General features: G+C 38.3%; 2 protein-coding genes across 3 annotated transcripts in view; one reads left to right on the plus strand and one right to left on the minus strand.

Moving 5' to 3' along the window:
* LOC110200838 (uncharacterized) overlaps positions 1–8662 on the minus strand; it is a 15077-nt gene extending 6415 nt beyond the window's left edge. The window contains exons 1-3 of the mRNA XM_020976220.2: positions 8346–8662; positions 1484–1988; positions 451–536 (exon numbers count right to left, since the gene is read on the minus strand). Coding sequence (XP_020831879.1) covers positions 451–536; positions 1484–1883 — 486 coding nt within the window. The 5' untranslated portion in view covers positions 1884–1988; positions 8346–8662. The remainder of the gene's footprint in view (positions 1–450; positions 537–1483; positions 1989–8345) is intronic.
* Positions 8663–16421: 7759 nt separating this feature from the next.
* On the plus strand, positions 16422–41955 carry LOC110200841 (zinc finger protein 215-like). Of its 2 annotated transcripts, none has more exons than XM_020976222.2 (6): positions 16422–16541; positions 22302–23076; positions 23971–24059; positions 33789–33915; positions 34354–34437; positions 34809–41955. In XM_020976222.2, exons 2-6 carry the CDS (start codon positions 22551–22553, stop codon positions 36053–36055), a joined length of 2073 nt encoding a protein of 690 aa, XP_020831881.1. In that variant the 5' UTR covers positions 16422–16541; positions 22302–22550; the 3' UTR covers positions 36056–41955. The 2 variants fall into 2 exon arrangements, with proteins under 2 accessions (XP_020831881.1, XP_078008974.1); XM_078152848.1 differs by lacking the exon at positions 16422–16541 and adding an exon at positions 16596–16929.
* Positions 41956–72089: the final 30134 nt, after the last annotated feature.

Below are 72089 nucleotides of genomic sequence, written 5' to 3' on the forward strand. Positions count from 1 at the left end.
AACATGGCCAGTGTGAGAATTTGTTTTGTGGGATTATGCATACTTACTTGAGGGCTTTTAAAAAATTATTCTATTTGGAGCCTCACTAATATTTAGAAAATATACTGTTATACCTTAATAAACAATGAATATGAAGAATCAAAGAAACTGTCTATACTTGAGGGCAGCTAGGTGGTACAACTGATAAAGCATTGAGTCTGGAGTCAGCAAGACCTGAGTTAAATCTGGCCTCACACAATTTATTTCGGCATGTCACTTAACCTCTATTTGTCTCAGTAAAAATGGGGAAAATAAGAGTACCTATTTTCCAGCACTGCTGTGATTATCAAATGAGATAACATTTGCAAGTGCTTAGTACAGTGCCTGGCACATAGTATATGCTATATAAATGCTAGCTATTATTACACTGAGAATCAAAAATTAGGAAAGAGAAAGGATACACCAACTTACCTGAAATCTCACTACTGGGAACACAGCAGACTTTTCCTTCTCTATGCTTCCCTCTTGGAGAAGAGTAGGATCTTGAGAACTCAGAGCTAGGAAGAAAAAAGGACAGGACTCAGAACAGATGTAGCCTTTGAAAAATTCAGAGGGAATGGCAATATCACTTGGAGCCCTGACTTTGTATCTGTGGTCACAGCAGGTTTCCAAGGACAGAATTTTGTTTAGGAGCTGATTTCACAATTCTGTCTTCAATATGATTTCTTTGCCATAGAATTCTCTATATTTAATGAGAACTCTCAATTGTATAGAATGTGGGATGAACAAATGTGCCAATTTCCTTACATAAAATGGCTTCATAATAAAATTAGTATTTTTTATTGATCAGCCAGAAAATGTAGTCTGTAGGACAGGATGGGAGTTAGGAAATTAGGACCAAAACCATGCTTACTTAATCTAGCTGTATGACACTGAACAAGTCAACTGATCACACTATCCATTAATTTTCTCACATGTAAAACTAGGAATAATTACATCTACCTCATTTACCTATTTACCTCATAAGGTCTTATATATGAAAACATATTGTACCGGAAAAATGTTATTGAGCCCATTGCCCAGTTATTGATTTATGAATGGGTTGCCACAGTTTCCTAGAAAGAACCCTTGTGAGAGTTTTATAGGAAGAAGGAATATTTTTGACTGCCTCTAATATCTATTCCCTCAGAAAAACAGCCCATGAAGAATGCTCTCCCATTCAATGACCACATACTTTGCATAAAGTAAAACTACAAGGAATGCAGTGGGCTGGATGATATAAGACACAGAAACAATATCGGTACTTAAAAGGTTCTCATTCAATGTCTCCAGAGAGTATATAGAATCTCTTTTCTCATCTTGACCAATTCATAGACTTTCTTTCACCTCTGATGTTTCCCTCTTTCATTATTATTTTTCCCAGGGATCCTTTCTCTGGATTTTCTATTCTTCTCATGCCCTGAAGAAACTTTGCTCTCTCCCTCTATCCTTCTGTAGGTCTCACCTTCCTCATCAAGCATTTGGGTCAAATCCTCCACCAGCGTGACGACCTCCTCAATGTTCTCCGGATGCTGTGACTTCACCCAAATCCGGATCTCACTGGGCAAGATGGTCAGGAATTGCTCCAGCACCAGCAGCTCCAGGATCTGCTCCTTTGTGTGAATCTCTGGCCTCAGCCACTGAAGGCAGAGTTCCCAGAGCTGGTTCACAGCCTCACGGGGTCCAGCTTTCTCTGGGTATGGAAAATATCTGAAGTTTTGGCGAGAAGCCTCAGGATTGAATTTCTCTCTTCTTAGAATGGTGATCTGTCCCTTGGGAGCACCTTTTAGTAACCTGTCTTGTTCATTTACATCCAGAATATGGGGAACTAGGGGGATGGACGTCATCTTATTCTGGGCTAACATTTCTCCATCTGGTACTGTAACAGTGGGCTTCAGAGTTGCATTCCCACAGGGAAGTCAATTCCTTTCAGATTCAGGATGGACATCTGCATACATTCATGAGGAGCACTGTGGAAAGAAATATATCACGGTTAGTAAGGGGAACCAATAATCAACAAGCACTTATTAAGTTCCTTCTATGTGCCACATACTGCAGACACAATATAATGAATAAAGCAATTTCTATTTGCATGGAGCTTATATTCTAATGGAGGAGACAAGTACATTATCTAATTATATGGAGAAAAAAATATAAAGAGAATACAAAAGTATGTTAATTACAAAGTAGTATGAGGAGGGCACTAGCAGTTGGAAGGATCAGGAAAGGCTTTGTGTAGAAGGTAGTTCCTGAACTGCATCCTGAAGGAAGATAAGGATTCTTAAGGTTGAGGGGAGAGAGGAATGAATTCCAAGCACTGGGGACAGTTAATGCAAAAGCACAGGGATGGAAATGAATGAATTAAAAAACATTTATCAAGTGCTTACAATGTGTAAAGCACAGTGCTAAGTGCTGGAAATATAAACAGAAGAGTAAAAGAGTTTTCCTCTCAAGGAGCTTACCTTCTAATTGGGGAGGCAACACATATGTTTCAACTGTAAGTTAAATGGAAGAATGCCATGGTCCTTAAGGTACAGTGGCAAAGCAGATGGAAATGTCTCTTTTCAAATTTCATTTGTACTGATAAAAAAAACCTATCAGTTTGTGATGATGAGCTATTTGATGATGTCAAGGATTTTGGTAGGAAGAACGTCCTTTTCTGGGTCTTCAGTAGCTGTGGTTTTAGCACCTGCAGGAACAGTTACCAGGCTGTATCACCAGAATGATGGCTAAGGGCAAAATGATCTGTCATCCCACAGAGAGCTTTGAGGGTGGTCTGGAAGCACATCCAGTGACCCAAGGAAGCCAAAGCTTCTCCCAAAGCTCTTGTATTCAGAGTTCTAGGTTATCTCCATCAGCACAAGGGAAGATGGTGGTGCTTTCTCTAACAGTATGAGAAAAGATGGTGGGTAAGGCATTGGTGGTTTGACCTGACTGGCACATGCTGTCTCCTATCTCTCCCTCAGAGCACATTGTTGCTTCAGCCAGACTGGCCTGTCTGCCTTGTGTTAAGCTAATGACTACCAGTTGGTGGAGATGGCTGGTCTCTTCTCCACAGGAGTTGCTTCTCCAGGTGATGGTCAAAAGGGCAGGACTGCTGGTCTGGAAGGTACTTCCTCCTCTAGGGCTCCTGTGCCCATCTACCCACTGGTGGCATCTGGTCTTCAGCTGTTCCTTTTGGTGATGAGAAAAGTGGGCCCTTCTCTACAATTATTTCTTCCCTCAACGACGGTTGTGGGGGATGGTTTGGAAGCAGGTCTGGTGGCTTGGAGGGCACTGCTATTCCCAAGGTTCTTGTATTTAGGAACCTAGAATGTCTCCATAGGTGTCTGTCTGAGGGGAGATGGTGGTCAAAGTAGTGGTGTTTTGAGTTGGCTGGCACATGGTGCCTCCTGTTTCTATTTCTACCTGCCCCTATAGTAATTGTTGCTTCCAGTGGGAGATGGATTGTCATATGTGAGCAACAGACAGAAAGGCAATTTGGTGGGTTAGAGAGGGAGGGAAAGTGATATACAGTGTTAGTGGAAATACTGGTTTGGGGCAAGTTATGAAGTTCTTCAAAAGCCAAACAGAGTTTACATTTTATTTTAGATTCGAATGTCACTGCAGTCTATCAAGTAGGAGAGTAATACAGTGAGATTTATGCTTAAGGTAAATCACTTTGGCAACAGTATTTAAAATGACATGGACTAGGGAGAGATTTGAAGAAGGGTCAATTAGGACAGGGATTCTTAAGTGGTTTTTTTTGTGTGTTATAGATCGTTTTGGCAGTTTGGTGAAGTCTATGGAGCTCAATTCAGAATAATGTTTTTAACGCATAACACACAAAGGATTACAAAGGAAGCCAATTACACTGAAATTGTTATCATTTTTTTTAAGTTCATGTACCCCAAGTTAAAACTCCCTGTATTAGGGTGATATCTACAGTATCTAATCTAAGGTGCTGTCAGTGTGAGAGGAAAGTAGTCAGTTATGAGACATGTGGGAGTAGAAATGGCAAGATTCAGCAACTGAGTGGATATGTAAGATGAGTTAAATTGACAGGAAGAGACAGACTAACCTCCTGAGGTTATGAATCTGAGACGCTATAATAGTGGTGCTTTCAAAAGAAATAAGGAAGTTTGGGGGGCATATAGGTGGTGCAGTGGATTAGCACACTGGATCTGGAGTCAGGAGGACCTGAGTTCAAATGTGGCCTCAGACACTTGATACTTACTAGCTGTGTGACCCTGGACAAGTTACTGAACCCCACTGCCTATCTAAAAATAAAACAAAACAAAACAAAAAAAACAACAAGGAAGTTTGGAAGGGGTAAGGTTTTTTAAATACAAACTCCTTAGCTTGGCATTTAAAGCCCCTCACAATTTGGCCCCAATCTACCTTTCCACACTCATATATTACTCTTCACCCACTTCACACTCTAAGACCAGCCAGAATACTTGGATGCTTCTCACAGGTGACATTCCACCTTCTATCTTCTTGCCTTTGCACAGGCTGTCCCCCACGCCTGGAATGCATTCCCTTACCTCCTCATCATCCCTCCCATCCGTCAAAACTCAGCTCAGATGCTACCTCCTACATAAGACCCTTTCTGATTCACTTCTCTGCTCCAGATGCTTAGCGCCTCCCCCTGGAAATTGCCTTCCATTTACGTTGTATATATTTTGTACTTATTGATGCTTATGGTTTCCCCTAAGACAAGGTAAGTTCCCTGAGATCAGAGATTTCTTCATGTTTGAGTTTGTTTTAGGTACTCAATAAATGTTGGTTAACTGATTGATAATATATTTTATATTCTCTATTACATTTTACATATCACCAGAACAACTCTTGTGAGGTAAGCAATAGAAATTTATTATATGCATTACACAATTGAAGAAATAAAATTTATAAAGATTATCTGACTAAGAGTTATATAATAACATGTAAGCAGAACCAGGACTGTGACATAGATCTCATGATTCCTAGTCCAATGTTCTTTACACCAAAGGTATCAAACTCACCCAAGTGCTGGAACTAGATTAAAATGTAATTGGGCAATGTTTAACAAAATCTATAAAAATATGATACAAAATAGGTAATGTTAATTTGTGGCTTTCTTGTTTCTATCTGAGTTTGACACTACTGCTTTACACTATACCATGTTGCCTCTATATAAAAATAAACACATATAGACTAACACTAGTCCTGCATCCCAACACACTATCCTAGCTAATAGCTCAAAAAATACATGTCTTAAAGTGGCCTAGCCATTGCAGATCTTAAATTGTATCATAAAGCAGCAATCATCAAAACTACTTAGTACTGACTAAGAAATAGAGTCGTGGATCAGTGGAAGAGGTTAGGTATGTAAGACACAGTAGTCAATGACTGAAGTAATCTACTGTTTGATAAACCCAAAGACGCCTGCTTCTGGGATAAGAACTCACTATTTAACAAAAACTGCTGGGAAAACTGGAAAATAGTATGGCAGAAACTAGGCTGAGACCAAAATCTTACACCATATACCAAAATAAAGTCAAAATGGGTTCATGATTTAGATATAAAGGCTGATACTATAAACAAACTAAAAAAGAGTAAGGAATAGTTCACCTGTCAGATTTATGGAGAACAGAAGAATTTATGACCAAACAGGAGCTAGAGAACATTATGAAATGCAAAACGGATAATTTTGATTATATCAAATTGAAAAGTTTTTGCACCAACAAAGTCAATGCAACCAAGATTATGAGGGAAGCAGAAAACTGGGAAAGAATTTTTACAACCAGTGTCTGATAACAGCCTCATTTCTAAAATATATAGAGAACTAAGTCAAATTTATAAGAATATAAGTCATTCACCAACTGATAAATGGTCAAAGGATATTAACAGGCAGTTTTCAGAGGAAGAAATTAAAGCTATCTATAGTCATGTGAAAAAATGCTCTAAATCATTATTGATTAGAGAAATGCAAATCAAAACAACTCTGAGGTACCACATCACACCTATCAGATTGGCTAATGTGACAAAACAGGAAAATGATAAATGCTGGAGAAGATGTGGAAAAATTGGAACACTAATGCAATGTTGGTGGAGTTGTGAAACGATCCAACCATTTTGGGGAGCAATTTGGAACTATTCCCAAAGGTCTATAAAAATGTGTATACCCTTTGACCCAGCAATAGCACTTCTAGGACTGTATCCCAAAAATATTATAAAAATGGAAAAAAGACCCACATGTACAAAAATACATGTGCACATCTCTTTCTATAGTGGCAAAGAATTGGAAACTGAGGGGGATGCCCATCAATTAGGGAATGGCTGCACAAGTTGTGATATATGAATGTAATGAAATACTATTGTGCTATAAGAAATGATGAGGAAACAGAATTCAGAAAAACCTGGAAAGACTTGTATGAACTAATGCTTGAGTGATGTGGACAGAGCCGGGAGAATGTTGTACACAGTAACAGCCACGTTGTACAATGACTAATATTGATAAACTTAACCCTTCTCCAACAATACAAGGATTTAAGACTTCTCCAAAGGCCTTGTGATGAAAAATGCTATCCACATCCAGAGAAAGAACTATGAAGTTTGAATGCGGGTTGAAGCATACTATTTGCTCTTTTTTTTCTTCTGTTTTGTTTTGTTTCCTCTTTCTTGTGGTCCCTCCTATTGGTTCTAATCCTTCCTCACAACATGGCTAATGTGAAAATATGTTTAATAGGAATGTATATGTAGAGTCTATATCAGATTGCACAATGTCTAGGGGAAGGAGGGGGGAGGTAGGGGGAGAAAAATTTAAAACTTAAAAGCTTATAGAAGTGATTGTTGAAAACTAAAAATAAATTAATTGTTTAAAAAAAGAAAGAAATACATGTTTTGCGTGTGCTGTAAATTCCACAAAGACAGAAACTATATGTTTTTCTTCTTTGGATCTGCCACAGCAGATGTCATAATGCCTTGTACACAATAGGAACTCCAAAAATGTCTGTTGAATAGATGGGGTTGGCAACAGACAAGCCACTCAATACAAGAGACACACACACACACACACACACACACAGACACACACACACACACAAAAAGCAAAGGGATGTTTGAATCAATCTGCAAACACCTACTACACAATCAAATGAACCAATACAAAACATTCTGCTCAATAACTGCACACATGATATAGCGCACATGTTTGAAATTGTTCTTAACAATAATTTAAAAACCCAGTATTAGTGGGGAAGCTGGTGTTTTTTACCAGAAACAAATAAGTTTTTGTGGTTCATAAGTAAAAAGTTCCTTTGAAAAAAATGAAACCACTCTTTTGATTATCATTTTAAGGCCAGTAAATGGTATGGCAATTTTCAATTAGCGTACTAAAATCCATTTCAATTCAATAAGGACTTATTAAGAGCTTATTTTGTGTCAGACAGAAACATCTGGCATGATTAATAGAGCTGGCCTTGGAATAAAAAAAAAATCCCAGGTTCAAGTCTAGACTCTGACACAAACAGGATGGGTAACCAAGGGCAAATCTCCCTTAATCTTCCCTGAGAGGGCCCTAGGTAACTCTCTAAGACCTTAAGTTGAAGAACAATCTGTACTGGTGGATGGGATTTATTCATTGGAAGTTCCCATGACAGAGTGCTGGATTGGAAGTCAGGAAAACCTGAGTTCAAATCCTTCTTCAGACACTAGCTTTCTGAACTTGGGCACTTCACCAAATCTCTCTGGGCCTCAGTTTCCTCATCTGTAATATGACCCTATAACCTCCAAGCCCCTTTCAGCTCTAAATCACAGGCCCAGACCTCTCCTGCTCCCCCCATCCCATGCCAAGCACTATAGATACACACAAAATCCAAGGCATGTTTGAAATTGAGGAGATATTTAAAATCAATTTAAGGCATTCTATATATCCCCCAAAGAAACCATTATTTCAGGTTAATTTCTAGGTCATAAGTCTCCAAGGAAGCACACAAGGCATGGCACACTCCACCTTTGCGCCAAGCAAATCCACTTCCATCAAATTCAACAGTGATAATAAAATCTACCTCCAAATATGGATAGAGTAGAGTCCCCCATCTTTTCTCTCCCTCTTCTCTTTTGACCAGGTGATCAAGAACTACACCTGGGAATCAGGAAGACCTGAGCTCAAATCCTGGTTCAGCCATTTACTAGCTGTGTGATCCTGCGCAAGTCATTTAACTTTTTGCTTCAGTTTCCTCACCTATGAAATGACGATAACCGCACCTACCACAGAGGGGCTGTTCTGGGGGTCAAATGGGATATGTAAAGCGCTTTGCAACCCTGAAAGCACCACAAAAATGCTTATCATTATTACTTTATACCTTCTCTTTTCATCTACCCCCAAGTAGACGGTAGGTGTCTCCCAACACGCTCGAGGAACTTCAGTTCCTCCCACGGCTGCAGCTGCTGGGTCCAAGAATTGCGAAGGTCCTGCGAGGAGCGAGACGCCTGGGTCCCCAAAACCTCTTGCTTGGAGTCCCTCTTACTACACCGGAAGCAAACCCTGAGCCACTTCTGAGGGAACTGTAACAGTCATCACGACTCTGATGCGCGCGCAACCCGCGCAGACACACACACACACACACACACACACACACACACACACACACACACACACACACACACACACACACACTCTCTCTCCCTCTCTCCCTCCCTCTCCCCCTCCCCCCTCTCAAAACTTCGTTTCCCATAGTTCCCCAGGGCACGCACCCTCTCAAGACTACGATTCCCACAGTGCCTTCACGCACTTTTCCTTCCACCTCTCTTCTGAACTACGGCTGACCAGAAAAATTGGGATTTCCGAAATTCAATTTTTAGTTCACCTTCAGCTCCTACATCCCACCCATAATTAGCAATTCTATTTTACCCCCCTAAACCTCAGTTTCTTCACGACGAGCTTGAACTACATGATCTCTAAAGTCTCTTCCTACTGTTAATATGGTAATGAAAGCATTATTATTCCTGTTTTAGAAAGGGAAAAAACTAAGGCTCAGAGAAATGGAGACTTACCAGTGCGTGGCACAATTATTAAGTGTGAAAAGTGGGATGTAAATCCATTTCTTTTTTCCCCCCATTCATTCATCTATCTACATCTTTATTTTTTACATTCATTTTAAAATATATTTTTTATTTCGTTAAATATTTCCCAATTACATGTAAGTTTTTGGACAATCATTTTTTAAAATTCTTAGTTCCGAATTCTCTCTCCCCTCCTTGAGAAGGCAAACAATTTGATATCGATTATATCTTCGAAGTCATGCAAAACATTTCCACATTAGCCATTTTACATTTTTTTAAATTGAGTTCCCAGTTCTCTTCCTCTCTCCCGCTCCTCCCCCACCCATTGGGAAGGCAAGCAATATATCAATTATACATGTGAAGTCATCTATTTCTTATGACCATTTACCACTACAATGTGATGTCTTGGCGATGTTTTCAAAGGGGGACAAAAAAAAATGCTCTAAAGAGATCTGGATATAGAGTATTGATTATTTCCAATAGGGAAATTTTTTTTAAAAGCAAAAAAAATCCTAAGAATTCATTTGCTTTCGGAATACTGAATAAATTGCAGTTGACTCATGATGGAATGTGACTTCACGATTAAAAACGATAGGATAAATATTTTAAGCTATGCACAAATATATGGAAAAACCCAAATCAAACAAAGCTGAATCAGGAGAAACATAAATTGCTATCACTATATTAAAATACTATCTATGTCAAACTTATCATCTTCCCCTACCAAATTCTTCCTTCTTCTTAATTTTCCTATGACTGTGGAGGGCACCACTATCCTCTAAGTCAGGCTCACAGTACAGATGTCATCCTAGATATCTCACCCTCTCCCCAAACTTTCCCAGTACTGCCAATTCTCCCTTTACCACATCTCTTGTATTCACCCCCTTCTCTCCTCCGACACACTTATCATGCTGGTACAGATCTTCATCACTTCACACCTAAACTATGTCAATAGGCTTCTAGTTGGTTTCCCTGTTTCTATCTTTTTTTTGTTATTTATTTCAGTCTGTATCATTGCTGACATTTTCGTAACTTCCCAAATTATGTTTCATTTGTCTCAGAGTTAAGTTTGGAAATTCAGCTTTCCTGTAAACCACTCATTGTTTCTGAGTTAAGTTTAGAAATTCAGTTTTCCTGCTAATCACTGTTCTATTCTTGCCTCAAGGAAATCTATTACTCTTAAAGGATACAGGTGGACATTAGGGAATCTGGTCTGTTATCCAAGGAAGTCTGATCCACTATTGATAAGCTATCCTTCCAGGTAGACTCAAACAATGAACATTCTTAGTGGCAGAATGGAAGGAGGCGTTGTTGCTAGCCCTTTATTCCCAATTTCCAGTCAATTATATTGTTCCTCACACCTAAAAATTGTAACCTATCACAATGCTTTTCCCCATCTATGATGTTGCCTTCTATTCTGGATGCTTCTTGTGGATGCTGTCACTCTTGTTCAGCTTTTTCTGTTCTTGTTTTTCTGTTTCTTGTTAGCTTTTCTGAGGACTCTGAGACTGTGTTTATTGGAAGATGTGTGCCTCATGTTTACCTTAATTTTGGTTGTAACAATATGTAGAGATTTAAGAGAGTAAGTTTCAGCCTTTTGGCCTGAAAAGTTTTGAGCAGAGCTTCTAAGACTAACATTTTATTTATTTATTTTTTCAATCATCAAGTATTTATTAAGCCACAACTATGTGCCAGGCACCAGGATCCAAGTACAAAGAATGAAACAATCATCACTCAAAAGAACCCTGAATTTTTTAAATTAATTTATTTTGAATTATCAACAATCACTTCTCCCCCTCCCTCCCCATCTCCCTTCCCAAGACAGTGAGAAATAGATATAAGCTATATATATATATATATATATATATATATATATATACACATTCCTATTAAACATATTTTCACATTAATGATGTTGTAAGTAAGAATTAGAACCAATGGAGGAACCACCAGAAAGAGGAAACAAAACACAACAGAAGAAAAAAACCCAGCAAATAGTATGTTTTGATCTGCATTCAAACTCCATACTTCTTTCTTCTTTGTGGGTAGCATTTTCCATCACAAGGCCTTTGGAGATGTCTTAGATCCTTGTATTGTTGAGAAGGGTTAAGTTTATCAATATTAGTCATTGCACAACGTGGCTGTTATTGTGTACAACGTTCTCCTGCGTGATTCACTCAGCATCACTTCATACACGTCTTTCCAGGTTTTTCTGAAGTCAGCCTGTTCATCATTGCTTATAGCACAATAGTATTCCATTACATTCATATACCACAACTTGTTCAGCCATTCCCCAATTGATGGGCATCCTCTCAATTTCCAATTCTTTGCCACCACAAAAAGAGCTGCTATAAATATTTTTGTACATGTGGGTCCTTTTCCCATTTGTATGGTCTGTCTGGGGTATAGCCCATTTTACAGCCCTTTGGGCATAGTTCCAAATTGCTCTCCAAAATGGTTGGATAATTTCAGAACTCCACCAACAATGCGTTAGTGTTCCAATTTTCCCATATCTTCTCCAACATTTATCATTTTCCTGTTTTGTAAGACTAACATTTTAGATGGAGTTTCTCCCTCACTGATCTGCTTCTCTGTTCCCTGTAATAACAAATTACCATCTTCTAGTATTTATTCACATGGATAGGATCTTCTTGGAGCATTGACCTCCAAAATACATGGCACTTTCCCATGCTCTGACTCAAAAAAATATCATCTGGTTTAGAAATTGAAAGTCCTGGTTTTGGAAAGGAAAAGCAACATGTATATTTGTGCTGGAGAAAAATTACTCCACAATGCAATCCAATTAGGCTTAGATGGCCACTGAAGTCTCTTCTAGCTCTACACCTATGATCCTATAAGTTTGTGATACCTTTCATATTTATGGAAGAGGGATAGAGACTGGATCTGTGATTTTATTGGTGCAGGGAATTCTCAGATGATGAAACTTCCTATACCTATGCATGTCAGCACCTTCACTGCATATTATCATTATCTTAGAGAGTTGCCTAGGAACCTAAGTTGTGACTTGCTCTCGGAACAGCTCTATGGGACAGAAACAAGGTCTTCCTGAACCAGGTCTTCCTAGCTCTGAGGCTGACTCTCTAGCCACTGTGTTAGGTAAGAGAGAATATGCTAAAAGGTCAAGCAGTCCAAAAGGGTAGTTCAAAGGATTTCTGAAGTGTTCAGTACTGTTTCCCCACCTAATATTAGGAGAATAGGATATAGATTTCATTTAGGCTGAGGAAAATAGGTCACTAGTGGACTACTTTTATTGAAGATATTTCTACTGGAATCTCAGCAGAAAAATCTGGACACAGAAGACAAGGATAAAGAAAGAGTAGTACCAGGAGTAGCAATGGGGGAGTGAAGTTGTTCTATCTTAAGTTCTACTGGGACAAGGAGCTTTCACTTGGGAATACAAGGAAGAAATACCCAGTTAATTGACCCAAATGCATTTAGGACTCTCTTTGGTTTATATACACTAAAACAAAACTTGGCTAAATACTTCATAAGTCTTACAGCCTCAGAAAAATAAAAAACCCACATTTTAAAAAATCTAAAGTAAAGATTTCAAGTCATAAGAAAATTTATGAAGAAAAGCTAAGTTCCTATAGTTCTCCAGAAGCACATCCATGCTGAACAGGTCCTGCTGAACAGGGTCTAATTGTTCATTCTTTCCAGGTGAAAGTCTGAAGTTACATCCCTGAATGTCATGGATTCCTGAAATATCAAACACATATCTACTTGTCTAAGACTAGACAGTTTAAGGCTATGCTACTGTTAACAGTGATGTTGCTAGCACATGAGCAAAGGAATATAGAAAGTGATTCTAATACTGTTCAGGCAAATCATCCAACCATCTCTTTACTGAGAATCTAGCAATTTGTCAGGCATGATGAAATATATAACAGGGGAAGGTGAGATGGTTGCCACTTTTAAGGAATTTGCAGTTTTGTTGCGAATCACTGAACTATGCCATTTGGTACATATGTTTAGTACTGATATTACTTTATTGTCTGTGGAACCTTTTAACAAAATGTTACTGTTTAAATAAATCTATTTTTGCTTTTTGCTTTGTCTGAGATCATGATTGCCACTCTTGCCTTTTTTACTTTGCTGAAGCATAATAGATCCAACTCCAGCCCCTTATTTTAACTCTATGTTTCTTCCTGTTTCAAGCGTATTTCTTGTAAACACAATTTTTGTGTATGGTTGAATTCTAGTTTCTAATCCATTCTGCTGTTGTGTATTTTATTAGTGAGTTCATCCTATTCCTAGTTATTATTGCTAAATATATATCTTTCCATCCTATTCTATTTATCCTTTTCTTTTTAACCATGTCCCCTCCTCAAGTATCTGTTTTAGTTCTGACCATCCTATGAGAGCTATTCCCATCTATTGTGGGTGGATTCTTGTTAGTTTCAATCTTTAATGGAAAAAGCATGGGTTTTAAGAGTCAAAAGGCCCACATCTGAGCTCAACTTCTGACATTTACCACTTATATAATAATAATAATATTTAATATTTGTAAAACACTTACCATGCGCCAGGCATTGTACTAAGCACTTTACAAAATATTATCTATTTGATTGTCACAACAACCCTGGGAGGCAGGTACAATTATTACCCCCATTTTACAGAACAGGAAACTGAGGCAAGCAAAGTTGTACAGCTAGTGTATGAGGCTGGATTTGAATTTAGGTCTTCTTGACTCCAGGCCTAGCATTACATTCATTACACCACCTAGGTGCCATATGAACATGGACAAAAAAATTACTCTATTTCTATCAGCCTTTATTTCCTTAGGTACTTACAGGGGACAAAAAAGACTTGAACTACATGGTACATATGAAGAGGTCTAGGACTTTGGGGTGCTGCTGGAACCCCAAAATCACGGTACCGGGCCCTGTCTGAAAGAATTCAACTTAAATCTTCTTCAGCCAGAGTAAAAGTTTATTAGTGATAAAACACTTAGGCCAGGTGATACCTGGAAGGATGATCAGGCATGAGAAGGCCTCAGCCTTTTGGGCATGAGGTTCTCAGCCCCGAATGACGGCCAGGGTAGATCTTATATAGTTTGGGTGACCAGGGAAGGGTCTGGGAAAAGGGTCTGGGTGAGAATTCCCAGAGATTTGAATGTCTAAGAGATTAAATAGACAATGGGAATAGATAATGAAGGAACTGAAAGGTATCTGAATGAGATTAAAAGGTAGGCTAAGGCTTTCAAAGGGAGATGAGGGGCTGGGGCCTGTAGACAAAGGGGAGCCAGATTCCCTTTGGGTCAAGGGGCAAAGACCTCTGCTTGGGCCATACCCCATCACATATAGTAGCATGAGTTTGACATATTGATTTTGTAGTACCTCTCTGAGCTAACTACTCCCTAAACAAATTCACACTCACAAGCTGAATCTGTATTACTACAATTATAACCAACAAGCTGCTACTTAAGTGTTTACCTTAAAGTTAGTAGGAGGACATAATTAGTTCAAAGCAAAAGCACTTAATGAAATGCCATAGTAAGAATGAAATCAACAAACATTACCACCCCTCAATAAAACTGGGGTGTACTCTCTTACAAATATACAATATTAATATAAATTCACAAGTTGAGAAGCACACTTAATAGGGAACACATGTAGCCATGGCAACTTAGTTCCCTATTGATGTTTTACCACATTGTGCTCATGCTTTTGTTCAAGGGGTATGGCTATCTGCTGGGTAATTCACTTGGAGCCCACTGGGCGTCCTCTGAGGCTATGCTATAATCTCACTGTCTCTAGCTTTGGACTTGGCTGACATCCTGCCCTAGGGTGCTTCTATGCTCACTTAGAGAGGTCTCAATGGGGATTGATATTTTCTTTCTTTGGCTTGATATCTCCACCTAGAGGTACTCTAGGAAAAACTGTAAAATGTTTATGGCATACATTAGACCTGTACAACTTGGCAGTTGTTTTAAATTAAATTAAGTTTAATTTAAATTAAAAATAAGCTAAACTTCTTCTAGCAGCAGATACGTTAGACTAGAGACAGACTGAGGAAGGTTAGTTGCTGTGGGTCATGTGACAAACATGAGGGAGTGCGCAGTGGCAACCCTACATTTTTCACTGGCCACAGAAATACAGCCTGCAAGCTGTATGTTGTGCAGGACTGGCATAAATTGTGACTAGCTGTAATGAAATGTGGGTAAGACAATTCCCAACTCTCATACAAATACTGAAAGTAATAAACAAACCAGATACAGTTTTTATTTCATCCCACTGAAAATGCAAAAAATGCAAAAGACCTACAGGCACTTTCAGCCAAAGCCAAGGTTTATTAAAACACTGAAAGAGGGTGGACTTGATTCTAACAACCTGCCACATTGTCTGGACTCTTAAGGAATCCGAGCACCTTAAAGGAGGTGAGATGGATCTCACATACAGAAAGACTGTGAGAGGGATCTAGGAGTCTCAAGTAATCTGGGGTGATAGGAGTGGTCTGTAGGCTGGGGTGACTGGGATGTACAGTGGGGTCTCGATAGAATCAAGGGTGGGATGTAGCCAGGGGCAATCTGGAGGTAACAGAGTTGGGAGATTCGCCATAGGCCACAATGGAAGGGCAGTTGAGAGAATTATAGCCTCAGGCAAACACCAGAGACTTGACCATGTGGGAAAGTCCAGGGCTTTTTCTTTTTGGGGTCCAGATCCCAAAGAAATGGCCTTTTCCTTTTAGGGGTTCAGATCCCATTCCCATCATAAGCAGTTTTCTAAGAATGTAGATTGCCCCACCATGCTGATGTACATGTATATGTAACCCTCACTGGCAATTTTCTATTTTGTTTTTGTACAAAGTCCACTACAAAAACCAAATAACAGCGGGTATCACTTGCTGCAGTAACTTTCAACCTGACAATGTTGGAGCTGGAAGAACCCTTACAGATCACCAGGTGGCGCTGTGAATAGAGTGCCAGGCCTGGAATCGGAAGACATCCTCCTGAATTCAGATCTGGCCTCAGACACTAGCTGTGTGACCGTGGGCAAGTAACTTGACTGTTTGCCTCAGTTTCTTCACCTGCAAAATAAACTGGAGTTGGAAATGGCAAACCACTCCAATATCTCTGCCAAGGAAACCCCAAATGGGGTCACAAAGTCAGACACGACTGAAAAACGGTTAAACAGTCCAAACGCTTCATTTTAAGAAAAGGAAACTGAGGCCCACAGAAGGATAAAATGTTACTATTTGTTTAGTACGGGAGCCGGGGCCGGAACTCAAAGCTTCTCACTCCATCTCCACGGTTCTGTACACTATTTCAAGCCTCAGAAGCGACTCACTTCCAGGAAAGGGCGTGCCCAGAGGATTCTGGGAACGGTAGATCTGAGAGAGTCTGCGCAGCCTGGACCGGAAAGCCAGCTAGGGGGTGCCGCCTTCCGTTGTCGCCATTACCGTATATGTCAGATCGGAAGCGCAGTAAGTGTGTCGTCGGACTCCCTGTCAAGTCAGAAATACGCAGCCTACAGGTACTGGGGACCCAGGCGCCAGCACCTCCCCTCCCCTTCCTCCTCTGGCTCCTCACGGGGCGTTCTCACCTAGCAGCGCCCCTGAGAGGAGCTACTTGTGTGGTCTGGCTTCTTGGTTCCTTGTGGTGGGAGGGTACCTTAACTCTTGCTTGACCTATGAACTGTGGGTGCGGACCTGAGTTCAGGGAGGGCGCCGTGGCATTGGAGGCAAACTCCGCCCAGAGTACTTTTGTCTCACCTGCTTTCCGTTAGATTTCCTCTTCGCATCTCTTCGCTCCGCTCCGGGCTCCTGCAGCTGGCTTCCACCCTGTCAGTGACACCCAGCCCTGGACAAGAGGGCTTGGGAAGGGAGCCTTTGGGGGTGCCCAGTCTCGAGCAGGACTCCATGGTCGGTGGATAGATTTTGGGGGGGGGGTTATCAGTGAATGAGGAAAAAAATCCTTATTTTCACTAACCTCTAACTCAGATATTTAAAAAAATATTTTGATAACTATTTTAATATGTATCCCTTTTATTTGTAATCCTATGTATTTTTATGCATTTAAAATCGTTCCGAAAAGGGATCCATGACACGCAAAAGGTTATTTAACCTGCTGTCACGGGAAATAAGCATTTCCTTCAGTTATGAATATCTTAAATGATTATTCCAAGATGGGGTCCATAGCCGTTACCAGACTGACAAAGGTGTCCGTGGCACGCACACCCACAAAAGAACCTCTGCTCTAACTGAAATTTGCCATTTCCTATAATTATGAATATTTTTAAAAATTCTGACAAATGTTCCATAGATTTGAACAGATTGTGTCCAAGTCACACACCCACACACAAAAGGTGAAGAAGAATCTTTAGTTTACATAGAGTTTACATAGAGAAGAGACAGACAGGTAGAAAGGGGGAGAATGGAAGGATGGGCAAATTTCTAATCTGTGCTGTCTCCCTCCCATGCCATCCTCCCCACACCATCACTTGGGGACTTCAGCCTACTTATTTTTGTACTGTGTTTGGCACATATAAGCACTAATAAATGCTAATTGTATCAGGTGAGAGCCTCTCCATTTTATCATCTTCAGTTCCCAGGAACTCCATTTTTACTTCACAAAAACCACAGGCAGATATGGTCTCACCTTGATCTCACCATCACCAATAATTTCCATCTCCATGAGCTAAAGCTCTGAAATTTCTCTTAGATCATAATCTTTTACCCTTCAAACTCTACCTCTGCCTCATTCTTTAAACTTATTTTTTTGTCTTCGTCTTGACATCTCAAGTCACTCTACCCTCCCTGCTTTTTTGGTCTATCACTTTGGTTATGGCCTCCCTTTCTTCCCTTATGAATCTCAAACCTCTTATTAATCAGTTCTGCTTTAAACTGTCTCCTGTCTTCTGCCCCTGTTCCCTCACATACCTCACCAAACCCTAGCCTTAGGTTACCTCCTGCTGTCCACCTACCCTTCTGCTGCTGAACACTACTGGAAAAAGTATGCTGAACCTGTTCCCTTCCCATTTTGTTGTCTGATATCAGATGGACTTACACTGCTGCAAGGTAATTTTTTTTGCTTTCTGTTGCAGAACTCCTCATGATATCTGTTCCATATCTTTTCTTCTCAAGCCACTGACTTGGGGCAGATAGGTGGTACAGTGTATAGAGGTCTGAGCCTGGATTCAGTTAAGACCTGATTTCAGATTCAGTCTCAGATTCAGTCTCAGATTCTTACTAGCTATGTGACCCTGAGCAAAACAATTAACCTCTATTTGCCTCAGTCTCCTCAACTGTAAAGTGGGAATAATAACAATACCTACCTTGGATCAAATTAAATAATATTTGTAAAGTGCTTAGCATGGTACCTGGCATATTGTAGGAGGTATGTAAATGTTTATTCCCTTGCCTTCACTTCCCCTAGTACCACCCTGTCCCCCTCAGCAGAGTTCCTTCTTTGTAGCTCTCTTGACGAACATACTTGGCAGAGAAAGCAGAGGCCCTCTATTATGTGTTCCCTTCTTTCCCCGATTCTATTCCTCAAATCCACTCAACATTTTCTCAGTTCTCTCCAGTGTCTGATAAAAATGTGGCAACTCCTTTATACTTATTCCTTTATTCCTGTCCCTTCCCATCTCTAGGATTTTGTTCCTTAGATCATCCCTCCCTTTTTTTTTTCTCAAATTTTCCATCTCATCTAACTCCTACTAACTCTTTCCCTGTAACTCTAGGCAAATCTGTTAAATCTTTAAAAAAACCTTCAGTTGATCCCTTCAGTTTTCTCTCATCTCTTTCACAACAAATCTAGAAAAAGCTGTTTGTACACCTTGCCTTTATTCACTTTCCTCCAGCTCACTTCTTAATCCCTTGCATTCTGGCTTTTCACCCCACTAATCAACTAAAACAGCTCTTACCAAGCTTATCAATGGTGTCTTAATTGCCAGGTCCTGAGACTTTTTCTTCCTGACCTCTCTATAGTACTTAACACTGTTGACAAACCCTTCCTTGATATTCTGTCCCATAGGTTTTCCTGGCACCTTTCTCTCCTGCTTCTCCTCTTATCTGTTTGTTCCTTTTCTGTCACCTTTGCAGGATCATAACCCATGTCCCACTTCTTTGCATGAGTATAACCCAGGTCCTCTACCCCCTTTCTTCTCTGAGTCAGTAAACATTTATTACTCTCCTACTGTGTGCCAGGCTACACTCTGTCTGTCTCTCACCTTACATCACTTCACCAACTCTCCTGGGTTCAACTGTTATCTCTAAGCAGATGACTCCTAAATCTACACATCTAGTACTAATGTATCCTGAGCTTTAGTCCCATATAACGTGTTCAAGATGGATGCCCCCCTGGGCATCTCAAACTCTTGTTTAAAAGGAAGCATGTTCTTGTCTTCCTTAAATTCATCCCTTTTCTTAATTTCTGTATTTATGTTGAAGGCACCACCATCCTTCTAGTCATAACAAACCAGTTTTGTCACTTTGGTGTCATCTTCAACTCTTTGCTCTCCTTCTTTCCCACTTCCTTACCTAACCAAATAATTACCAAGTCTTCTTGATTCTACTGCCACAACACATCTTGCATCCTTCTTTATCTTTCTATTCACAATGCCACTACCCTAGTTCAATCCTTCATTACCTTTTACCCAGACTATTACAATGGCCTTTTAATTAGAATTGGCTTCTAATCTCTCCCCTCCTCAGTCCATTTCTAAAGTACAGGTTTGACTGTGTCACACACCTTTTCAGTAAGCTTTGGTGTCTCCCTACCTCATTGAAGATAAAAGTTAATCTCCTCTGTCACTTATATCCCTTCACAGTTTGGTTCTAATTTGTTTTTCCAGACCAATTTCCCCACATGTGATATATTAGAGCCAAACAAGCCATGCTGTTTCCTGTACGTGATATTCCACCTCTTTGCCATTGTTCAGGTTGAACCTCATAACTGAAGTGCTTTCCCGCCTTACTTCTATCTCTTGGAATCCCCTGCCCCTGCCCAATGGCCCTGACTGTCCTCCCCAGTTTCAGGGATTTTAAAAAAAAACTATTTTGTATTTCTTTTGTATATATGTAATTTTGTATTTACATGTAATACTTGTTGTTTTGCCCCACAAGAATGTAACTTCTTACGAGGACTTAGATTTTTGTCCTCGTGCCTCACGTAGCAGGCACTTAACAAATGGTTGTTAAATTGGATTGAATTTTGCAATATAACTCTTTGTAACAGGGGCTGCTAGATGGCGCAGTGGATAGAGCACTGGCCCTGGATTCAGGAGGACCTGAGTTCAAAACTAGCCTCAGACATATAACACATACAAGCTGTGTGACCCTGGGCAAGTCACTTAACCCCTTTGCCTAGCCAAAAGAAAAAACAAACAATATCATTCTTTGTAACAACTGGATGTAATAAAAATAGATTTTCTGGCTCAGAGTTAGAGCCGTTAGACAAGTAGACTTTTTTCTGTTTCCTTGGTTACTTGAAATAATTATTTCTTTTGTGAGTGCATAAAGTATCTTAAATAGCTCCCTTTTCTTCCCTGACAAATAAGAGTTTCAGTGCTCTAATTAGAAATTGCTGGATTGTACAATAAGCAAAAAGAAATTTGCTTTTTTCCCCTATAGGACTGTTTCCTTGGGAATGCCCAACAATCTAGGTATTTTTGGTAAAGGAGAATTTATCTTACCCCCATATTAAGTTTTTTGATTGTCGATAAGGACGTTTTTAGACTTATGGATGTACGGCATGTATTATTATTAAACAAAGAATTTTTCTTTTTGTATAGAACTAGGTTGGTTCGTTGTAGGTTAGTGCAGTTTGTTATAGCTTTGGATTCTTTGTTATATTCAAACCACTGTTCTTTCTCAATAGTTTTCATAAATTAAACATTTATTGCGTACCTATGATATTCAAGGCATCATACCAGGTACCATGGCAAGAAAGAAGAAAATATAATGTCTTGTTTTGTAGAATTTTATAGCCCAGGCAAAATGCTTATTTTTTAGCTTTGACTAACGTGAATGTAGTGGAAGCAGATCCAGTTTGTGTATTTCTCTACATGTGTACATCTACAGAATGGTGACAGTATGTATATTTATTTCAGTATAAAGGTAAAGAGTACTGGTCTGGGAGTCTGGAGATATCCATGTTATTCAGTTTTCTTCATCGAACCAGATCATATTTGTTATGTCATGGTTACATGGTTTATATAAGGAAACCATAGAGAACTCTAAAGCTCTGTAAACCGTAATATACTATGTAACTGTTACTTTGTATATTCGATTCAGTGTTATTCCCTAATCAGTTTATAGGTAATTTTTATATTGAAAATCTCTTAACAATCTTTGTAGGAGCTAGAAAAGCGATGGTTTGATTGAGGTTTTTTTTTAATGGTATTGTTTATTTAATCATGAGATTAAGGGTTGGGGGTGCTATTATTTATTTATTTATTTATTCACCTTGAGCAATCAGAGCAGTAGGAAGTCTAAGAGGCTGTTCTGGATTCTCTGCACAATCAAGCAGAGAGAATAGCATAAAATTAAGAGCTATAGCTTTACCAAGAACGAAAGTGTTTGGAAGCTCCACTTGATAAGCAAGTAGAGACATATCTTTTAGGTTTGCTTACCATGTTGCTAAGGGATATGAAGATGCTCAACCAAACTCATCTCTAAAGAATGCTCTTGATGCAGGAACTTATAGGCAAAACAAAACCACCTGCCCCTCCCCCAAACCAAGTGATGTGACGTCAAAGGCTGAACATTTTACCGATATGGTATGTTGTAACCTCCAGATTTCGGAGTCCATATTTAGATTTTTTTTTTTTTACTTGGCTAGTGTTGGAGTTTGTTTTGCTTGATTATGCATGTTTGCAACAGGGGTCTTGTTTTTACTACTTTTTCATTAGTGATTGGGCAGATTAAGAGGGAAAGGAAGAGGACTTGAAAATAAAATAAAATTGACTTCTTAAAACAAGTTCCAATAGAATGCTTTTCATGTTTTTCTATGTACTGTGTATTTATGTAGTTCATGAGATGTTTATTCATCTATAAATAGACCACAAAAGAATTTCAGTGTGTTGAAAACAAACAGACTTTTCCTGCCCCACATACTGATTTCCAAAGATGAGTTGGAGTCCTGAGCAACTGGCTATTTTGTAGGAAACAGCAGTGAGGCAAAGGGATAATAATCATAACTAACCAATAACTGACACATAACACCTGAAGGTTTGCAAACTGCTTTACACATCTTGTCTTACTTGATTCTTTTTTTTTTATTTTCCCATTAGTCATGTTGTAAAGAGGAATTAGAACCAACAGGAGAAACCACAAGAAAGAAGAAACAGAACAAAACAGAAGAAAAAAAAAGAGCAAATAGTATACTTCGATCTGCATTTAAACTCCATAGTTCTTTCTCTGGATGTGGGTAGCATTTTCCATCATGAGACCTTTGGAGATGTCTTAGATCCTTGCATTGCTGAGAAGAGCTAAGTCTATCAAAGTTGTTGACTGAGATTTCTTGATTGTGATAGTTAATTATGTTATATTTTTGTCCACGGCATCCCTTAGGAATGTGTGTGGGTATCCAGCCTGGGTCTGAAGGGAACTGGATCCCTACTGGGGATACAGATACCAAGTCCACTGTGATAGTCCCAGATGGAGAGCTATTATCCCTGAATAAGATGACTATCTCTCTGAGCTCCCAAATCCTAGATGTACATAAACAAGACAAATTACTGAGAATAAATTTCCCCAGGGAACAGGTTAACATTCTAGAAAGAGAAAAATTTAATCCAGACGTTTCTCGCCAGACCTTCAGATGTTTTCCATACCCAGAGAAAGCTGGACCCCGTGAGGCTGTGAAACAGCTTTGGGAACTCTGCCTTCAGTGGTTAAGGCCAGAGATTCACACAAAGGAACAGATCCTGGAGCTGTTGGTGTTGGAACAGTTCCTGACCATCTTGCCCAGTGAGATCAGGATTTGGGTGAAGTCACAACATCCAGAGAACATTGAGGAGGTGGTCACCTTGGTGGAAGATTTAACCCAAATTCTTAAGGAGGAAGGTAAGTTAAGGAAGTATACCATAAGAGAACAAAATCTCTTCAGATTGTGAAAAATAAGAATAGAACAACCCAGGAACAGGGTTGGAGAAACAATAGTGAAGGAAAAACACAGAGAGAAAGATCTTTGGATTGGGGGTAATGAGAAGGTAATGAGGAAGCAGGTACTATTCAGTTTCAATTCTGGTCTTCTCTCTCATGTTATCCAGGCTAGTCGCTTCCTTTTAACTTGACTCTATGCAAACAGTTGGCTGCAAAAAAAAAAAAGTGACAGGAGAAATAATCAAAGTAGTAAACCTCATAAACTTTCATAGAGATTTTCTCTCAAGGTTTGTAGCATCCCCATCTATCAATCAGTCTTGGTATTGGACTTAACAATAATCATTTTTATTTTAAAAAAATATATTTTTAAGAACTCTGTGAGGTAAGAAATATTGATGTGGTTATTCCAGTTTTGGAGATGAGAAAACTAAGGTATATAGTATAGTAAGGTATAGTCAATTGACTTGCTATAAGGGTTATACAAATAGATTAAGCTAGGCCATATTTCCTCATTGATAGAAGATATAAATTTTCTATGAAGCCATTTTCTATTAGACACTCAGCAAAATTTATTTCATATTCTATGAGATAGGAAAATAAATATTTCCTTGTGAAGTGGGGAGATAACCATGACAGATACCTAGCATTACACATTCCATGCGATACATAATATTAGAAACAATTTTGAAATTAGTGCATACAAACCAGAATTCTGTCATTGGAAACTTTCATTGGAAACTTGCTATCACTGAAAAGGCATTGTCAGAACTCCAGAGCCATAGGCAGCACTACCCTTCTCTTTAAATTTGTTAGGACCTGGGGGCTGATCCTATTTCCATCCTTTGTCCTCTCTAGCTTTGCATTCTCAGGATTCTGTAATTCTCCAAGATAGGAACACAGAGAAAGAAGAAAAGTCTGCTTTGTTTCCACCAGCCCAATTTCAGGTGAGTATAATGTATTGTCCCTTTCCAAAAATGCCTTAGTTCTCAGTATATTCATATTTCATTCATTTTTACTAATGTTTTTACTATTCTGTGTCTAACCAAGTCGTTTCCAGAGTTCTCAATCCATTTTATTTTCTCCCAAGAGACTGGACCCATCCTAGTTCATGATGGATTCATTAGGGAATACACTTCACATCCTGGTGCCTTCTCTACGGAACCTGAACTCGTTCATTTATGTTTTTATACTCAGTACTATGCAAGTCTTTCTGAGGGAAAAAAATATGAACTACAGAGATTGGTATCACGAAGACTTTACTTCCTTATTAGAGTAACAAGGTCAACATTTGGGAAAGTAAAGAGCAATTGAAGTCCGTGCCAAATACGTGCCAAAATGTGTGCTATGGAACATGACATAACTGTTAAAGGAAGAAACCTAACTTACTAAATTGTAAAAGTAAGGAGCAGGTTTAGAAGCACTCACTGGGACTGGGACTAAGGTTCTGTTATTTGGGTAACAAAGACTGTAGTGAAAATTAGCTAAGTGCTCAGTCATACTCAAAATGGTATTCTTAGAGTTATAATCATCACTGAATTATAAACATCACATCACTGGTGATACTCTAACGTGAAGAAAAAAGGGTTGTCTGGTAACTTGTTAATGATTATAAATTCCAACAGATTTTTAAACATGTTTTCTGGATTAGGCAATTGAAGAAATTGTGTTTTAGTCTCTGGGACCGCTTTCTCCCTAAAAATCACTGAGCCGTGCATGGACTATGGGGATTTTCTTTTTCTCCAAAGCATTTGCTAGATCATGGTAAAAGCGGTAAGTCGAACTTCAGACTAATTAATGCTTTCTGCTAACAGCTTTTTCTTTCTTTCTTTTTAGTTTTCAACATTTACTTCCACAGGATTTTGAGTTCCAAATTTTCTCCCCATCTTTCCCCTCCCCCCACCCCATGATGATGTACATTCTGATTACCCCTTCTACCAATCTGCCCTCCTTTCTATCACCTCCCTCCCCCTTCTTTTACCTTCTATTTTCCTGTAAGGTAAGATAGATTTCTATACCCCGTTGCCTGCATATCTTATTTCCCAGCTGTATGTAAAAACAATTTTTAACATTTGTTTTTAAAACTCTGAGTTCCAAATTCTCTCCCTTCCTCCCTCCCCACCTATCCTCATTGAGAAGCAAGCAGTTCGATATAGATTATACATGTGTTGCCATGCAAAACACTTCCATAATAGTCATGTTGTGAAAGACTAACTCTATTTCCCTCTATCCTATCCCTCCCCCTATTCTGTTCTCTCCTTTGAATATGTCCGTTCTCAAAAGTGTTTGCTTCTGATTACCCTTTCCCCCAATCTGCTCTTCCTTCTATCACCCTTCACTCACCCTTATCCCATCCCCCCCCTACTTTCCTGTAGGGTAAGATAGATTTCCATATCCAATTGAGTGTGTATGTTATTCCCTCCTTAAGCCAAATCCAATGAGAGTAAGGTTCACTTATTCCCTCTCACCTCTCCCCTCTTCCCCTCCACTCTAAAAGCTTTTTTTATGTGAAATAATTTACCCCATTCTACCTCTCCCTTTCTCCTCCCAGTACATTCCTTTCTCACCCCTTAACTTTATTTTTTAGATATTATCTCTTTATATTCATCTCACTCTGTACTTTCTGTCTATATATATATTACCTCAAACTACCCTAATAATGAGAAAGATCTCATGAGTTACAAATGTCATCTTTCCATGTAGGAATGTAAACAGTTCAACTTTAATAAGTCCCTTATGATTTCTCTTTCCTGTTTACCTTTTCATGCTTCTCTTGAGACTTGTATTTGAAAGTCAAATTTTCTATCCAGCTCTGATTTCCTCATCAAGAATGCTTGAAAGTCCTCCGTTTTATTGAATGTCTGTTTTTTCCCCTGAAGGACCATACTCAGTTTAGCTGAGGTAGGTGATTCTGGTTTTAATCCTAACTTCTTTGACATCAGGAATATATTCCAAGCCCTTCCATCCCTTATATAGAAGCTGGTCAATCTTGTGTTATCCTGATAGTGTTTCCACAGTTCTTGAATTGTTTCTTGCTGGCTGCTTGCAATATTTCCTCCTTGACCTGGGAACTCTAGAATTTGTCTGTAATATTCCTATGTCTTTCAGGAGGTGATCAGTGGATTCTTTCAGTTTCTATTTTACCATTTGGTTCTAGAATATCAAGGCAGTTTTCCTTGATAATTTCTTGAAAGATGATGTCTAGGCTCTTTTTTTTAATCATGGCTTTTCAGGCAGTACAATAATTTTAAAATTATCTCTCCTGGATCTATTTTGCAGGTCAGTTGTTTTTCCAGTGAGATAGTTCACATTGTCTTCAATTTTTTTCATTCTTTTGGTTTTGTTTTATAATTTCTTGATTTCCCATAGAGTCATTAGCTTCCATTTGCTCTGTTCTAATTTTTAAGGAATTATTTTCTTCAGTGAGTTTTTGGACCTCTTTTGCCATTTGGTCTAGTCTATTTTTTAAGGTCTTATTTTCTTCAGCATTTTTTTTTTGGTCTCCCTTAGCAAGCTGTTGACTCATTTTTCATGATTTTCTTGCATCACTCTCATTTCTCTTCCCAGTTTTTCCTCTACTTCTCTTACTTGCTTTTCAAAATCTTTTTTGAACTCTTCCATGGCCTGAGATCAATTCTATTTTACTTGGAGGCTTTGGATATAGGAGCTTTGACTTTGTTGTCTTCTTCTGGTTGTATATTTTGATCTTCCATGTCACCAAAGTAAGATTCTATAGTCAGTTTTCCTCTGTTGTTTGCTAATGTTCCCAGCCAATTACTTCACTTTTTAATTCTTTGTTAAGGTAGGGGTCTGCTTCCAGTGTGAAAGGTGTACTGTCCCAAGCTTCAGGGGTTTTGTGCAGCTGTTTTCAGAGATACTTCTAGGGACCTATAAGTCCCTAGACGTTCTTCCAAGGTGGTGGGATCTAAGGAGAGGTGTTTGCTCCTTTCCTGGCCTATGCTTTGGTCTGTGAGTGACCACAGGTACTCTTTTCTGGCCTGGAACTGTAAGGAGGGTTCTCCACTGCTGCCACAAGCTCTGCTATGCCAGTGCTCCACTTTGCCACAGGGCTGCCACCCAGGACTTCCACCCAGATCCAAATAGGGGCAAAGCAATAGAATCCTGCCTTAGTGCTGGTAAAGGGATCCCTTTAATCTCTTTCTGATCAGTTGTTCGATCCCCTTACCGTCTGTGGGCTGAAAGCTCTGGAAGCAGCTGCTGCTGCTGACACCAGTGCCACCACCCTGGGGCTTTGCTGGGGCCTGGGCTGGCCTACCCTCCTCTCTCACCAAGGTCTGATAGACCTTTCCTACTGACCTTCTAAGCTGTCTTTGGCATTTGTGGGTTGAGAAGTCTGGAAACTGCTACAGCTGCTAGTGATTCAGTCCACTCAGACCTGCTGGGGCTGGTTTGCACTGGTACAGACATCACTAGACTGTACTGCTCTCCCAGCCCAGCACAACATACCTTTATTTTTGACCATCCAGGTTGTCTTGGGCTGGAAATTTGTTTCACACTATATTTTTGTGGATTCTCCTGCTCTAGAATTTGTTATCATTTTTTACAGGTATTTGGAAGGGTTTGGTGGACAGCTGAAGCAAGTCCTTGCTTTTACTCTGCTATCTTGGCTACCCCCCACTAACAGTTTTGATTGAAGAGTGTTAGAACTTGTAGTCCAGCCTTATCATTTTACAAATGAAGAAGGTGAAGCTCAGAGATTATGATTTATTGGCAAGAATAAGCCTGAGTTTTAGCAGGTAACCAAAAACCATCTTCAAAATGCATATAGTTTTAGTTAGAGATTCATGTGGCTGCCAATGTGATTTTCCTAAAGCACAGATTTGACCATGTCACCTCACTACTCAGTACATTTTATTGGCTTCCTTCTACCCTCAGAATCAAATATAAAATCCTTTGTTTAGCATTTAAAGCTCTTCACAACCTGTTCCCCTCTTACCTTTCCAGTCTTCTTACACTTTAGTCCCAACCAATCAATTTTTGATCTAACCATATTGACTTGTTATTCCTCACACAGAACATTCTGTCTCTTGACTTTGTACCTTTACACTATTTGTTTTCCATGCTTGGAGTGTTCTTATTGCCACCTCCTGGTTTCCCTGGCTTCCTTCAAGATTCAGTTCAAATCTTACCTTTTACAGGAGACTTTTCCTGTTCCCTCCTGCCACTTGTGTCTTCCCTCTGAGGTTATCTTCCATTTACACTGTAAATATCTTTTATGTACCTAGTTATTTGTATGTTTTCTCTCCCGTTAGGATGTGAGCTCCTTGAGGGCAGGGATCATGTTTTTGCCTTTTTTTTTATACCTTTTGCTTAGCAGAATGCCTAGTACATAGTGCTTAATAAATTCTTGTTGAGGGGCAGCTAGGTGGCGCAGTGGATAGAGCACCGGCCCTGGAGTCAGGAGGACCTGAGTTCAAATCCAGCCTCAGACCAAATACTTGATACTTACTAGCTGTGTGACCTTGGGCAAGTCACTTAAACCCATTGCCTAACAAAATACAAAAAAAAAAATTATTGTTGACTAGAGTGATTGATTAACTGAATAGTTTTATTATATTTGATGTTAATAATCAACTTTGACTTCTTATTGGTGATAGGGGAAATCAAATTCATAAATAAGCACTAATTCTTATTTTTGTCATTGAATTGTCACCAACCTTTTTTTTCCCCATTTTTTATGGTTTTTCATTTTTTCCAATTACATGTAAGGACAATTTTTAACATTCATGTTTTTAAAATTTTGAATTCTAAATTTTCTCTTTTCCTTCCTCCTCCCTAAAATGGTAAGCATTCTGATATAGATTATATCTGTGCCATCATGTAAAACCTATTTCCGTATTTGTCATGTTGTCAAAAAAGAAACAGTTTGCAAAAACAATTACAGCTTGCAAAAGAAAAAAGCACACACAAAAAAAGAATGTAAAAATAACATGCTTTGATCTGCATTCAGAATCCATCAGTTCTTTCTCTGGATGTTTGCCAACCTTTTTATTAGAATTCTTAGTAAGTGGTAAAAATGGGCTTTGCCATAAATAGTAAAGTGCTCAAAAATGAGGGAGGAGGAGGTACCAAAGTCCTCTGCAAATTGAATAGTATGTCTTTGAAACAGTCTAAGATATAATTAATATTATATTAATAAAGCAATTGGATTCCAACAGAGATAATTTTAGCAGAACTTTTGATCAAGTATCTCATATTATTCTTGAGAAGATGAGATGAATTTGATATTAATATAATCAGATGGAATCAGAACTAGTTTTATGGCCTTAATTAGCATTAACAGTTAATAGTTAATAATTATAGTTAATAGTACATTGTCAACTTGGCAGGAGTGGAGCACCCCATGAGTTGTTCTGGGCTTGTGATGTTAAACATTTTTATCAATGACTTGTATATTGGCATAGATTGCATACTCATTAAACCTGCATATGATACTAAGTCGAGAAGGCTAACACTAGATCCGAATGGAGTGCCAGGCTAGAGCACTGGGCTGAATCTAATAAATGAAATTCATTATGAGCAAATGTAAAATGTTATTCTTATGTATAAACAAATCAACTTCACAAGAATAAGGCATGGTTAGACAGTAGTTCTGAAAACTATTCTGTGGTTTTAGTGGACTGAAAGCTTAATGTGAGACAGCAATATTATGTAGCAGTCAAAAAAAGCTAATGTGTCCATAAACTGCATTGAAGGACCTACTTTCTGGAAATAATAATCTTCTGTAATAGGGATCTCTCAATTGAAATGAGATACTAAAGTCAGATATTGGAAACAGAGCACCTCTAAACTGTGACTTGATTATCATAACATGAGAATTTTGTAATTTCAGGTGTGTAGGGCTGGTATAAATTTGAGGTGCAGCATCCCATGACTTCAGCATGTAGCTTATTCTTGTTTCTTTTTCTTTTAACAAACTGCTACTATTTTAAAAGTTTTTTTCCCATCTAAAAAGTATAATTTTGTTAAATTTTATTTCCATATTTGCAAAAGAAACTTTATTAAAAATAAAAGAGGAAAAGAAAATCAAACACTTAACCATGCATGTTATATAACTAGATCATCATGAAAGTATTCCTTTAAGTAGGAACTCTTTGGTTGTAACTCTTGCTATGGTCAGTAATTAATATAACTGCAGCTACTTGAAAGTTCTTTTGAGTTCTTGTGGCTGTGATAGCTGTTTTGAATGAAGTTTGTGTTTCCATCCTGCTCCCAGTTTCCAAAAGGAAATGATGTTGGAGATTTCTGTGGCAGGATTATCTTGCTTTCTTTTTTAAAGCTTGTTTTTTAAAAAAATCTTTTAAGGGGCAGTTAGGTGGCGCAGTGAATAGAGTACTGGCCCTGGAGTCAGGAGGACCTGAGTTCAAATGCGGCTTCAGACACATATTATTTCATAGTTGTGTGACTCTGGGCAAGTCACTTAACCCCAGTTGCCTCACCAAAAAAAAATCTTTTAAAAGGTAGTCGCATTGCATCCTACCCTTCTCAGACCTCATCTGACAGGTGCTACAGCTTAAGAAGAAAGTAGATAAGTTAGAGTCAGAGAAGTGCCACCAAGATGGTGAAGAGCCTTGATTCTTTGTTATGTGAAGATTAGTCAGAGGACCTGGAAATATTTACCCTGGAGAGGAGAAAACACCTGGGGCATGTAATAGCTGCTTCAAGTATTTGAAAGGCTTTTATGAGGAGGAGGGAATTAAATTTGCTCTGTTGAGCTCCAGAGGGCAGAACCAAGAGCAAAGGGGACAAGTTGAAAAGATTCAGATTTAGTCTTAAAGTCAGGAAAAACTCCCTAACAATTAGAGCCAACCAAGAATGGAATGGGCTGCCTTGAGAAGTGGTGGGTGTTCCCTCTCTAGAGAGTTTCAAACAGAGACTGGATGACCACTTATCAGATATGTTAGAGTGGGATTCCTTTCAAATATAGATTGGAATAGATGGTTGCTGAGGTTCCTTCCAACTTTCAGATTTCATGATGTGAATAGTAGTAGTATAGAATATGCAGGCTTGGATGGGTTGGGAATCTTCGAAACTGGAGTTATAAATTGCTGAAATCACAGAGTTGTTTGAACAAAATTTATTGCTATGGTTATCTGTCACACACACACACACACACACACACACACACACACGCACGCACACACACAACCTGTCTGTCGTTGTGATAGCTTGCAGATTTCTCTCTTTTAGTGTTGGGATTTCTAAGTAGGAGTGTTTTGTAGACAAATAGAACTCAGGAATTGGAGAAAAAGCAAAAATTTGCTGTTGGGCATATATATTTAGGACTCAGCCTCTCTAGCATTGTGCAGTAGAAAGGAGTGCTGGATTTTTGAGTTAGAGGACCTGGGTTCTTCCACCCTCTGTTACTACCTGTGTAATCATGGTTAAGTCACTTAACTATTCTGAGATTCAGTTTCTACAACTGTAAAATAAGGCAATAGACTAGATGATTTCTAAGCTTCCTTCCTTTTCTAAATCTGATTCTGTATCTTTTAAAAGCTGAACAGGGGCTTAGTGGTTGATTTTTCTTAAGGCTTCAGGTAGATAAGGTAACTCACTTTGTATATAGTTGATAGTAAAGGGTAAAAGGGAGTGTGAATTTGTCCAGCTTGTGAATTAAGCCAAAGTTCAAAAGCATTTTTTCTATCAGGGGTCATTGATACATATTTTTAAAAATTTGATTCCTAGGCTTTTTGAACTAGTAGAAACTTTAGGGGATCATCTAGTCCAACACTTTCATTTTATGGATGAGGAAACAGATATAGAGTCCAGAGAAGTAAAGTAATGTCAGATCACTCAGATAATTAGTAGCAGAATTGAAACCTAGAACCCAGGTCATCTCTTTACAAATCCAGTGCTCTTTCCATTGTACTCTACTGTGCAGGCCATAAATAAGTAACATTGCATCATAAAGTATAGTATATTTTTCTTTGTTTGAAAAGGAAATTAGGGAAGTTGAGGAACTATAACGTCATGATGTCATATTTATTGTCAACAAGGATTTGTTGAGTTTTTCTAGCTAGAAGGGAGTGAACTGTTAAAAATTAAGGCCAAATTAGAACCGAGATAAGAAGATACTACTTGGAGATAACAGCAACTCTCAACTGAGTTATCTGAAGAAACTGAAAAGTGAATAAAAAGGTGAAGATATTGATTTTGTTTTTCACCGTTTCTTGGAGAAGTTTTAACTAATGGAATAATTTTGATAATGAGGAGGCCAAAAGGTCCTATAAGGTCTTTCAGCCAGGAAATACTTGATCTCCTTGGCACATAGAGAGATATGGTTGCCAGGGACACCATTGTGTCTGGGGAGAGTGGGAGAAGTTGGGGCTCTTCCGCGCAGTAAAGACATTGGGGAACATGTATTGATTTAGGGAGAGCCAGACTTCCATTGAGGTGATCAGTGCCTGGCACATTTATTCAGTTGTGTCCGACTCTTTGTGACCCCATTTTGGTATTTTCTTGGCAAAATTACTGGAGGGGTTTGCCATTTCCTTCTCCAGCATATTTTACAGATGAGAACTGAGGCAAACAGGGTTAAGTGACTTGCCAAGGGTTACACAGCCAGTAAATGTGTGAGGTCAGATCTGAATTCAGGAAGAAGAGGAAAAAGTTCATGGTTGATCAGAATTCCTATTAGTGGAGAAGGGCACAAGACACAGAAGATATAGGAGAATATGTATTCATAATTTGTTTCAGGTGAGTTGGATAGAAAAAGGATTTAGGTGGAAGCAACTGAAGAATATATCCGTACTGGGAATAACCAGAATTTGAGGAAGAATGTGTAGAAGGAAAAAAATGAGTAGAGACCCATTCTTAACTTTAGTCAGAGAGGAGCCATACTTTTTGATCTGATCCTTATATTTTGATGGGATGGGATGAGGATTATTATTATTTTTGAGTCAGTATTCTTCCTTATTGTGTATTAATACTGATAGAAAAGGGAAAATTTGAGAAAGCATCTTGTTGATAGGAGAGGAATTATAGATGAGAAGTTATTTTAGTGACCATATAGTATATTTTGTCATTAGACTACATTGGAGATGCTAATAACATTGGGGGTGTGAATGATTCTATTGGATAACAAATAATCTTTGATTAATATTGGAAGGTTGTAGTTATGTCATATTTAATTGGAAATTAATATTTGGAGTAAGATTGATGTTCGTGTTAACTCTATCCATCTTAGGGTGAGTTTAATTCATTCTTTGGGTTTTAGAGTAAGTGAATATCTCATTTAAAATTCACCCTCTCTCCTTAGAAGACAAGTAATAAGGGTGGACTTGAGCAAATTAACAGCACGCTGTGTGTCCCAAGGGGATCCTTGAATAGCCTCAAGAATTGTGAGACTAAGTATTAGAGGTAAGTTCCTGCTGTGTAACAGGATTCAGTGCTTCTCAATAAAATTTTAAGTTCCGTAAAAGCAGGAGGCATATCACATTCTTCTGTTTCCCTCCCCACCCCCACTCCCAGTTCAGCTGTAAGTGATACATATGGTAACTACGTCTAGTAGATTACAAATTATATCTTATTACTCTGCTGTTTTATCAGTGTCTTACACCCTATTCACTTCTTCAGTGCTGCTAACCTCACCCTTATGAGTAATGTTGGGAACTACCTGGTCCTGGGCAAGCAGAAATGTGTTTATGTTTCAGGAATCAGTGACATTCAAGGATGTGGTTCCAGACTTCACTTGGGAAGAACTGGTACAGCTGGACCCTGTTGAGCAGAACCTATACAGAGATGTATTGTTGGAGAACTATAGGAACTTGGTTTTTCTTGGTAAATTTCCCCTTTATGTCTCAGAATCACAGACTTTTAGAGACCATGGGCTTTCAAAAGTATTAAACTGAGTTTATTTTTTAGTATAGAAATCAGAGAATCTTGATCCTTTTGTATTATAGAACTGAAAATGGGGCAATTTCTTTCCCCCATTAGTAACCTAGATACTGTCCCTTCCATTCCTTTGCTCTTTTGTGTCCAAATTTTCTGCCAAGAACCCAGTGCAGTATTTCCACAGGTGGGAGATTTGTATTCTCCTCAGCCCTATGGCCTATCCTCCTATATTTTATGGGGATATAACAGTGAGTATCCTTGAAGTCTGTCCTCTAAATTGTAGTTAATTAGCTTATTCTCTCCTCTCTAAATATGTAGATCCTTGGATTGTATTTTGGAATGATTTTTACCATGCAAATATCCATTTCACCCTTCTATGAACAGGGCTTTCAGCTTCTAAACCAGATGTGATCTCCCAGTTGGAACATGGGAAAGTGCCATGGATGCTAGAAAGTGAAGCCCCAAGAGGTACTTGTCTATTTGAGTAAATGACAAACTAGCAGACAGGAATTTATTGCAAGCAATAAATTTTGTCAGTTAGGGGGAAAACATGTTGGAAATGTTGATCCAAGAAACTCTTCAAAACCTTTAGGCCGTATTGACAAGGACTGAGAGAATCTTACATTCCTCATCTAGAAAATAGTGATTGTAATAATATTATTGTTATAATATTCCACAGGGTTGTTTTGAGAAAATTGCATTGTTAACCTTAAAGCAGCTATATAAATATATGAACTATTTCATCATAGGCATTTTTTCCCCTCATTTTGTTATTCCACTCCCACTGTAACAGTTTCCTTCTACAACAGGGGACATTTATGTTTTTAAACTTCTTTCAGATTCAGACAGCAGTCCCGAAGCCAGGGCATCAGTTGAAAAGTGGGAAACATCTATGGAAGGATCACCTCAGGGAGCAATAATGGAAAGATCCAGAAAACATCGTTCCTGGAACTTCAAACTGAGAGAAGCCTTTCACTGTTATGGGAGATTAATGAGGCAGCAAGGCCACCATGAGCATTTGAAGCAAGAAACTGTCATACGGGAGGAAATTTCCAGTAATGAGAAAGACTTTGAGAGTAACGAGTTTGGGAGAAGTTTCAGCCCGAGACCAATCCTAGATACACACCAGGCTCCTATACTAAAAAACATCTGTAAATATGGTACCTGTGGAAAGAACTTCAGAGATAATTTAGGGCTAATTAAGTGTCAAAGAACCTTTGCAGCAAAGAAACCTTTTCTATATAATGAGTTTGGGAAAGCCTTTAGCCACGTTTCACAACTTAATCTTCATTATGACCATCATTCTGGAGAGAGACCCTGTACGTGTAATGAATGTAGGAAAACTTTTACCAAGGAGTTAAACATTGCTGAACATCAGAGAATTCATTCTGAAGAGAGTCCAGATCATTATAAATGTAACGAATGTAGTAAAATCTTTACTAAGAGGTCAAACCTTATTCAACATCAGCAAACTCATTTTGGAGAGAAACCCTTTAAATGTAAGGAATGTGGGAAAGCTTTCAAGCGGATTTCACAACTTAATGTTCATTATGCCCATCATTCTGGAGAGAGGCCCTTTACATGTAATGAATGTGGGAAAGCCTTCTTCAAGTGGGCAAATCTTACTGAGCATCAAAGAATTCATTCTGGAGAAAAACCTTATAAATGTAATGAATGTGGGAAAGCCTTTACCAAGCGGTCAAACCTTACTCAGCATCAGCATACTCACATTGGATTGAAACCATTTAAGTGTAATGAATGTGGAAAAGACTATAGCTACCTTTCACAACTTAATCTTCATCGAAGAATTCATTCTGGAGAAAAGCCCTATAAATGTGATGAATGTGAAAAAGCCTTTACTAAGCGGGCAAACTTAAATCAACACCAGAAAATTCACTCTGGAGAGAAACCATATAAGTGTAATGAGTGTCACAAAGCCTTTGCCAAGCAGGCAAACCTGACTCGACATCATAGAATTCATTCTGGAGAGAAACCCTATAAATGTAATGACTGTGGCAAAGCATTCACCCAGAGGGCACATGTTACTCAACATCAGAGAATTCATATTGGAAAGAAACATTATTGAAAGTATTGGTGGTCAGAAAAGTTTCAGTCTGAGAGCACATCTTAAGCAGTGTAAAAGAAAGTATAATGAAGGGAAACCTTGTAAATACAATGACCCATTTTTATTCAGATTTTGTTGTGCTTTTCAGAATCACAGACTATCAGACTCTACAATTTGCACTCTGTTCTTAGTTCTGTTGTCTAGGGCCAAGTAAAACAAACTTCTATAACAGAACTACAGAACCAAAGAGTTAGCCACTACTTCAAAGGCTTTCCAGTCCTATATGCAACCCAGAATCCTTTCTACAGCATCCCTAACAAGTGGGTTTTCCATCTTCTTCATGAAGACCTCTAATGAGAGTGAACCCACTGTCTCCCAATAGATGGCCTATTCTACTTTTTGTTAACTCTCATTTTTATGAATTTTTTATATCTACCAAGTTTAAATTTGGTTCTCTGCAGTCTCCACCCATTTCTCTCAGTTCTACCAAATGGAGCCAAGCAGAACAACTAGAATGTGTCATCTATATGATAACCTGTTAATATTAGAAAGGCAGTTATGTTCTTTCTGTATCTTAATTCCCCCTGATTATATGTGCCTAGCTCCTTTAACTAGTCCTTGTCTGGATATTTTCCAGTCTTCTTACCCTCCTACTCACCCTCTACTAGAATGTTTCCTTATATATTTTTCTAAAATGTCATCTAAATATGACTTGACCAAGGTAGAATACAATGAAAATATTACTTTATTTCTTCTGAATACTTTGCATCTCTTAATGCAGTCTGTGAGTCCTATGATTGGCAAGAGCAGCCACATTATTTTGATCTAGTAGAAACAGTGTGGAATATGTAGAAAACCTGTAAAGTAGAACACACAGTGAGCAGAAAGACAAGGTGTCCATGTCATGGCCCATCTTCTGTCAATGAAGAGTTTTGTCTACTTCTTGAAATTGTCTGCTTCAGGGCAAACTTCCTTCTGAGTGATTTGCAGTTTGAATGGTCTGGTGGGTGAGCTCTGGAGAGGTGGCTTGGTTGTACTGAAAAGTGGGGACCTAGTTTATCAATACCTGTAAGTTTGACAGTAGTGGAAGCGGGTAACAGCACCTGATGAAGCCCTTTGCATCTAGGCTTCTTTGTGCAAATGTTTCTTTTAACAATCTCAGTGTCCTGGTTTAAAACAGTAGAATGGGTCCCTGGGTGAGCCCTGAGGACAGGCAACTTGAGAATTGAGCAAAATTTAGAAAGCTTCCAACAAAATAATTATTGTAGAATGCACTGGGGCAGAGTATGTAGACACTGGTTAGAACCAAGGCTAGAGCCTCCTTGGCCTGCTTGTAACTATTTCCTAGGGAGGCAAACAGTTTAATTCTTAAGAAGTAGATTAGAATATAATGAGGACAGTTTGGAGTACATCCTATGGGGAAAAAAGTTGTTCCATAATTTGGCCAGTTTCAGTACATTAATGTCCTTTCCACTTGTCTTGAATTCTGGGGATGAGGAGAATAGGGACAGTGGAAGGTTTGAAGAGTGGGAAACTTTGAAGAGCTATTAAACCATGCTCCCTTAATCACTGGATACTTGATACAGAATTCTTCATATAGGATATGTGTTATTCAGAGGAATCTTGGCTACTGTTATAGCCATAGCCTTTTGGAGAGAAAAAGCCTCCAATCAGAAAGCATGTGAATAATCAAAGCATACTTAAGACTCTTTAGACTTTAGAAATTGTAAAAATTCTAATTGTAGAGGGACTGTGGAGACGTACTTTTGTCCTTGTCATGTCCTTACAGATTTTTCAGAGTTGTATAAATTACTGACAGAACAAGAGAAAGTTGGCCTCTTCACTGAGCAGGTATATATGCAATGGATTGAACACTGGGCCTGGAATCAGAAAGACCTGAATTAATATCCAGCCTCAGACACTTACTAGCTGTGTGACCCTAGGTAAGTCACTTAAGCCCTGTCTGCCTTAGTTTCCTCAACTGTAAAATGGGGATCATAATAGTACCTACCTCCCAGGGTTGTTGTAAGGGTCAAATGAGATATAATATTTGTAAAGTGCTCAATACAGTACCTAGCACATAGTAAGCACTTAGTACATGCTTGTTTCCTTCATTGCAGCAGGAAAATTCCCTCACCACCAATTTGATAAAATCTTAACTAGATTTTTTTGCCTGAATGGGTTAGGCTATGTAGGGCTATTACTAATGGATCTGTACTTAGGGACCAGTAGGATACTGTTCCTGGACTTTTATATCCCATACAGATCCATGGAAAAATTACATTGGAGCCAATTTGGTTTCTCTTTGGGTGAGGCCAAGTTTCTGTACATCCTTCATTTTAGCTATCCAGTCCAAGTGGATCCAGTTTGAGTCTCAGGCTCCTGAGAGCCTGAAGTAGAAGTTTATCAAAAACAAAGATTGTGTATGTACTTTGACTTTCATTACTGTTATCTTTAGTGGCCAAAGAACAGTATCATGAAAGCCTTGCACCTGGAGTCTGCCCATTATTGGACTGTTAGTAGATGTAAGAAAGCCCTTCTGTTTCCAAAATACTCTAAAATAATGTACCACACCAAAGGCATGCTGTTAGTGTATCTATCTGTCTGTCTGTCATCTAGATAGTAGTAGGTAGGTAGATCTCATATATAGGCTATCTTATAAATGACAACTCAGATTAAAGCAATGAGTTTAGCAACATGAGTTGAATGTACGTGGTGGAGATGTACTTTTCCAACAATTTGATGAGGGGTTGCAGAAAGCATTCCTTGTTTGTTTTGTAGTAAGATCCATCACAGAATGCATTTGAAAGGAATTCTTCAGACAGATCAGACCTAGGGAGATAGGTTGTGTCAGTAAAGGTGATGAATTATGGAGATTTCCTCTGGTAATGGAAAAAGGGAACAGCATTTAACTGGGAACATCTGTAGGTTTAGGGGAATCCTTAGCTATTGTCCTAAGTTGGTGTCTCTTCCAGGAAGAATAAACAGAGATGGCTTCCTGCTCTGGGTGTTCTGTTATCTGAACCAGGCATTGGGGAAGGATAAGTCCTTGTTTTGAGGAATTATTATTCCTGGTCTTATTTGCTATGGGGGAAGAGAAAAGAAGCTGTCCTTTTCTTAAGTTGCCCCAATGCCAAGGAATCCTTGAATCTGCCTCTTCCTCCTCGGGTTCAATGGAGGGATGAGCATAGAAGTGCTAGAGGAGTGCTAGGGGTGGGGAGTGAATTAGCAGCAGCTAATTCTGGACTTTTCTGGAGTGTAGTTTCTTTAAACCTTCTCCCCCTAGTCTCTTTCCTGCTTCCATGTGCAAGTCAAAATATGTCCTTCATTAGAAAGGTCCTTTGTCTCATTATTCCTCAGTGCTTTAGGATGGGGAAAGGTAGTGATCCCTTAAGACATCACTGAAATTTTTTATTAACCCTTGTTGATAAATTCCTTGCCCTAATATTTGCAGTATATGACCCAGAGTTCTCATGCATATATTTAGCAAGAGAAACTTGGGGAAATTTCCAGCCTGAGATCCTAGGGAGGATCTCATGCACTATGAAGTGTGCAAGATTGGAGGGTCAAAAAGTGAGAAGCCAGACTGAAAGGAAAAGAGATTTATTAGTATACTAAGGAAGACTACTTGGGCTGGTAGCAGTTTCTACTTCTTAGGGTACAGATTGGGTTTTTATAGTTTTTTAGGCTTGCTCAGAGTACCAAGTCAATCAGCAACATTCATCAGCAGAAAAGAAAATGGGAACATATGCAAACCTTGGAGCTTATAGAAATTGCTAAATATCAGGTTTCTTGCTGTGGGAAAATATTTTTCTCTGTGGTCAAGTCTTAGAATATCCAACATTGGCAGTAAATCTCCAAGATAATAAATGTCTCCTTCAAGATAGAATCAGTCAAGCTTATTGCTGTTGTTACCAGGAAAAGAGGGAGGGTTATAAAGAAGTATAGCCCGAAGGTTTCTATTAATATAACTGCTTAACTATTTCTTTGACCTCTGAAGTTACTTTCTCTAGGGAAGTGTTTCTCCAGCTCTTACAGTACTCATGTTCATCTAGCTCCCCCCTGTATCCTGAGGTAATAAGGTTTTTCCCCCCTTTTAGAGACAGCTGGTTTTGTTTTATAAATAACAGAGTCAACAAATAGCCAGTTCATAGACAGTTGCCTTCTGATGGGTTTTAGGTATAATTTTCCCAGGGTGTCATTTATCTGATCATATCAGAACCTGATCTTACAGGACTGAGTTACCTGAGGGTCTCCAAGGCTGATTATTGGCTCCCTGAGCATGGCCAGTCATATAGTCTTCAAGTGACTCAAAACATATAGATACTTACAGACTTAGAGTTCTGTGACTTACCTGAAAGTCAAGAATGCCCTTGCAAGTCTTTAATCTCTAGGAAATTTTTTCCCCTTTCATTATGAGCTGCCTTGTGGGAGAATATACCTTAAGGGTCTTTGTCTCCAACACAGATGACAGGTGCCAAAATTAGATAGAAACAGACAAGTCAGCTCCCTAGCCAGGGTTTAGTGAAACCAAAAGCTTGTGGGTTCTGGGTCTTGCTTAGAGGAGCCTAAAGGAATATCATGAAGGACTAAAGAAATGAAAATTTCCTCTGTGAATCAGTTAGCTCTATCACCCCATGTATTCTGACTCATGAATCCAGTATCCTGTCCTAATCATTAATGACATATAAAGAAAAGATAATATAATATAATATAATATAATATAATATAATATAATATAATATAATATAATATAATATAATATAATATAATATAATATAATATAATATGAACTCCTTTATTTGGGGAGTTCACAGATGACATCTTAGAAGAGATAGAAAATAGATAAAACCAATTTGAAGCTTAACTTACACATGGAAACAAAAAGATATCTAGTTAGTGAAAAAAGTAAAGAGATAATTGCTCAATTGTCTGCTCTTTAAGTATAGGAATAAGAATTCACATTTATATTGTGTTTTTAGGTAAGTAAAGCCCTTATATACATTATCTCATTTGAACCTCATAGCAATCCTGTGAAGGTACTACTGGTATCATCCTAATTTTATAGTTGAAGAAATGTCTCCTTCAGTATATTGAACATGATAGGTACTTAATTAATAAGCATTTAATAATCACCAACTATGTACTATACATGGTGCTGGTGCTGGGGATACAGAGGCAAATGTGGAAAAGCATTACCCTTAAGGAACTAACAGTCTCTGGGGAAAACAACAACTTATAAATTTATACAGTAACAGTATTTGTAAAAACAACTTTGAAGCTCTAAGAACTATGACCAGTATGATCATGTTTCCAGATGACTAATGATGAAACATGCTATCCATGAGAGAGGTGATACATTTAGAATAGAAAATGAGACATATCTGTTTTTGCATACACTAACTGACAAAATTTGTTTTGCTTGCTTGACTATGTATATTTGTTATAAGAATTTTTTTTCTTTTTCTCCAGTGAAGTAGAGGGTAGAAAATAGATGTTTTTTTTTTTAAAAAAAATAGAAGAATTGGAGCTGTGTGGTGCTACAGATGTTAAATGTTGCATGTACTTTCAAATGAGGCAGTGTATTAGTTTACTTAACTATTTTATTTTGTTACAAAAGACTTTCCTGATTGTGGGGAGGTTTGGGAGGGAAAGGTAACATGTAAATGTTGGAAATGTAAAAATAAAATCAATAAAAACTTAAAAAAAAAAAGACAAAGATCTTGCAACAATTTTGGATGATGGTGAGGATCAGGGTGTATTCCAGTGGTATGCTAGTAAATATTTAGCAACTAGTACTCTGGGGAAAAAAAAGTAATCATGACACATCTTTAAGTTTAATCAACTTAACATTTTCTCCATGACTTTCTTAAGTCTACACAATCAATGAAACAATAAATCAAGACCTGTTTTGTGATGTTTCCATGGTATAAATGTTGACATTGAAAATTTAACAAAAATTTAACTGTTCAAGCTGCTTCCAGCGCAACCCCAGACTGCTCCCATGAGTGGCTGAAGTTTAGTAGAAAGTGGAGTCATGGTAATTGAAAATGAACCTGGAGGCTGGACTGTTTCAAGGAACATTAATGTAGATACTGAATGTAAGTTGCTTGCAAGTAGGGATTTTAGAATTCTTTGTGTCTTCTGCATTTAACACAGTGCTTGGCACATAGTATAGTAGGCCCATAATAAATGCTCATTGATTGATTAAAGTCACCAAGGACAAGGGCAATGGGGATGGAGAGGAAGGCAATAAACTGGATATAAAAATAAGGAGAATAATCTTCAGGCTAATAGATGACCCCAGTAATTAACTAGACAGGGTGATATAGAAGAATGGAGAACCTGAAATGAAGAGAAGTTGCTGAGAGATAGTGGCAGAGTGTTTTCATGTGTCATTGAGGAAGAAGAAGTATGCTGACTTCTGATCCATCAACCAGCTCTGGAGAGGATAGCCTGGGATAAAGTGTCTTTGGGAACAAGACAGTTTTCAGGGAGCACCAAAAAATGGAAAGAGTGAAAGAGGAAGAGCTTATGAAGGAGAAAGTTGGTAAGAGTTGGTATATCAAAGTATATTGAAGTAGAAAGTCAAAGAAGAATAGGGATCTAAGGGGTAGGCCTAAGCTGAATAGGGATAAAAATTCAGCAAGATATAGTATAGGAAATGACTTTCTGCATAGGTTGCTAGCAACTCAGAATCCTAGAGATGATGCATGCAAGAAGGAATTTTCTATTCTTAGGCCAAGTATCAGTTGATTAGAATAGACAATAGGATGATGCTCTGCGATCCAGTGACACTGGCCTCCTTCCTATTTCTTGCATAAGGCACTCGCATCTCCCACCTCCAAGCATTTTCACTGGCTATCTCCCATGCCTGGAACTCTCCCTCTCTTCATCTCTACCCCTTGATTTCCTGGGCATCCTTTTAAGTCTTAGCTAAAGTGCTACTTTCCACAAGAAGCCTTTCCCAGTCTTCCTTAATCTTAATGCCTTTCCTCTGAGACTCTCTCCAATTTATCCTGTATATATAATGTTGGTACATAGTTGTTTACATGTTGTCTCCTTCATTAGAATCCGATTTCCTTGAGAGAAGGGATGGGACTGTTTTTTTGCCTTTCTTTGTAACTGCATCACTTACTGTAGTGCCTGGCATATAATTGGTATGTCGTAAATGTTTGATTCATCCGGAAGAGTCTATAGCAATGGTGGCCAGGAAGATCATAGCACTAACACCTAGTCCCTAGTGATCTTAACAATTTTGAGATTACCTCCCTTAGTTGGTACCACTAACCCAGGGGCAACTGTCCTGTGCTTCTACAATATCTCTTCAGGCTGTTCCCAGAATAGCTCGACCAAAGCCAAACCCAAGGTGTAAAACTAAATATTGGTTTTAATCTTTGAGTAAATTGAGAGCAGAGGCAATTAGAATAGCTACCAAAGTGACATTTTGAAATTACATGCATGACCACATCACTCTCCTGCTCACTACATTCCAGTGGATCCCTGTGACATCTAGGATTAAATACAAACTGCTCTTTTTGATACTTCAAACCTGGACCCAATTGAACTTTACTTTTCAAGCCTTATTACAAATAGTTCCCCTTCACATATTCTGCAGTCCAGACAGACTAGCTTTGCCGATTTTCACACCTGAAATTCTACTTCCCATATCTATGCTATTGAACAGATTTGTTCCCCATGCCTGGAATGCACTCTCTCACCTCTTCCTCTTAGAATCCTTAAAATCCAAGCTCAGCTCAGATTTTCTCTCATGAGGTCTTTCTTGATCTCTATAATTTCTGATGTTCCTTCACCATCCCCCACCACCTTGTTATCATTGCGTATTTTATATATACATGTATATACATGTTATCTCCCTCTATAGCATGTAAACTTTGAAAGCAGAGATTTTTTGATGTTTGCCTTTGTATACCTAGTGCCTAAACACATTCCAGGCACATAAAAGTTACTTAGTGAATGTTCATTGATTGACAAGAGAAAGAAAATTCACTGACTCCACATTCAGAAGATCTGAGCTCAAATCATAACTGCCTACGTGACCTCACATGTCATTTAACTTTCCTAAGCCTCAGATTTCTCATTAGCAAAATGAAGAGGTTGAATTAGATATAACCTCTGAGGTCCCTGCCATGATCTTATAACAAGGAGTCATCTGATGGATTGTTGGGTACTTCTAATGGAACTGATCATGTGCTCTGACCCCTAATAATAATAAATAACAAAAACTAACATTTATACAGTGCTTACTATGTGCCAGAAAATAAAAACTACTTTAGACAAGTCACTTAACCCTGTTTGCCTCAGTTCAGTCAAAGTTTGCCCAAAGGCAATCCATTGGACCAATTCATGGATAGAGAAAAGACTGAAGTCCACCATCCAATGCAGAAAGCTCCATAGTCTCTAGCTATTGCACTGTATTGAATCCAAGGAATCAAGGCAACTGCTGAGAAATTCTCATCCCTTGCACACTAAGTTTGTCCTTAGGAGAATACTGTTTCCTTGGAGCCATCTAGAGATAGGCATGGAGAGACTTACCATAGTAGAAGAGGGACATCGGACACTACATCAATAGAGCTTCATACCTTCTTTACCCTATAAGCATTGCAAATGCCATCTTCTCCCTCTCTTTGCTGGCAATGTCCAATTGAATTCAATGAATTTGATTTGATGCTGCTTCAAATAGGCTTTTCCTTGGAAAGAAAGCCTTCTACTAGCAACCTGAAACAATGGAATAGTAGCAAAAGTCCTTTTCCAAAAGGATAGGTCAAGGTCCAGCCAAATTGCTTCCCCATCAAATGGGGGTCTTCTTGAAATCTTTCTTTTACTCTTTGAGGTTTTCTCTGTTGACATATAATGGAAGATGTGTAGGGTACAAAATTGTTAAACCTTGACACAGGGACAGTTTCCTATCATGTAATTCCATTGAAATCTTGGACAACTTGCAGGGCATGTCGTCTTCCTCTTTTCTCTTCATCTCTGACATATCACATTTCTTATGGTTTCCATAGGTTATTTCCCCATGCAAATGTGGTTTTCCCTTTCAGTACAGCCTTGACCAAAGTCAATTGCTAATTGCTAATTCAGGGAAAGAGAAAAGTCTTACCTCCACCCCACTTGCAGAGAGCTCTACATTCCTTATCTATTGCACTGCATTGAATCCAAGGAATCAAAGCACTGAGGAATGTCCATCCTTTCATTTCTAAATTTGTCCTTAGAAGATTAGCATTTTCTTTGAGCCATCTAGAGATCCACAATAATAGAAAAGAGACCTCACATACAGGGAGAGAGCTTCATACCATTCTCTAGAAAAGATGCAAAAGCCATCTTCTCTCTATCTAATGGCATTGCACCATTGAATTCAATGACTTTGACTTGAATCTGCTTGGAAAAGGCTTTTCCTTGGAAAGAAGCCCTTCTGCATGTAAGCAGAAGTGAGTGGATGGCAGCAAAAGTTCTTTTCGAAAAGAAAATGCTAAGGTCCAGCCAAATTCACTCCCGCCTCCAAATCTAATAGGGATATTCTGGAAATCTTTCCATTACTCCTTGAGGCTCTGCCTAGTGACATCCAATGGAAGACATGTAGGCTATAAAATTGTTAAACCTTGACAAAGGGAAAGTTTTCTTCCATGTAACTTCATTTCAACCTTGGACATCCTGCAGGGGATATCTTTATCTTCCTCCTTTCTCTGCATCTCCTGCATTATAAGGCATTTCTTAGAGTTTCTACCAATTCAATCCCAATGGAAAAGTGGTTTTCCCTTTCAGTTCAAGGTGGACCAAAGCCAATCAACCTTGCCATTACAGGGAAAGAGAAAAGACTTAAGACTTTACTGAAGACTCCACCACCCAATGCAGAGAGCATCACAGTCCCTAGCTATTACACTGCCTTGAATGCCAGGAATCACAGCAAGTGATGAGGAATTCCCATTCTTTCCAATCTTAATTTGCTTTAGGAGAATAATAGTGTTTCCTTTGGGCCATCTAGAAATAGGAATGGAGAGACTCACACCATTTGAAGAGGGAAATCAGCCAAATCAAAAGGGCTTCCTACCATTTTATTCCCCAGCAACATTTCAAAAGGCATCTTTTTTCTCTCCTTAATGGCAATGCGCCATTGAATTCAATGATTTTGACTTGATTCTGCTTGCAATAGACTCTTCCTATGAAAGAAGGCCTTTTACATGCAAAGGAATAGCAGCAAAAGTCCTTTTCCAAAAGACTAGCCAAAGGTCCAGCAGTATTTGTTCCCTTCCACTCAATTTCATACAGATCTTCTTAAAATCTTTCCATTACTCTTCAAAGCTTTGCCTCTTGACACCCAATGGAAGATATGAATTTGCTTAATTCCACTAAATCTATTAGGGGCCTTATTGAAATCTTTGATTCTGCCTATTGACTTCCTTTGGAAAACACGTTGGGTATAATATTGCTAAAGCCTGACACAGGACTGGTTTCCTTCAATATAACAGCACAGAAATCTTGGATATCTTGTAGGGCATGTCGTTATCTTCCTCCTTTCTCTTCTCTTGCATTACATCATCTATCATCAAGTTCCTACAGACATTTTCCCCATATAAAGGTGATTTCCCCTTTCACTCAAGGCTTGATCAAAGCCAATCTATTCTGCAAATTCTGTAAAAGTATATGTCTAAAGTCTACTACCAAATGTACAATAGTTCTCTCTCTGCAATGGCAATGCACCAATTAATTCAATGACATTGACATGACTCTGCTTGGAATGGGCTTTTCCTTGTAAAGAAGGCCTTCTGCATGGAAACTGAAGCATTAGGATTACAACAAAACTCCTTTCCCAAGGAATAGGCCAGAATCCTGCAGAATTTGCTCAATTCCACTAAATTTTAATGAAATCTCTTCCTTAGTCTTTGAATCTATTCTTATTGACTTCCAACAGAAGACATATTGGGTACAATATAGTTGAAGCTTGACACACAACTGGTTTCCTTCAATGTAACAATACAGGAATCTTGGATATATTGCAGGACATGTCATTGTCTTCCTCCTTTCTTTTTATCTCCTGCATTATATTACGATTCCTAAAGGTTTCTATAGACATTTTCCCCATGCAAAGAATGTTTGCCCTTTTGGTCAAGACTTGTTTAAAGCCAATCTATTTGGTCAATAATGCAAAAGAGAAATGTCTTAAGTCTATCACCAAATCCACAAAGCTCCAAAGTCTCTACATTTTGCAATGCATTGAATCCAAGGAACCTAAGAAAGTGCTGAAGAATTCCCATCCTTTCGTCTTTAAGTTTACCTTACTAGAATAGATTTTGCTTTGAGCCTATTAGAGATAGGCTTTGAAAGACCCACAGGAAGATCAGGGAAATATCAGTGAAACCAATAGGGCTTCAATACCATGCTTTTCCTAGCAAACATTGAAAAAGCCTTCTACTTCTCTCTCTGCGATGGCAATGCACCAATTAATTCAATGACATTGACATGATTCTGGTTGGAATGGGCTTTTCCTTGGAAGGAAGGTCTTCTGCATGCAACCTGAAGCAAAGAATTGCAGCAAAAGACCTTTTCCAAAGAATAGGACAAGGTCCTGCCAAATTTGCTCCTTTCTACTAAATCTAAAAGGATTCTTCTTGAAATATTCAAATACTCATAGAATCTTTGCCTTTTAATTGACAATGGAATATATGTTGGATAGAACTCTAAAACTCTACCCATAGCAGGGTTCTTTCAGTGCATCTCTAGAAAATTTGGACCTTTTGCATGGCACGTTTTCATCTTCCTCCTTTCTCTTTTTCCGTTGTATTACAGTGCCTATCTTTAGGTTCTGATAGACATGTTCCCAATCCAAAGGTGATTTTCCCTTTCACTCAAGGCTTGATCAAAGCCAATCCATTTTGCCAATTGTAGGAAAGAGAAATGTCTGAAGTCTACTACCAAATTTACAAAGGTCCAGAGTCTCTATGTATTACAATTCAATGAATTTAAGAAATCTAAGCAAGTGCTGATGAATTCTCACCTTTCCACTGTAAGTTTCCCTTAGTACAGTAGCATTTCCATTGAGCCTATTAGAGATAGGCTTTGAGAGACCTACAGAAAGAGTAGAGAACATCAGCAAAATCAACACAGCTTCATAACATGTTTTTTCCAACAAGCATTGCAAAAGCAATTGCAAAAACGACAATGCACCAATTAATTCAATGACATTGACATGATTCTTCTTGGAATGGGCTTCTCCTTGGAATGAAGCCCTTCTACACGCCAACTGAAGCATGGGAATTACAACAAAATTCCTTTCCCAAGGAATAGGCCAAGGTCCTGCGGAATTTGCTCAATTGCACTAGTTTTAATAAGGGTTTTATTGAAATCTTTTTCTTAGTCTTTGATTCCCTTCCTATTGACTTCCAAAAGAAGACCTGTTGGGTACAATGTTGTTGAAGCTTATCACAGAGCTGCTTTCCATGAATGCAGCAGACAGTAATCTTGGATATCTTATAAGGCCTGTCTCTATCTTTCTCCTTTCTTTTCATCTCCTGCATTATATTTTGTTTTTTTAAGGTTTCTATAGACATTTTCCCCATGCAAAGGTGGGTTTCCCTTTTACTCAAGACTTGATCAAAGCCAATCCATTTTGCCAATTCTAAGAAAGAGACATGTCTTAAGTCTTCCATCAAATGCCCAAAACTCCATAGTCTTTATGTATCACAATGCAATGAATCCCAGAAATCTAAACAAGGGCTGAGCAATTCCCATCCTTTCCACTTCTAGTTTGCCCTTAATAGAACACCATTTCCTTTGAGCCTATTAGAGATAGGTTTTGAGAGCCCCACAGAAAGAGTAGAGTCAGCAAAATGAATTTTGTTTCACACCGGGCTTTTTCCAACAAACATTGCAAAAGCTATGTAATTCTCTCTCTGCAATGGCAATGCTCCAAATAATTCAATGAAATTGACATTATTCTGTTTGGATTGGTCTTTTCCTTGGAAAGAAAATTTTCTGCATGCAACCTGAAGCAAGGGATTGCTGCAAAAGTCATTTTCCAAAAGAATGGGACCAGGTCCTGCTGAATTTGCTCCTTTCCCCTAAATCTAATAGGAGTCTTCTTAAAATCTTCTGTTACTCTTTGAATCTCTGCCTATTGATCAACTGGAATATATGTTTGGTACACTATTGTTAAAGCTGTACACACAGCAGATTTTTTCAATGCTACTCCATAGAAATCTTGGACCTCTTGCACGGCACGTTTTCATTTTCCTCCTTTCTCTTCTTCTCTTGCATTACATCGCCAATTTTCAGCTTCCTATAGACATTTTCCCAAGCAAAGGTGGTTTTTCCTTTCAGTCAAGCTTGATCAAAACCAATCCATTTTGCCAGTTCTAGGAAAGAGAATGTCTTAAGTCTACTACCAAATTCACAAGGATCCACAGTCTCTACTTATTACAATTCAATGAATTTAATAAATCTAAGCAAGTGGGGGGCAGCTAGGTGGCTCAGTGGATATAGCGCTGGCCCTGGATTCAGGAGGACCTCAGTTCAAATCCAGTATCAGACACATAATATTTACTGGCTGTGTGACCCTGGGCAAGTCACTTAACCCCATTGCCTAGCCGAAAGAAAGAAAGAAAGAAAGAGAAAGAAAGAAAGAAAGAAAGAAAGAAAGAAAGAAAGAAAGAAAGAAAGAAAGAGAAAGAAAGAAAAGGAAAGAAAAAAAAATCTAAGCAAGTGCTGAGGAATTCTCATCCTTTCCACTCTAAGTTTCCCTTAGTAGAATAGTGTTTCCTTTGAGCCTGTTAGAGATAGGCTTTGAGAGACCTACAAAAGAGTAAAGGAACATCACTGAAATCAATAGGTTTTCCCAACAGACATTGCAAAAGCCATCTACTCTCTCTGCAATGCAATGCACCAATTAATTCAATGACAATGACATGATTCTGCTTGGAATGCACTTTTCCTTGCAAAGTAGGCCTTCTACATGCAAACTAAAGCGCGGAGTTTACAACAAAAGTCCTTTCCCAAGGAATGGACCAAAGATCTACAGAATTAGGAGTCTTATTGAAATCTTTTCCTTAGTCTTTGATTCTCTACCTATTGTCTTCCAAAGGTACACATATTGGGTACAATATTGTTATACTTGACATAGGGCTGCTTTCCTTGAATGGAATTGATAGAAATCTTGGATATCTTGTAGGGCATGTCTTTATCTTTCTCCTTTCTTTTCATCTCCTGCATTATATTACGTTTCCTAAGGTTTCTATAGACATTTTCCCCATGCAAAGAATGTTTGCTCTTTCAGTCAACACTTGATCAAAGCCAATGTATTTTGCCAGTTCTAAGAAACAGCAGTCTTACGTCTACCACCAAATGCACAAAGCTCCACGGTCTCTATGTATTGCAATGCATTGAATCCAATGAATCTAAGAAAATTCCAGTCCTTTCCACTCTAATTTTGCCCTTTGCTGCATAGCCTTTCCTTTGAGCCTCATAGAGAAAGGCTTTGAGAGACACACAGTAATAAAACAGAGACATCAACGACATCAGTAGGGCTTCCCACCATTCTTTTCCCAACAAATGTCACAAAAGCTATCCAATTCTTTCTCCGAAATTGACGTAGACTTGATTTTGCTTGGAATAGGCTGTTTCTTGGAAAGAAGCCCTTCTACATACAAGCTGAAGCAAGGAGATTGCAACTACAAGATTTTTAAGTGTCTGAGGGCAAATGTGAACCTAGGTTTCCAAGACTTGAGCTTTTTACTCTATCCACTGTACCAGCTAGCTACCTAGGTCCTAGGTAAGCTCTAAAATCCCTTACAGCTAGAAATCTGTGATCCTAGGGACAATGTTATCCATCACTCTTTCTATCTTATCAGTTCCCTTTGAAAAAAGTATACTCTTCCATGACCACATTCTAAGCCTGAATAGCACCCCACTAACTCTCAGATCAAATAAAACATCTTCAATCAAATATAAAATTTGACTTTTAAATCCCTACATACATTGTCCCTTCTTATCTTCTTAGTCCTCTTACACCTTACTCTCCTCCATGTACTCCAGTGACACTGGCCTCTTTGCTGTTCATTATACATGTCATTCCATCTCTAAAGCCTTGCATTTTCATTCCATGTATGGAACACTCTCCTTCCTCATGTCCTGCTCCTAACTTCTCTAGATTCCTTCAAATCTCAGCTAAAGTTATACCTTTGCAAGTAGCCTTTCCCAGTCCTGTTTATTCTTACTGCCTTCCCTCAGACAATATCTTCAATTTATCTTCTATGTCTCTTGTTTATACATAGCTGTTTGCATGTTGTCTTCCCCATTAGATTTTGAATTCCTCAAAAGCAGGGAACTGTTTTTTTTTCCTTTATATCTCCAGTGTTTACCACAGCACCTTTCTTTGTATCTCCAGCACTTAACTCAGTGCCTGCCAATGGTAGGCATTTAATAAATATTTCTTGACTAAATGGAGGCAGCATAATTATAACTAATATTTGTACAGTATTTTAAGGTTTGCAAAGCATTATATCATTGCAAAGCATTACATAATTATATATTACATTTTATCTCCGCAATCCTGAGAGGTATATTCTATTATTATATTCGTTTTACAGATGAAGATAGTGAGGCAGACAGAGGTTGTGACACAGGTTGGTATCTGAAGCTAGATTTGAACTAAGGTCTTCTTGACTATCTAGCTGCCTCACAACATGATATAGTGGATACAGAGCTGAATTTGGAGTTAGGAAGACCTGGGTTTGAATTCTGCTTCTGATAATTGTTAGCTGTGTCACCAGCAGCAAGTCACTTAACTTCTCTGAGCTTTAGTTTCATCATCTGCAAAATGGAGTTGTTGTCAAACTGAAAAAAGGAGAATTATGTAAAATGCTTAGCAAACCTCAAAATACTCTTTGAATATGACTGAGTGTGAGTGTGTGTATGTGTGTATGTGTGTGTGTGGTGTGTGGATATGTCTGCTATTATTATTCATGCTCCCTGGATTGGGGTCTAGGCATCAAATACCATGAGTATTGTTTCTATTATTCTTCCTTGTCATTGTCTCCATTAAATTACTGAGCATATCTACCACTTTTCTTCTTTCTGTGTTATATGTGCTCTCTATAGTATATAACTAAGCAAATGTATGTACTTTAATGCTTCCTTCATTTTCAGTTTTAAGTTATCTTAATAAAATCAATTATCCTCCTGGAAAATAAATACATTCCTCTTTGCCCTTATGAGGTGTACTTCCTACATGAATTGGTCCATTGTTAAAGTTTAAAAGGGGCTGTGGTGGAGAAAAAGTCCCTCACCTAAAGCATATTTTATTCTACTAGGAAGATATACCATCTACATAGATTTTTTTGAAGTTATTTCCTTAATGATTTCAGATTTTCCATGACAATAAGAAACAACTCCTTTAAACCATAACCCATGTATAAAGGTATATAAAATTTATTTTTATAAAGAGGTATAAACAATACCTTGGATTTATATAGTAATTTCTTTCCTAGATGTCCAATACTTTCACTGGTATGTTCTTTAAAAACAAAACAAAACGAAGTTTCCGTAGCATTTCTTTGAAAGCAAAGGGGAGTAGCTATATAAACTTCATTTTAATTAAAAAAAAATAAGGTAAGGGAGTGTGATTTAGCTTTGGAGCTAGGAGTCATAAAATCTGAGTTTAGCTCTCTCTCTCTCTCTCTCTCTCTCTCTCTCTCTCTCACCAACTGTGTGATTTTGGGCAAGTCACTTTATTCTTCTAGACTTTTGTTTCCTCACCTTAAAATGAAAAGGTTGGTTTAAATTGTCTTTTAAATCTCTTTCACTGGTGATTCCCTATGAAATAAGACCTTTTCACTCAACAGAAGCATTGGCATCAAATTCAGAGTAACGCTTTGCTTACCTCTGTAGATCATCTTTCAAAGGAAGATGGGAAAGGACGAAGTGCACCTAGATTATTTTTTATCAAACACAGAAGCTTTACTTATCTACTATCTGCAGTATTTGAAGGGTCACCAGACTGGAAAAGGCACTGGCCTTTGAATCAAGAGCTGATTTAAGTTATTAATATACTGCAGTAGTTCATTGCAGCCCAATGCTTTCCTTAAGTAGAACTGTCATACAAATGTACATTGTGTAGTCACAATGGGACGCATTTCTAAGTGCTGTTTATAGAATATGAGTATAAATAGCCATTTATAGAACAAATGAAATTTCAAATCTTGTAATTCAAAAGCAGTCAAATCTAATTGGATATGGTCCTGGTGCCCATTCCTACTCTTGGGTGTTGAGTCTACATGTAGTGTACAGATCCCATCCCTATGTACCAGGGTTTTTTGGCCCTCTACTTTTTCAGAGGCAGCTAGGTGGTGCAGTGGATAGAGTGCCTGGCCTGGAGTCAGGAAGAGTCATCTTTTTGAGTTAATACTTACTAGCTATGTGATCCTGATCAAGTCACTTAACCCCATTTGCCTTAGTTTCCTCATTTGTAAAAATGAGCTGGAGAAGGAAATTACAAACCACTGTAGTGTCTTTGCCAAGAAAACTCCAAATGAGGTCACTGAAACAACTGAATAACAACACAGTACTCTGTATGTACTTACTTATGTACATTGTGAAAAATTATTTCTCTTGGTAATCTGTGTTTTGGAGACTCAGAATTCCATTCTGCCAGCTTCTAGTCCAAAGTTGTTCAGAAGGACATCTCTGATAATGAGATTGCATTGAATCTTCTTATCTTGGTTAAATTCCCACCCAGGCCTGAATTGATTTTATCCTACTCAGGTTTGGGTGGAGACAGACTTCCAAGACTAGGGGTAATATTTCCTTTGATGACAGGAAACATCAGCCCAGTAGACTGAGTGATCTAAGGAACCCACCCACCTCCTAGTATGTCAACCAATCATGGTTGATTGGCACTCTCATGGGAATACCTACTCCTCAAAGGGCATATAACACTGTACCCCAAAATTCCAAACCGAGCCAGTTCTGAACTGGCCCTCTTAGGGGGCCCCACTTTTGGACTGAACTCCCATGAAATGCATATTAAGCCACTTTGAGAAATTAAACCGTGGACACATATATCCTAATTTCATTTGTCTCTTTCTTAGAGCAGATTCTGCTTCAGATTGGTGTTCATGGGGTTCATGAAGTCCAGGGTTCACAACATATATCCTCCAGAGTAACATGTATCCTCCAGAGTAGAATATAAGCTCTTTGAGGGCAAGAAATGCTAATACAAATGATCTTTGTATCAGTAGTGCCTATCAGAGCCTTGCAAATAAAAAAAAATTTTTTTTTGGTCCAGATCTTTGATTTCATTGGTGTAGGGAACCTGTGAAGAAACTCCCTTTATCAGAGCTTTATCAATTGTTTTGTTCTTTGTATTCCCAACTGCCTTGTACATAGTTGGATAAATACTTGTTGATTGACTGACATACCAAAAAAGTCTTAAGTAGATGGACTAGTATGATTTCCAGTAAGGATTATTGGCTAATTGCTTCTCTTTTTATTTACAGGGCTGTTCTGAGAGATACTGAATTTTTACTCAACACATTCTGTAGGAGAAAGTGCGGGGGGCGGGGTGGCACAAAGAGAGGGAAGAGGAAGAGAAGAATCAGAGCTCCACCTTGAGTACAACAAAAAGGACTCGCAGGAAAAGTACCTCGTGGCTGGTCAGCACTGCAGCGCCTGCACACAGAAGAGGAGGCACCTCCCTCCCCAAGAAATGGAGTGAGTATTGATGTCCTCAGTTTGCTCCTTCCTCCTTTCACTTCAGCATGTTGCTATGGTGACACTGGTCAGGGTTGATTTACTGGCGCCGGTAACCATCTAATTCATTTTTGTTTTATTCAGGCTTGTTTCTATAGCAGTGGGAGAAAAGAAAGGAAGAGAAGTAAGATGGTTTCATTTTATGTCAACACCCACATTAGTAACCTATATCTCTTGGGGAAGATTTTTTTTTAATTTAATTTTTTTAGGTAGAGGCAAATTTGTTGTTCATTCCCATCTTTGCATTATACTTCCAGCCTTGCATTTTCCTGTTAAGTGGCTTCAAGAACCATCATTTCCTATTCATAATCATGTCAGCATTATTGGTGTGCAGCTGAAAAAAAATTAAGAGAAGTATGGCTCAGCAAAAAGCTTAAGCTGGAAGAAACTATTCGTGGTTAGGGCTGTAATGCCCTATCCACCCCAAACATGACTAGACAGCTCTAGGAATTTTATTTGGTCTGGAACCTGGAAAAAAAAAAGGAAGAGAAATGTGTTTGATAATACTGAACAAATAATACAGAAACTAGGGCTGAATTACCAGCATTCAGCGCCATGGTCATTGAATAGAAGGGTCCAGGATGAGAGAATGGGAGACCAAAGGATAAGACAGCAAGTCACAAAAATGTTGCCAAATGATAAGTCATGATTTCTCCTTTCCCTTTCATCTCTGTATTTCTCTTCTTCATCACAGAAATACTGCTACTACAGCCTCCCTCTAAGGCATTAGTATTGAGGAACTCTAAGGGTAATTTTTTTCAGCCAGTTATTAGAGGCCATTCACTTTATCATCTCTCCATTTTTTTTATTCCCCAGTGACCCTCTTCAGTCCTGTGACTGTATTACATTCTACTTAAGTTATCCAGGAGAGTATAACATGGTTTTCTAGGAGCAGAACCTTTATGTCAAACCAAATCAAACTTGGTGCAGCCTTTTGCCTTCTCCTCCCTCCAGGTCAGTAGATAAAATTTGATCCTCAGAGGAAATACAGAAGGGCCCCAGCATTGTTCATTGCCAAAGCAGGATTTCTTTGGTTGACACAAAGCAATTTTTTTCAGGCAATGTGCAAAAGAAACACCATCTGCCAGTGACATATTCCTGATAGGAGTGCAGGTGGAAGAATTCTCCAGACACTTGCACATCCCTTGTTAACCAACCAGGAGAAACCAGCAGATTTGGAGATGTGGAATAGAAACTGTAGGCAACCTGATTTCTAATGTCTTCTTGTTTTCATTGGTTTGAGGCTGTAATTGCACTTTGCAACAGATGAAATTTCAGTAACTTAGCTAAGATACAAGGTTGCTCCTTATTCACACTCATTGAGGGAGAGTGTGCTTTGGACTGTCTTTTGCCTTAATTTGTGTCCCCAGTGCTTTAGAGGCAGGTAGGTGGTGCCATTGATAGAGTTTGGGGCTTGGAGTTAGGAAATTTATCTTTAGACACTTAAAAAAAATTTTTTTTATTGATTTATTTTGAGTTATCAACAATCACTTCCATAAGCTTTTGAGCTTTAAATTTTTTCTCTCCCTCCCCAAGATGGCATGCAATCTGATATAGGTTCTACAAATATCTATCTATCTATCTATCTATCTATCTATCTATCTATCTATCTATCTACCTATCTATCTATCTATCTATCTATCTATCTATCTATATATTCCTATTAAACATATTTTCACATTAGTCATGTTGTAAGGAAGAATCAGAACCAATAGGAGGAACCACAAGAAAGAGGAAATGAAACAAAACAGAAGAAAAAAAAGAGCAAATAGTATGCTTCACTCTGCATTCAAACTCTTTCTTTGGATGTGGATAGCATTTTCCATCATGAGACCTTTGAAGATGTCTTAGATCCTTGCATTGCTGAGAAGGGCTAAGTCTATCAATATTAGTCATTGAGTAATGTGGCTGTTACTGTGTTCTGCCAGTTCTGTTCACTTCACTCAGTATCAGTCCATACAAGTCATACTTTCTGTATGATCCTGAGCAAATCACTTAACCTATGTTTGCCTCAATTTCTTCAACTGCAAAATGAGGATAATAATAGAACCTACCTCTCAGGGTTGTTGTAAGGATTAAATGAGATAATATTTGTAAATAGCTGGCCCACAGTAGGTGCTTAATAAATGTTTATTGACTGATTGTCTTAGGCTATATAGCATTACATTCTGATTTGCTTCTTTAGAGTCTAATTTCATCCTCAAGACCTCTTATCCTAAGTTGGAGCTATAATGCTATGTTCCATTCCTCAAATAATACTTTGATGCTCAAAAGGCACACTTCAGTTAATCTGCTCATAAAGATCCTCACTTCCTCTCAACTCCACATTCCCCTCTCCAAGCTATTTCTGGTTCAGGTGTTACCTGGCAGTCTCCCTGCCCACCTAACAATCCATTCTAGCAGTCCATATAATTTTACATTATCGCAATCAAACCTAACCAAAAGCTTTCTGTAGCATTTTCCATCAGTCTCAAAATAATATTTGTAAAACACTTAACACAGTGCCTGGAGCATAATAGGTGCAGGTGCTTCCCTTCCCCATCTTCCCCCTTTGTTTACCCTTTAATTACAAGAGTAGCTCAAGGCCACTTTTGTCTGCTCTTATCCTCCTCCTGGTCCATTTACAGTTACCTCTGTCAAGAAAACCTGCTAATGCCTTCTTGGGCCCAATCCAGAACCTGTACCTACTTCTGCTAGCTCCTATACCAGGAATAACTTTTCTTAATGACCCTCCTAAAATCTCTACAATCCCTTCCAATTCTAAATCTAATGGTTCTATGATTTCATTTTATGTAGGAAAGCTTTCTCAGATTAAGAATCTCAGCACTCTTCTATCAAAGTTAAAAATAAAAACTATATTGATAATATGATGTGACACCCCAACTACCAAAGGAATGATTTGAAACACTTAGGATGAGTCTTCTGGATAACATGGAGATACTCAGTTTATTTTTGATTGACTAAAGAGGGACTATTTCTTAGAGAAAGTGTTACTTTGTCCTTGCCCTGAGGAAGTATCATGAAAGAAGAGATGTGGGTAGGATGCAGGGGTGAGTTTGACATTCCAGGTGGGGGTCCCTCACAGGGCAGGAGAAGGGGAAGGTACTAGTGTTTGAGCAGCCACTGCAGCTAAGCTACTGCTGCTGTTGATGCCCATCATAGCCAAGAGAGCAACCAGGTGAGAGGCTTGTCTGGATGAGTTGGGTTGGTCATTATTGAACTTGCCATTCAGGAGAAGTGATAGAAGATAGTGGTTTTACTCTCTTCTTCCCACCTCCTCACTCCTTTCTTGTCTGGAATACCATCTATTAAATCCAGAGTCTACCTACTTTTTAATATTTGTTTACATTTCTGCTCAATTAGTGTCGAAAGTTAAAATAAAATGAAAGGATGGTTGACCATAGCATTTCTAATTTATATATGTTTCATTAATGGATTTATATGAGAAAGAGAGGAAAGTGATCTGCATATTACATATATTGAAAGTAAGACAAGAAAAAATAGACTGGAAATTTCTGGGCATTTTATGGTTGGGGACTAAATGCTAAATGAAAGAGAATCTTATTGATTTATATTTCATAACTTCCTAAAATGTGGTAAAAATATTAATTTGCTTTTCTGATAGATAAAAGAGAAACCTAACAGCTGTAGCTGTCTGGTAAGGGAGATGGGCAAGCTCTAACAATAGACTATTTGTGCTTCTCCATTATTCTACTTTGAGTATGTACAAGGAGATCCTTCCAAAGAGTTGATCTGAGGGTAGTGACTAGAAAGAAAGGCATACCTGGTGGGAGAAAAAGAGGAGTGTCTGGAAAAGACTGGAAATACCAGAGTAAAAGGGTACAAGAATTCTAATCCTTCCTTTCCCTCAACAGACTAGCAGAATCTACTGACCTCATATAGACAGTCCCTTTCAGAAACATATAGTAGTAACTTCCCTTGAATATGAGCTATAGGAAATAGTATAGGAACAAATTTAGCAGCTAATCAACAGTGTACTATAATTATACGGAAGCTTTACCTCATACTACTCTTCTCCAGAAATTCTATGTTCAGCTAATCAGCCCTACTTAGCTCTATACTTCCTGTTGTGATTTCCTACCTCTTTCTTTTGATAATTTCAATTTATTTTTTATATTCAGAAACTTTAGACTGGCTCTTCCTAATACTTTTATCCAAGGGATACACATTTTAAAAAAGGTAGATAACTGACTCATAGGACTAATACATACATAAAATTTATGATTTAAAATACATGATATCTTCCATTAAAACAATTTGATAATTTATCCCAGTAATGAACAGTTTTAGAGCACTGGAGGGCATATATATGTATATATACATATAATATTTCTTATACAGTAAATTCATGTACAATCAACAGTCTCCCAGATTGTCAGTGCCTTGGCATATAGTCGGTGCTCAATAAATGTTTCTTGAATTAATGTTGCAATCTTGCAACTGATAGAATCACTTGTATCCTAGAAAATACTTTAGAGCTGGAAGGGGTCTTAGAGTTCATATAGTTTAACCTTCCATCATTCTCTACCATTTTACAAATATGAATACTGAGACTCTGAGAGGTTGAGCAATTTTCCAAATATCACACAGACATTTAATGTCAGTGGATAAGGAATTGAGTCACAGATGGTAACAAGGTGACCTTGTCTCCCACAGGATTTTAGGTGTACACATTCCTAGGGGTAATCTATTTTTGGATAAGTCTTGGACCCCATTTATTAGGATAATAGCAGTTTCGCCAAACCCAACTGCCACAATTAATGGATTACCCTAGTAAGTGGGTAGAGCTGGGAAAATTCACCTTGTTGCAGATGGGGCTCATTTATCCCACACGGTAGAATCATTTCAGTGAGGAGGAGTCAGGTAATCAGTGGTCAGGTACTTCAGAGCCTTGAAATAGTGCCAACTGATGTCAGGGGCTGAGAAGATATCTTCAATCAGTATTTAGAGACTAGTAAGGTTTACATTATAATAAGAAGAATCTTCAGGCCAAATCAAGAGGAATCTTCTTGAACAAGTTCCTCTAAGGATCCTCTGGGAAGCTAACATCCTAAGCAGGTCACTATTTTTTTAATTGAATTTCATTTTAGACTCAAACACCAGAACACAAATACAGAATAGAGAAAAGGAAAAAAAATATCATAAACTTAAATACTGAAACTTAATTACAAAGTAAGAAAAGAAAAAAAGCATGTTATGTGCATAGCAGAACATAAGAGAAGCTTCAAAATATGTAATGATAAATTTTCATTTCAAGAAAGCTTTTATGATAAATACTACACAGTGTGTCCGGAGCTGTCCATCTTTTCTTTGCTTCCTTGTAAGTTTTCTTTTCTCCTGTGCTGTGCACTGTTTTTACTTTGTTCTTTTTTTCCCCCTCTCTCTCCCATCCCCAGAAGGTTATAATTGAGTGTGGATATATTTTTATCTATCTATGTATCTATATATCTATATCTATATCTATATCTATATCTATATCTATATCTATATCTATATCTATATCTATATCTATATCTATATCTATATCTATGTCTATACATATATAGACATATAATTTCCCAAACAAATTCTACTCCTGATCTTTGTTTTTATGTTTGTGCATATCTCTTATTTCCTATCCCTCCTGATTCCACTACTTTACTTCTACCCACTATCTTGCCCTTCTATTATTTAGCCTACCCCGCCTTCAAGGATCCCTCCTCTATCTTCCCATTCCCATAAATCTAAACACTTTTCTATAGCTCCCTATAACCTGTTCCCTTACCCTCCCCTCTAGAGATCCCTCCCTTGCCCTCTCCCCCCTCCCTGTCCCCTCACCATTTTTTTCTTCTAAATTTATAAGACTTTTATACTCTTCTAAGTGTATATGTATTGTTCCCCCTTAACCCCATTCCTGATGAAAGTAGGTTACCTGAACTACCAGCCCTCCTCCTCCATATCTATTCTTCCTCTTCTACCTCATTTGTATAAAATAATTACTCTTTTTAGCTATTCCTAAATAGTTTTACTTTTTAAAGTCATATCATACTCAGGTCTACCCCAATCTTTCTAGTGAGCTACCCAATTATTAATAAGAATCTTAGACATGTGTTTTGCATTTTACATATATAAAAAGTAAACTGTCTTTATTGAATCCCTTGTAATCAGTCTTTGGTATGTATCTTGTGTTTCTTTTCGCTGTTGTATATCAAATCTCCTATTAAGTTCAAGTTTTTTTTTAAAGTAAAATCTTGAAAGTCTGACAGTTGATCAAACATCCTTTTTTTTTTCATTCAAAATTGTGCTTAACTTTCCGGCCAGAGCCCCTGTTCTTTTGCTTTTCGATATATAATGTTCCAAGACCTGTGTCCTTTAGTATCTCTGCTTCTAGGTCTTATGTGGTTCTAATTGTGGCACCATCATATTTAAATTCTTTTCTTGTTACTTTTAATATTTCATCCTTGAGCTGGAGGTTTCAGAATTTGACTATAATATTCCTATGAGTTTTCCTCATAGCATCTCTTTTAAGTGATGATTGATGGATTTTTTTCTACTTCTACTTTCCTCCTTGTTCTAATGCTTCAGGACAATTTTCTTTCATTATTTCTTGTATTATTGTATCAAGATTCCTTTTTTGATCATAGCTTTCAGTTAATCTGATTATTTTTATATTTTCTTGACCTATTCTCTAAATCTGTTGTTTTGCTTATAAGATATTTTACTTTTTCTTTCTATTTTTTTCATTATTCATATTTTGTTTTTTGATTCTTTTCTTGAATTGTTGACTGAAGAACTCTTTCTTGATCTCTTATAATTTTGTTGTCTTTGTCTTGCCCAATTTTAATTTTCAAGGTGTCATTTTCTTCCTTAAGATTCTGGATCTCCTTTTTCAATTGGTTGACTTTCCTTTCATAGTCTTTGTTTTTCTTGGATTATTCTTATTCTTATTCTTTTTTTCTTTTTTCTTTTTTTTTGGTTTTTCCTCTATCTCTCTCACTTGATTTTTAAAGTCTATTTTAAGTTCTATGAATTCTTTTTAGTCAGGTGACCATTTGACATTACTCTTGGGAGTATAAGGGGGTTTCTTTACTTCAGTATCTTCTGAAGATGAACCCTGGACTTTTCTATTCCCATAATATCTGTCTATGGTTTTATTCTTTCTCCTTTGCCTTTGCATTTTTTAATAGTAAAAGCTTAATTTTTGTAGTTGCCTCTAGCTCTGGGGTCTGGAGGATGATGACTCTTGCCCCAGATCTTGAGTTCTCTTCTCTAGCCTGGAACCAAAGCCAAACCTCCAGCCTCCTGTAAGTGCCGACAGCCAGGGACCTTCTGCCCCACTGCTTCTGCACTCGCCAGGCATATGCTGGTTCCTTCTGGAGCCTCCTCTGCCCCCAAGCTCTCTGGCACAGCATAGCTGGATCTGGAGTCCCTTGTCAGCAGAAGTTCCTTTCCAGGCTCAGACACCCAACTCCTCTCACAGTGTTGGGGGTAAAAGTTCTTGCAGCTAAAGCCGAGGCAGCCTCCTGAAATAGCTAACCCTGGGGCTTACCACTTGTTGTTAACACAGCCCCTAGTCTGGAGATGTTTACTCTTCACAGGGACCAACCTCTTCCTGAGATTTTTCTTCTGATCTTCTCCAATTGTCCCAGGAAGACCCTTGTTGTGCCCCTAGTCTCATTTATTTGTACCCATACCCTAAGGTGCTATTTTGTCTCTTTTGTGGGGGAAAATCTTGAGAGCTTGGAAATTTCTGACCTACTCTGCCACCTTCCCAGAATCCTCTCCCTACATATTTCCTTTTCAAAAAATGATGTGATCATAGTTCTGTGTCTGCATATGGATAACATTTTCCATTATGTGTTGTTTGGAATTGTCTTAGATCACTGCATAGCTCAGAAGACCTAAGTCTAACAAAGTCAGTCATCCCACAGTGTTGCTGTTACTGTGTACAATGTTCTCCTGGTTCTGCTCACTTCACTCAGCATCAGTTCATGCAGGTCTTTCCAGGTTTTTCTGAAGTCTGCTTGCTTACCATTTCTTATGGAACAATAGTATTCCATTACATTCATTTGCCATAATTTGTTCAGCCATTCCCTAATTGATGGGCATCCTCTCAATTTCTAATTATTTGCCAGCACAAAAAGAGCTGTGATAAATATTTTTTGAACATGTGGGTCCTTTTCCCTTTTTTATTATCTCTGAGATACAGACCTAGTAGTGGTATTTCTGCCATCTCTCTTGTGTTTGAATGAATAAATGCAAAAAATATTGGTTAAATGCTTACTGTTTGCCAGACACTGGGGATATATAAAAAAGATAGCCACTACTCTAAAGGAGCTTACATTTTAATAGGGTAATAATGGCAGGGAAGGGAACTTTGGTCCAGAAAGTTATAGGGATAGTGAGAGAGGCCACAGGGGAGTAGATTGGCATGGCTCATTCAGAAACAATGTTAGAATTGACTTGACCATGACCAAGTACTGGGAGGCAGGGAAGATAGAAAGGGCCAAATATAAACAAATACTTCAGGGAGTCGTGAGAAAGCTGTGAAGGAGGTAGTTTAGTTAGGGATCTTATTACCACCTGCCTAGATTGTTGCAATAGGCTTCTCACAAGTCTTTCTATCTCTATTCTATTCCTCTACCAATCCATCTGTTATATAGCTGCCAGAACATTTTTTATATGTAGATCTAGTCATGTCACTCCTGTGCTCAAAACTCCTCTGCTTCCCGTGGGGTTTACTGGGGAAGGGAGAAAAGGGGGACACGTGTCCCTTTAGGAAAATCATTTTGATCAGCTGAGTGAAGTCAAACTTGATTTTGTTTTTGGCTCCAGAACATACCTTCCATGGTATTCACATGCCTTCACTCAAGTATCTGTTATGCCTGGGATGCCCTCTGTTCACCTACTGAATTTGTACTAATATTTTTAAGTCCAACTCAAATATCACATCTTTTAGGAAGCCCTTCCTGTTACTTTCAGTTGGTAATAACTTTCCTTTTCATAATTCACATTTATTTACATTTGTTTTATTACCCTGTAATGCACTTGTCACTTGATAATGTGTATTTCTTATATTAAAGTCTTCCACCCATGCTTCCTCTACCCCACCCCACCCTCAATGTAAGTTTACATGAGGGCAAAGATACAGTCTTTTCTAAACTTTATATTTCCCTCTGGACCCAGCACAGTGCTTAGCATAGATGAGGTGCTTAATAAATTTTGTGGTTTGGGGGAATGATTTAAAACTTAAGCTGGATTCCAATCCAAAGAGAGCCTAGGCTGTTTCTGTGGCTGCTGGGTTCCAGGGGGGCAGCCCAGTAAGTCTGGCCTAGGGCAAGCCTTGAACCCCTGATGACTTAAGAACAATTTTGGGTGAAGGATAAGAAAACTCAAAAGCAGCCTTGGGACCACAGAAATATCTGTGACAAGTCATGATGTGATTCTATTGGCAAGGATAGCACAGACAGCCCAGTTAACTGTTCTAGTGCTCCAAGCGTCTATGTTAGAGACTTCCCTGGCTTTTTTTCATGGATGGAGAAAATAAATCTATAAAAGGGTACTTTCTGGTCTTTGCTTATCTCACATATCCTAACAAGGGCAGCCAGGTGGTGTAATGGCTACAGACTTGGAATTGGCAAGACCTGAGTTTGAATTCTGCCTCAGACACTTATTAACTTTTATAAACTTGTATAAGTCATTTATATTCTTTTGGCTGCAATTTCATTATCTGTAAAAATCTGTAAGGCACCTACCTCCCACAGTTATTGTGAGGATCAAATGAGGTAACATATGTAAAGTGCTTTGCAAATCTTAAAGTGCTACTATATACAGCCTAGCTGTTGTTACTGATAATGTCCTTTACCTTTACTATGAAATTTAACAGATTTTTCTTATCTATAATAGTACCTGAAATGTTACACTTCTTTTTTTAATTTGAATTCAGATGCATCCTTTTACTTCAAAACAATTCAATGTAGAAAAATTCTGATAGACTAGATGAACTCTAACACAGAGGTTCCGCTCTCCCAGGGTTTCAATTTTGAAGGATAATCCAAATGTATTATTCCATCCTTGACACCTACACAAAAGTGCACAGATTTATTTATTGTCTTTTAGTCAGTCAGTTGCAGCAAATTACAATGAAGCATCCTAGACTGCATATTGAGTTCCTTAGCACCCAGAGACAAAGCTAGCATGGGTCAACTGGGGTTTTTCTACAAGGCATCGACTTTAGAATGCAAGACAGTATTTAGATACTAGCTGGTGAGAATAGTTAAAGCAGCAAACTATCAGATAGCAGGCAGGAGTCAGTTTTCCTCCTTTCTTCTCTCCCTACTCCTGCAGTCTCCCCAGTAAACAGCTTCAACTGGGTGTCACTTTATCTCTGTCTCTCTTCCCCTCCCTACCTGGTGGTGTCCTGCTCCTCTCGTCAACAATGGGTATATTTCATGCCATTTACCCCAGGCATGGTTTGCAGTATTTGAGTTGGGTACAAACATTCCTAATTACTGCTCTATGAATACCTCTTCTGACTGTGTTTTAGTCTAGAAATGAGGTTTCCTTAAGTTAAATTATTTACTTGACTTACTGCTTTCAGAAGTTTCAGTTACACAATAGGAAAAATGTAGCTCAAGCTCTGGAGTGGAACATGTGGTTTCAGCATGGGAAAAGAGGAAAATGAAAAGAGGCAGGTATTTTAGCAACTTCAGTTTTACTGACATTTAAGTTTATCTGGGGCCCCACATGCCTTCCGACTATAAGTAGTGATTGAAATGTGAACCAGATTGACGTTGTGTATTAGTATGTCCTTAAAATACTGTTCCCGCACATGCCTTTTTTTGTGTAATGTATAAGCAACTTAGGAACACATCAGTTCTCATCATTTCCTTCTTTGGACTTGTCTCTGCAAGTCTCAAAGCAGCTAAGTCTAAACAATTGCTTAAACTATTTAGTGAAACAAGACATATTTATGCTTGTAATGACAAAAAATAAAGCCTTTTGTTAAAAGAAAGTTTGATATAAACTGAGAGTTTTCCAATGACTGTAGTAACATCATTTACTGAGAAAGAGGCACTGGGTACATGGACATTAATTAGACTATGTATGGATAGACTGTAAAAGGGAAACATTGGAAGCTAGGATGCCAAGGAATGTGGGACTTTGGTGCAATGACTGAATCCGTTTGAAATTATTTCAGGATTCAGAATTTGGCTTCCCATGCTCATCAGTCTAGAAATACTAATCAGGACCCTTTTGGTGTGACTCTTGTTAGCTTGTTTGGGGTTTTAAAATTTTTAAATATTTTATTCTTTCTAATTACATGTAAAAACTATTTTTAGCCTTTTTTCTTTTTTACAATTTTGAGTTCCAAATTCTCTCCCACCATCTCTCTCTTCCTCCCTCATTGGGAAAGGCAAGTAATTTCATATATGTGCAGTCATACAAAACATATTTCCATATTAGTCATGTTATGAAATATTTCCATAGTAGTCATGCTATGAAAGAAAACACAGGCAAAAAAATCCCCAAGAAAAATAAAGTAAAAACAAACAAACAAACCAGTATGCTTCAATCTGTATTCAGATGCTATCAGTTCTTTCTCTGGAGGGTAACCCAGATCTTTCCATCTTGTCCATAAAGATAGCATAAGAAACTATCAGATCTTGCTGAGACCTAGATATATGATTACCACCTTACCATGGGCTCTCATTATCATCTACCCAGACTATTTCAAAAGCTTCTTTTCACATCTCCCCACTCTGTCTGTATTCCTCCAACATAACCTTCCTACCAATATCAGAATAATCTTCCTTATGCATAGAGCTGCTCACTTTATTCCCAGAATCGTAGAATTTGAGATTTGATATTAAATAAAGTATGTCTTCACTGGATATAAAGTAGTCCAGTTGGATTGCATGCATGGTGGGAGAAAACGTTTGGGAAAAGTACTTAAAGGACTTTGAAAGCCAAGCAGAAGCATTTGAACTTTATTCAGTAGACAATAGTCACTGACATATTTTGAAGTGAGGAATTAAAAATGACTGGGAATGAAAGGGGATGCCTTGAAAGGTGGTGACTTCCCCCACATTGGAGCCTTTCTGCTTGACATTAGATTGGGAATCATCAATCAAGGTCAGTACTAAACCCATAGAAATAGATGAGATTCTCAAGAGAGGGAACATGAAAAGTGAAGAAGGAGGCCTAGGATGGAACCTTGGAGAATTCTTTCCTTTAGGGTGCTGAAGATAGATGATCTAGCATGGATAAGAAAAGAACCAAGAGAGAGTAGTGTTATGAAAGCCAACAGAGAATAGACTATCCAGCTGGAGTGGGCAGGGGTGGTCAATAGTTTTTGAAAGTTGCAGAAAGTTCCTAGGATCTTCAGGTTATTGGTTTAGAGCTAGAATAGATCTTAGAAATCAAGTCAAGGGGGACAAGGATTGAAATTAGGTTTTGGATATAGTAGTTAAAAGACATTGGTAAACTGAGTTTGTTTGAGTAGTTTCAGAATAGTATTGGAAACCACATTGACTAGTGAATGGGCAGGAGGTAAAGGAATGGAAGCATCAGGTATAGATAGCAACAGAGGATAATAGCTTGATGGGATAACAAGGTCACATAAGATTTTCCAAAGGGTGGGAAAGACTTAGACTTGTTTATAAGCAGTGAGGGAGAAATCAGTAGATGGAAGGAGGCAGGTAACAAACATTTATTAAATATTTACTGCATGCCATGCATTGTGGATGGAATGAAATGGAAGATGAGAGGAAAGGAATGATGGATAAGACAAAGAGGAATAGAGAAATTGGTCTAGGCAAAGAAGACCACCCCCTTCCTCAGATACTGGAGTAAAAGAGGAAAGGATGAATAAAGATGACTATTAAGACAGATTTGGAAGAGTGAAGTGGGGGGCACAAAAGAGCTCATAGTGAATAATCTCAATTTTTTCAGCCCATAGGAATTGAAGTCATTGCTGACAGAATTTGGGGGTTAGGGAAATGTGTAAGAGCTTGGGAAGATAGGAAAAGATTTGGAACACTTCTGTAGGGAGCATGATAATTCATTAGGGAAGAATAAAAGGAATAATGGTCAGTTAAGATTAGATAACACAAATATGTAATAATCAAAAACAGTTCCTGTAGTGTAGTAAAAAGAGTGCTGGCTTAGAATCAAGAGGCCAGCATTCAAAACTTATTTCTAACACTAACATATAATTAAGTCACAACCTCTCTGAACTTGGTTTCTTCATCTGTTAAATGGGAATAATGACAGGTGCACATATGTTCTATTGCCTGGAATCCCTTCACAAACCTTAAAATGCTTTACAAGTGAGAATCATTGTTTTTCCTTCAATTATGTAGCTACCATGTGCTAGGAATTGAGGATAAAAAGACAAAAACAATGACTTGGCAACTGATTGGTCATGGGGAGTGGATAGAAGGTGAAAAGTCAAGGAAGGATAAGTACCAGATTGGGAAACTGGGTGATGGCAAGAGCTGTGGTACTTTTGATAAATATAGAGAATTAGAACGAGAGGGTAGGGTTTTGGATGGGGGTTTCAAAAAGATAACAAGTTCTGTTTTGCAGTTAAGTTTGAGATGCTTACTGGATGTTCAGTGGGAAGTGTCCAAGAGGCAATTGGTACCTTGGAACTGGTGTTTAGGAGATTGATTAGGGCTGAATATGTAAATCTGGGAATCATCTGCATAAAGATGATAACTGAATCAGTGGGAGTTGATAAGATCAGCAATAAGGTATAGAAAGACCTGAAAAAAGGAATCAAGAAAGAACTTTGAGGATACAACTATTATTAGAGGGCAAGATATGGATGATGATTCAGGAAAAAAGGCTGAGGAGTTGCCACATAAGCAATAGGAGAACCATCTTAATTCATGGTAGTTTATTTTAGTCCTTAATCTGTGCTTACAGCTACCGCTAAGCAAAATTGTGAAGTACGCATAGTTTGCTTTCCTCATTTATGTCCTCTTTTTAAGCCCCATCTCCCATTTAATTTCTCCCATCACCAATGTCTCTCTGCCCTTTTTCATCCTGCCTCTATTTCTATGAAAGGGCAGCTACGTGGCACAGTGGATAGAGCAGGATAGGTCTGGAATCAGGACAAATCATCTTCAAGATTTCAAATGTGGCTTCAAACTTACTAGCTGTGTGATTCTGGCCAAGTCACTTAATCCTGTTTGTCTCAGTTTCTCATCTATAAAATGAGCTAGAGAAGGAAATGGCAAACCACTCCAGTATCTCTGTCAAGAAAACCCCAAATGAGGTCATGAAGAGTCAGACATGACTGAACAACATTAATATTCACATGAAATTGGTGTTGTTATGCTTTCTCTAAGGTATATGGGAAACATAGGATAGAGGACTTCATTAAATGCAAGCCTAAGTGTTTACATTTTTTCCTATAGGCAGGAGAGAATCACTAAAGTTTTCTGAGTAGAGGTGTTGTATGATCATATCTGTATTTCAGAATATCATCTTGGTAGCTTTATGGTGGATAGATTAGAGATGACAGAGAAGAGAGATCAATTAGGAGGCTATTACACTAGACCACATGAGAATTAATGAGGATGTGAACTAAAATAAAGGCTGTATGAGTGAAGAAAAGGAGACAGATGTGAGAGACGTTGGGGAGGTAGAACTGACATGAATGGGCAATTCACTGGATATGGGGTTAAAGGAAACGGAAGAGTCATGGATGATTCCAAGGTTTCAAACCTGAAAGACTAGAAAGGGGTGGCATCTTAGTAAAAATAGGAAAATTTGGAAGAGTGATGGATTTAAAGGTGGAGTTAGAAGTGCCTATAGGATATCCAGGGGGAAATGTCTATCAAGCAACAAATGATACAGGGTGTCCCAAAAGTCAGTGCAATTTTATGCTTTTGCACTAACACTTTTGAGACATCTTATGAGGTCCTAGAGTTCAGGCAGGAATGCGCTGGTAAATGATTAACAACCAGTTCTGGGTTGAAGGAAGGGGAGAATGTATGCATGGCACATATTTACTTTTACTTTTTGTTATTAAACATTTTCTTTATCACTTTCTTGAGACTAGTCAGAGGTGTCAGACACCCTGCCTGAAGGCCCATGAGGTTCATAATACTCCCAAACTAGATTAAAATGTAATTGAAAAATATTTAACAAAATAAATAAAAATATGACAAAACACATATAATATTAATATGTGGTTTTCCAAATAAAAAAGCAGCCCGAAGGGATCTTTATGTATCCCATTTCTATTTGAGTTTGATGCCAGTGGTCTAGACAATCAATAAAATAAGAAATCAAGCTTTGATTTGTAGAATTTGCTGACTTCCAAGATATAAATACTCACACTGAAATTTTAACAATCAGCTTGATTGTTAGCTCCAATACAGCCTTGAGTTTAGGAGAGATTAAAGCTTGGATATACAGATCTTAAAGTTAGCTTCATTGAGAAGATAATTGAACCCACAGGAACTTATGAGACCACCAAGGGAGAGAATTTGGGGAGCGGAGAAAAGATCTAAGAATGGAAACTTACTGGATAAGAGAAAAATGATGCTTTAGCAAAGGATTCTAAAAAAGAATGGTCAGATAGGCAGGAGGAAAACCAAGACAGACAGAGACAGAGCAGTGTCACAGTAGCCAGAGGAAGATTGAGTGTTTAATAGGAAAATGCAGTTGACTGTCTAAAGCTATAATGAAGTAACATAGAATAAGCAAATAATAAGCCATTGGATTTGTCAGTTAAGTGACCTTGGAGGGAACCATTTCTTTTGAGAGGTGGAAATGAAAGTCAGATTGGAAGGAATTAAGGAGTGGGAGTTTAGGGAATTGGGACAGTGAGTGCTCACAATCCTTTCTAAGGAATTGGCTTCAAACAAAGAGACAAAGGATAGTAATTTGAAAATAGATAGGGCTGAGTGGACTTTTTTTTTTACAGGATAGAGAAGATCATGTGATCAGTAAGATTTCCTCAGACTTCACCAATCTCAAAACCTTAGAATAAGAAATTATGCTCCAACTATAGAATTACTAAAGCTGAACCCACAAGATAAGAAGAAATACCATGTTATGTCTGAGGGAAAGTAGGCTGCAAACACAGATAGTATTACTTGAGTTTAACTTTGTACTTGAATTTTACTCTGGAAAAGGATTCGGGCTGGGGTCCCAAAGTCCACAATGCGAGGAGTCTAAGAATACCCAAATTTGGGGAAGGGAGGCCTGGACAGCAATGGAAAGGGGGAAAGATAAAAGAATAAGGAGTAATATAAAAGTATAAGGAGTAATATAAAAGAATATATGAAAGTATAACAGAATAAGGAGTAATCAATCAATCGACAGCATTTGTTAAATTTTTCTTTGTAAAAATAGCCTCTCCCTCGAGAAGCTCAATGTGGGAGACAGCATGCAAATAACTACCTTGGTACAAGAGCAGATGGGAGGTTATCTCAAAGGTGAAGGCTGTAGAAGTAGTGAGTACAGAGAGGGGATGCAGAAACTTGGGTTTCAATTGAGTCTTGAAGGAAGGCAGATAAATTAAAAGGTGGAGGTGAGGAAAGAAATCATCCCACAGGGACAGCCAGCATAAAGGCATGGAGATAGGAAAAAGAGTGTTATGTTCCAAAGCCCATCGAGTAGGCAAGTGTAGTTGGATCGTACGGTGCATGTAAGGGGGAGAAGCAGCAGATGATTAGAAGGGTAGAAAGGCACCAGGCTGTACAGGTTTTAAAAGCAAGACAGAGAATTTTATAGTTGATCCTCGAGGTAATGGGGAACCACTGGAGTTTATTGAGTAGGGGTGGGGGGAATGACATGATCAGACCTGTGATTTAAGAAAATCATATTGGCAGCTGAATGCAGCAGCAATTGGGTTGGGGAGAAACGAGGTAAAGAGAACAATCGGAAGGCTATTACATGAACTAGGCAGGAGAGGAGGAGGGTTGTGGCTGTGTGAGCAGAAAGAAGGGGAGAGATTTTGTGAAGATTTTAGAAATAGCAAGATTTGGCAATGGATTGGATATATGGAGTGAGTGAGAATGACATTGAAGGTGACTTGACTAGGAGGTTTGGAAGAGGGGAAGGTTTGAGAGGGGAAGACGATAAGTTCTAAATTGGACGCAATAAATTTGAGATGCCTATGGAACAACCAGTTTTAAACGTCCAAAAGGTGAGGTGGGATTGGAACCCAGGAGAGAGTCTAAAGGAAGGAGGAGGGGGAAAAGGTCCCTTAGCCGAGAAGTAGTTATAATAGATATTTGGATCTTATCCATCTCACCACCAGAATCTATCA

Source organism: Phascolarctos cinereus, unplaced genomic scaffold, assembly GCF_003287225.1.
Source record: "Phascolarctos cinereus isolate Bilbo 61053 unplaced genomic scaffold, phaCin_HiC Scaffold_4;HRSCAF=312, whole genome shotgun sequence".
NCBI lineage: Eukaryota > Metazoa > Chordata > Mammalia > Diprotodontia > Phascolarctidae > Phascolarctos > Phascolarctos cinereus.

Excerpts from the sequence above, each read along its gene's own strand:
- LOC110200841 (XM_020976222.2), top strand. The coding sequence starts at position 22,551 with ATGTTATATTTTTGTCCACGGCATCCCTTAGGAATGTGTGTGGGTATC. Across the intron at positions 24,060-33,788 it reads TTCCACCAGCCCAATTTCAG|GAATCAGTGACATTCAAGGA; the intron begins GTGAGTATAATG and ends TTTATGTTTCAG. Across the intron at positions 34,438-34,808 it reads AGAAAGTGAAGCCCCAAGAG|ATTCAGACAGCAGTCCCGAA; the intron begins GTACTTGTCTAT and ends AACTTCTTTCAG.